A 72,089-nucleotide genomic window follows, 5' to 3' on the forward strand; every position below is an offset into this window, starting at 1 on the left:
ATATTGGGAAACCAAGGATTTCTAATTGGAGCAGTAAATTGTAAAATGCTTCATTGGATTTCAGTTTTCCATGTCAAACCTTATGGACAAGGTTGCTTAAAGGGGGATTGAATGTTGCGAAATGAAGGCTCAGCTTGGGTCAAATTGGGTGTTTTGAGGGTTGTCATAGATACGGGCTGGTTATAGTTGAAGCCCAAGTCTGCAGAGTCCGAGTTCAGAGCCCAAGTTCCTTTTAATTGACAGCTTAGTCTCTTAGTCAGCAATTTTATCTTCTTCTTATCTTTTTATTCGCTAAAGGACAGATGTCCAACGTTATTTTAACTTTTAGTATTGGAATATTCTATAAGTATAATCTTTTTCCAATAGCTTTGGATGTTGAATGAAAATCTGAATTTTAAGTTTTTAATTTCTTTTCTCCTTTTCTAGTTTCTCCTTTCAAGTCGGATTTTGCGAATCCACCGAAGGATTCGCTACACTAGAGCCTTGTCCATACCTTATTTTATCATAACAAAGTAATTTTTAGCTTTAAGAATAGGTATGAAACTCATCCACTAACAGTGCAAAAGATATTTACATACCTAGCACGACTTAATTGGCTTATTAGGATGTTTTACGTATAAAGAAAATATTTTCTTAAAAAAAAATAATTTTCAGTGTTTGGTTTTCAAAAGGTCAAAAATGACTTCCATCACTCATGAAAGAAAGTTTTCTCTTACAGATGCTCCAATAACTACCTTATATCATCCTTTAATACCCAAAAGCAGGGGTGGATTAATTGGCCAAAATATGGTGCACATAAACGCATGATCTCTCAGTCTAATTAGGTATTTTATGTATATATTTTTTAAAATTGATCTAATATTATTTGTTGTCCCATGCTTTATAAAGGTTGAATGATTAAAGGAAAAAATCTCACTTTATACCCATTAAGCCCAAACTATTTACCCTTTAATTTTCAAACCCAAAGGATTTATTTTTCCTACCTATACGGTCTAAACTATTTACCTTCCTACCCAATTCTCTTTTCCTTTTCAATTTCTCTAAACAAGCAGAGTCCTACACCTCAAATGTTACTTTTCCCTTTTTTTAAAATACTCATAGCTTAGTCTTTTTAGTGGATAATGAAAATTCAGTACAAACCCATGCATTTATCCAATTTTCTTTTTTAGAATTTTCTATATAATTTTTAAAAGACAAGTTTTCATATTATTTTAAATGAGTTCTACTCCAAAATCCTCTTTCTATATTAGTATATTCTTTTTTGTGTATTTATTTCTGTTTCTAAATCCATGTTATTGTGGTTATATATTAGGCTTTTCATATCAAGTTTTTTGTATGGACCCACCATTGTGGAGCTTGAAGCTCCTAAATTTAAAATTTGTTTTGAAGAATTGATGTTTAATTCAAAGTGGGTGCTGTAAAATATTGCTTATAGTACCTTCAGGAAGTTTATAGTGAAATTTGGTCGTATTTGCAGCTGATTTGAGGTGATTGAGGTAGAATTTTTCAGGTGAAAATCGAAGAAAAATATAGTTACCCAACAGTATACCGCTACGGTATATAATATGTTATAGGAATATATAGCTACTGCAACAGCATACCATTATAGTACACAATATACTGCAATGGTATACTGTAATAATCGAAGAAGAACACAGTTACATAACAGTATACCGCTATGGTATACAATATACTGTAGGAGTATATAGCTATACTGCAACAGTAGACTGTTATAATATACAATATATTGTAATGGTATACTATGATAATATGCAATATACTGCAACAATATGTTGTATTAGTATACAATATACCGTAATACTATACTTCGATTGCAATTTGTTGAATCATCTAGGTGCTATTGTGCAAAGCTAAAGTCATGGTTATAATAACATTATACTGTTATAGTATACAATATAATATAACAATATATCATAATAAATAAGTCATTTTAAAAAAAATTCCAACTATGTCCTTGCAAATATTATCTTAAATAAATTTTTTGATGGATTTCCATGAAAATATTATTCATTGTATACGAAGTGGGTGTCGAAAGACATAAAATAGTAATATACTTATTTGGTATATTTATATGCAGTTTTAGTATACTAACGTGACATGTATTTTCCAATAACATTAAATACTAATATGCCATTTTATTATACTAATATACCATTTTATTATAATAAAATATAATTTTGGATCCTATGTGCTAGAAATATTTACAATAATACATATATTTAAAAAAATGCAATGAAAAAAAGAGAAGAGAAAACAAGTATAATGTATAATTTGTTCTAATAATTAATTTAAAGAATTAAAAAAAGAGAAAAAGAAATACAAATAGTATATTATACTATCAGTTATATTAAATAAGGTGAATAAATATTTACTATATCAGTTATCTTTTATTATTATATAAAAAAAGAAAGATAAAGAAAAGGAGCAAAAAAGTGAATGTAATTAGATTATGTAGAAAAAAAGTAAAAAGAAAAAAAGAGCTAAATTAGTTTAGATAAGGAAGAAGAAATAAAGAAAAAAATAAAAAAGAGAAAAAATAATATAAATGAAAAGATACAAAATTGAGTATGGACTCAGATTATTTGAAAATAATAAAATAAAGAATAATATGATTTAAAAAAACAGAAAAGGAGAAATAAGAAGAAAAAAATAAAGAAAAAGGAGAAAAAATAGTCAATTACCCACAAAAGCTACAATTTGTAAAAAATATAATTTGTTTAATGAGTAAAAAGATAAATAGATAGACACAGTTAATTATTGGTTTTTATGGGTAAAAGCTCCCATGATTAAAAGTCCTAAATCAGCCTATGCTCAAAAGTATAATCAAAATTCAAAACACTTATCTTTATACCTTATCATACATATTGTGCTTAGTATCTTATATTTATGTCTTGCCGAATACCATAAAAAATTATTGGAGAAGTAATAAAAATATTTTATATGACAATTATTTTTCATTGAAACCAAAGGCACCCTAATAAATTTTAGGCTTTTTTGTTGGGTTATGTTTACCAGCTTATGCGTATCTTGGTACTTATTTTGTAATTATTACAAAAGTGATATAATTATAGTAAAAAATCCTAGTCAAGAATAAAACTTAAAAGTGCTGAAAAGAAAACTTATATAGGACAGGTGCAGGGAGAAAACCGCACCTTATCACCATTTCTTTTATTGTGGAGGTCCCCACACGTCCCTTAAATCATTTTTAGCGTTGAATTAAAATACCCGCAATAATATTTCCCATTTTCATCTTCTATTCTCACTGTTGAACTTCTAACATCCTAATTTGTCTTACCTCACAAAGATTCAGCCATAGACTTTGTGCTCGAGATTATCTGCGTTCATTTTTCATGAGATTTTTCTGATATATAAAGTGAGAAACAAGTGAAGTGAAGTTTGAAGGGCAGTAAGTAAATAGATGGAGTCAAAGTCATTGAGACTGATAACCCATCAATCATTTTTCAGAGCCATTGGATCTGGAGACCTTGAGTCTCTCAAAAACATCATCAATAATGAAGGGTTGAATCCATCTTCTTCTCTGTTGGCCTTACAGAACGATGCAGGTGAAACTGCTTTGTATATCACTGCTGCCAATAACTTCCAGCAGATTGCAAGTTATTTGCTTGGATTCTGTGATTTGGAGACTGCGTTGATCAGGTCCAAAGCTGATTTTAATGCCTTTCATGTTGCTGCAAAAAATGGCCACTTGGGTATGTATATGTTCTTTGCTCTTTTAAACTATTGCTATTGTTCAAAAGCTACCTGCTAACAAATCATGTTCTTGATTACTTTTTATGTGTGTAGAATTGTGTGTTTAGATGTACAAGTATCCTATGATCAGTTTTTTTTTTGGGGGGGGGGGGAGGGGGGTAACACAATTCTTGACTTTGTTGGTCAATTTTGCTCAAATAGGGTATGATAAGGTCAATTATCAGAAATCTTGAAGCAAAACCATGAATTTTAACCATAATATGTTATCTTTATATTTTAATCTAGGAGAATTTTATTCTCCTCCCCCCCCCCCCAAAAAAAAAAGGAAAATAGCATGTGTTTCGTTACTTACAATTTCAAATTTTCAATTATGTTTCATTGGTCTATTGATAAGCTAGACCTATTTGATCTTCTGAGATCATATACAATCCAAGTATCGGATCCAGGTGCTTGTGATACTTTCTATTCTTTGAAATGACAGTGGTGATGTTCGTGTTTCTATTGCTGTTCAATCGATCGACTAATCCTCAGTCTCAAAACTAATTGGGTCTACTTTATTGCAGTAACCAATAATAGGACTTATTTTTCTATTAATGTTCCTTAATTGAGAAATTTAAGAGCTAGCAAGAAGTACCTGACATGCTCTATTGTGAATTCTTACATTTTGGCCTTTACTGCTGAAGCTTGAGTACCTTGCTAGTCCCAATGTTTGTGTATTTTGGAGGATGCTTGTCGGTATAAAGCTTATTCTATCATCTACAGGTATTGTGAGGGAACTTTTGGCAATGTGGCCTGGACTTTGTAAAGTATGCAATGCCTCAAATACAAGCCCTCTTTATTCAGCTGCCGTCCAGGGACATTTAGATGTTGTGAATGCCATTTTAGATGCAGATGTGAGCTCCATACGAATTGTTAGGAAGAATGGAAAAACTGCACTGCACACAGCTGCTAGGTATGGCCTTCAACATATCGTGAAAGCACTTATAGAGCGAGATCCAGATATAATATCCATCAAAGATAAAAAGGGTCAAACTGCACTTCATATGGCTGTTAAAGGTCAAGATACTTCTGTGGTGGAGGAAATACTGGATACAGACAACTCAATATTAAATGAGCGTGACAAGAAGGGCAACACAGCTTTGCATATAGCCACACGGAAATGTCGTCACCAGGTATCTTTTTATCTATTTTGTTGAAGTTATAACATGACTCTTGCTATTCTGAATATCATGAAGTTAAGGGTTTTCTTTTGCATTTAATTTCCTGGGCAATGCATTTTATTCGTGCCTAAAATCCAGTTCTTAAACTGTCAATGTTTTCTTAATCTTTTCTTTTTCTTCTCAGTAATTAAATTAGGGAATAGAGGTTTATGCAAGATAGATTTCCTGGAGAATGATGTAGAATTAAAAGAAGGAAAAATATCACTGGTTGCAGAATCTTGCAGAAAGTAGGGGCTGAAGTTTAACCGGGAAGCTTGCAACATTGCAGTAGATGACTTCTATAAGGACCTTCATTGGTTAGACTTGGATATAGATAATGCATAAAGTAGAGAAAAGAGCTAGTGTTGGGAATGGTGGTAGTTAGTAAGGAAGAAAGGACGAGAAGTGAAAAAAGCAAATAAAATGAGAAAAACATGTTTTAGTGAAAGGAAACTAAGACCGTGCAGCCAAGGGTGTGGCTTGGTTATCAATGAAGTGGGTTGAGAATCTTGAGTTCTTAGGTTCAAATCCTAGCGGAGGGAAAAACACTAGGTGATTTGAACCCATCTATCCAAGTCTTGGTGGACAAATTACCCGGTACCTCTGACTGTGGAAGGTAGAAGGTACCTCATGGAAGTAGTTGAGGTGCGCGCAAGTTGGCAGGGACACCATGGTTATAAAAAAAAAGTGAAAGGAAACTAAGACCTTCATTTACACACACAATGCACGTGGAATATGTCTCTATTCTACAATGGACATGCATGGGTGATAGGACCATAAAACATTTCCTATTGATGTAGGATCCATGCTATGTGATTTGGGCTTCCAAGTAATTATATTTTCTTGTCATGCTTTTGCTGCCATATCAGGTATACAAGGTTTTCTAGTGTTCAGCTGTACCAGAAAACTATTGTATGTTACAATCTTTGACTATAAGATTCTTAAAAGGTGCTTGCCAAGGCTAGTGGAAAATGCGCCTTAACAATATTTAACCTTGTATACTTGATCAGTAGATATGTTTTGTAATAATATTTGGAGCATGTCATATAACGCTTAATTATACTAAGTACCATTAAGTACTTCTTTCTTCATTATTTCTCTTTAAGAACTTTCATAAAAACATCACAACTTGTGATTCACAAGGGGTACTTCTCAGCAGTTTTCTACTTGGAAAATGTAGATGTTAAGAGCAGTGATGTGGATGAAAAGACTGCTTTGTCCGAATATAAATTGGAGTACTGGTGTACGTGTTCCCACTATCTGAGGGCACAATTGATTTAAGTGAATTTGGAGCATGCTACTCAATTTGGAGCATTGCTATTGAAGTTCTAGTCCCCATAGTAGTGAGCATCTTCATGTAGGAAGTGTGTTACATCAATCCCTTCTTTAGTTATTGTACCTGAATCAAATGGGTACGATATAGGTGTAATTACTTTGTGCAGATTCTTTAAAATGCACTAAACTTTGTCAGAAAGCTGCACATACCTGTCTAGGATACCTACATGAAGTCATGAACCCTTACCGCATACATATGTTGAGTCTAGGTAACATAGTTTTGGAACACAATTAGGAGACAGTCGTTATGGCTTTCCCGAATTTTTGGTCTCTTTTTGGACCCTAGGAAGTTTTTCGTAGTAGTGAAAATGAATACTAACAGGAGAAGAGACGAATAGAAATTCATGATAAGAATTTTGGGACATAGTTTCATCATCTAAGTGGATCGAAGTTACAAATTTGAGAAGAAACTCAACATCCTAGTGATTTATACAGCAAAAGTTGCAAATTTTCATGATGGGACGGGGGAAATTTATGCAAAGAAAAATGTGGAATTTTTAGTTCAACAACCAATTTATTATTACACTACACACATCATTGATCAGGACATATAATGCTGAAAAATCTGAAATGATGCAGTCTGACATTACCATTTGGTTTCTATAGATTTCTTAACTGTAAAGCTGCACCCAGACTGAACTGAATCTCAATGCTTCAGATTCATAATTGATGGTTTTCTCGTTTGTTCTAAAACATTGCGCGCCAGCATAGACTTTAGCTTATACTTTACCACTGATGGCAGATAAATCACTTTTGTGCATGTAACGACTATATATCGTACTTCCTGCACTACTTTTGTTGTGTTGTCTGAGGAGTTGCATTTTCCTACCATTTTTGTTGTTTATTTGTTTGTATCCTTATGATATACCTTTGTTTCAGATCGTAAGCCTTCTGCTCACTTACACGTCCCTTGATGTCAATGCAATTAATAACCAAAAGGAAACTGCAATGGACTTAGCAGACAAACTACAATATGGAGACCCGACTTTGTTAATTAAGGAAGTCCTGACTGACGCTGGTGCAAAACATGCCAGATTTGTGGGTCAATTTGATGAAGCATCAGAACTTAAGAGGACTGTAAGTGACATTAAGCATGAGGTGCAGTCCCAGCTTATACAAAACGAAAAGACCCGAAGGCGTGTTTCTGGTATCGCGAAAGAACTTAGGAAGATTCATAGAGAAGCTGTTCAGAATACCATTAATTCTGTGACTGTGGTTGCTGTTTTATTTGCCTCTATTGCTTTTCTGGCTATATTCAGCTTGCCAGGCCAATATCTGGAAACTGGACCTGAAGCAGGAAAGGCCAGAATTGCCAACACTGTTGCGTTTCGTGTGTTCTGCCTTCTGAATGCTACCTCTCTCTTTATATCTCTCGCTGTTGTCGTCGTTCAGATTACTCTGGTTGCCTGGGATACTAGAGCTCAAAAACAAATTGTCTCAGTCGTGAACAAGTTGATGTGGGCAGCCTGCGTTAGTACTTGCGGAGCATTCCTAGCTGTTGGTTTCGTTGTTGTAGGGAAGAAAAGTTCATGGATGGCAATCACTATTACTGTGCTTGGTGCACCAATTCTTATTGGAACACTGGTTAGCTTGTGCTACTTCGTTTTCCGACAGCATTTTGGAATATGTGGTAGTGATTCTCAAAGGCGTATCAAAAGAGCAAGTGGGAGCAAATCTTTCTCGTGGTCATACTCTGCAAATATTTCTGATCTGGATGACTACAACTCTGATGAGAAAATTTATGCTCTGTGACATTGTGTCATGTTCTATCTGAAGGAGGTTTACTACATAATCATGGTTTTCCACATATCGTAAAAACCTATTCCTAACAAGTTGCTGGATCAAAATGGCTTTCCACGTATCACGGGGACGAGATATATTGGAAGTGTATTCATGCTCTGTTGACCCCAGTGTCCCTTTTGTATTAAGATCCCATGTCATTGAGAAGGTGAACATGATGTTTGGTCGAGATACACAGGCATCAGGTATTCATTTTCAACACCATGCAAGAAAATCCCTCTTTTTGTTTTGCTCATAGCACATGGTATGATGAATTGGAAAAGTAAAATCTGGAGCCGGTAGTTAGTTGTATAGGTTTAGCTTTGCTTCAGTCATTCAGGATGTCCATTTATATAAGGTCATCTGTTTCTAATAAATATATACTTTTGTGGCTTTGATGTAGAATAAGAGTATGAGTTGAGGTTTGTACATACTAGTGCAGGACTCTTTAAAATCCAATAAAAAGCTTGTAAGTTTGTTGGAAGGAACTATAGCATAACAAGTTTGTTTTCCAGTAGCACTGTTACTGTTGTTTTACTGAGGCTGTATTTAAGGTATGAAAAGAAGGAAAGCTGAACAGCTGTGTCTTTTTCAAGCCCCAAATATGTTTCTTCTTGATTCTGTTTATTATTTAATTATAAGCACCTTAACAGCTCAGAAAAGCAAAATTTGAAAAATACTTATGCAACTTGAATAAGGTTGCTCTGGGAGTAACATGAGGAGCATTACAAAAGAAATTTTAGGAGGGGAGAAAGCTCTTTAAATTCCAGCCAGAAAGACTAAGATTTGTCTTTTCCCATCCTTGATTCAGATAAAAACATTTTTAGGAGATTGCATATGTCCCCAGTTTGTTTATTGTACTGGACCTCCATATCACATCACATATATTTAATATTTGTCTCTGCTTTAACCACAATAGTACACGGTACTTGCGCTAGTGGAAAATAGCAAGTCTTTGATAAAATAGTTGAGATGCGCTCAAGTTGCCCCAACTACCCTCGTTCTCCAAAAAAAAGTTAAAAAACAAATAAATAAAAATAAAATACAAAAGGAAAATAGGAACTGTTTCGCCAAAAGCTTAAGTGTCAGACCTTGGCATTTCCAGCACATGAAGAAGAGTAACAGAAAGTCCATGGTAAAAACATACTCATGTACAGTGTTTACAGCAAAATTAATGAAGCAAGACGTGTATTTTCATATATTTATCACTTAATCATGGTTAAATAATAGTATATATTCTCACTTTAATTTTTAAATTGCTAAAATTAAATTGTTTGATTTGTCATAAACAAAAGAATGCGGATAAATATTTAACGTCCATTCATGCACCAAGATTGATCACGCAATTAATTGAGGAGATTTGCGTAATATAAAATGATAACGGTTAATTAGTGGGATCTTAAAAACATTATATTATTCATAATTTGCCAGTTTTTACTTTCAAACAAGTAGGCACATGAATCCTCTATTACATGGAGTATAATTTTTAATATCTAATATCAAAAGAGTTGAGATCTACTATTTTAAATATAATGCTTTATGCAGTTCGTAATTACTTACAAAGTCAAATTAGTTGTCAAGGTTTAAAGTTTAAATATCAATAATATTGATATCGACAAAGTCGAGTGATAAGTAAAATATGAGTATTAGAAACACAACAACTCGACGGAAACAACTGCAGTTAATATTATTACAATCAAAGGACCATTTCGAAATGTACAAAAGATAAAGCACCATGAATCTGTAGCTCAAGAATTTTCAGGTCCAATTAATAAGCAAATCCCAGAAAAAGATGAGGCATAAATCATTCATAAGATGAAATTGTCATATCCTACATATGCACTTGTTTGCCCATCTGGTATCTAACAAAAATAATAGAACCACATGGGAAAAGGACCTTAGATTAATATTCATTCCCCTCCTCCAGCCCAAAACACACTACTAGGATATACACTACAATTTACAACTGATGGCGGAGCTTAACCATGATTTCATTGAAAATAAATGAAGTCGCTGCATGATTTAAAGGAGCAGAAGAAACACTCAAAGCTGCAACTATACCGGGCCTCTATATGATGATCTTGAAGGAGGTCTATTCAAGTCTGATGCTGGAGCAGGTTTCTCAGATTCTTCCGGAATTTGTACCTCCTGGACAGAGAGATAGGTAAAAACTGAGATTTCACACCCCAAGAGAAAGTTTGGAAAAGATTCAAAAAAAAGTTCAGAAAGTTAGCGCTTCGCCCATACTGTTATACATAACCACAATGGACTTCATCATTTCGAGGCCTACAAAATTCCTAGTGATATCAACGACATCTCAACAGAGATACTTAAGTATTGAAGTCAAAATTGGCATCCGACTGAAAATATGGAAATACCAGCCAATATGCTTCATTGGCTTGTTGTTCTCTCCCATCCTGAACTATTCCCACCCTCATCATTTTCTCATTCATGAACTAGATACTTTCTTGATTAAAAATGAACAGAATAGCAGAACAAACTCATGTATCCCAAGTTTGTGTTTGAAGACTATATGAAACTGCGTGAAGACCTTGTATTCCAGGCTAACAAGTCCAGGTCAGAACCAATTAAGGCAACAGAAACCAGTGTCAAGTGTTTCAAATGGTACCAGACATTTTTAGTGGAGTTTAACAATTGTAAGTAAAATATTTGTGTTGTCTTAATGTCAATGAGTAATTCCAAAGATACTACTTGTATTGTGGGATTGGTTTTGTAATTTATTACAATTTGATGTCGCCATATCTGATACTGCTATTCTACTTGATATATCAAGCACTTATGGGTCGTTTGGTAGGATGTATGCATTAGCTTTTGGTATTATTAATCCCTTGTTTGGTACACTTTTTCAACCTATGTATTACTAATGCAAGTATTAGTTATACAACCTATTTGGTTTTATCCTATGTATAACTAATACATAGCAAATTATGGTATTAGCAATACCAAAGCTATTAATGCATACATTAGCATGGTTAAAGACAAAATTGTCCTTAAATTCCCTTAAAGCTAAATAATATGGAGGACATTTTTGAAAACAACTAATTTTCTTAAAAATTATGCAATGCATTTTAATGTAATACAGCACACCAAACTGTGGATAAGAAATAATCTTTGCATAACTAACCCATGCATTACTAGCCCCTCAATTACTAATAGTGTTGTACTAACTGTGGTATGCTTGAATTAGTTTTAAGAATTTTTAATATTTCAAATAATTTTCAGAATTTTGTGCAACAAAAACCAATATGAAACAACACCCTCTGAAACCATGCCAGGTACTGCAACTTTGAACCAAGGGAAATGGTTCAGTCCAGAGTATGTTTTATGATGACCACTTACCCACCCTATGCACTAACCTAGAGTCCTCATGGTAAATATTAGCAGCTGAATACTTTAGTGTCAATTTTACTTGTTCCTACTCTCAGAAAATTTAGTCTGCACTTGGTATAAGTATCTTAATGCAGGACTCAAATTGTATAAGCAAATCAAGAAGATGGTATTTCTCTACTCCATCGGGGCAGAGGTAAGGTCTGCGTACATACTACCCTCCCCAGACCCCACTTGTGGGACTATAGTGGGTCGTCGTTGTTGTAAATCAAGAAGATGGTATGAAGCACAGCAAACCTTCGTTGATGAAGTAGAACTAAAATATGGAAGTGTCTGTGACTTTAAATGCAAGCGATGTTGATGCTGAATCTCCATAAAGTGCTGCAGTCTCGAAGCAAAATTTATTCCATTATGCATATCATAAGAATTTTCATTCAGGTTGCCATCCTCGGGAAAATTTGATCCACCTTCCCCATGATTATTTTGAGAATAAGGACTCCCAGATGAAGTTTGTCTTAATTGTTCTTCCTTAAAGGAGGAGTATGAAGGCACAGTTTTCAACCTAGTACGAAGAATCTTAAATGCTGCACTTTGCTGCACGAAATTGACAAAAAATGTTTTAGATTGGCAAACAAAATGGCATATAAACCATGGGATGTTTAAGAGTAGTTTTGGATATTTAGCATGCAACAGTAATCAACATGCTCTCACGGCACACACCATGTCAGATAGTTGAGTAGGAATGACAAAGACAATAAATTAAAAAAAAAGGACATGTCTGCTATACATCTACAAGTGACTTTCTTTAGCACTTCTCAAATTTAGATTATATATTAAAGTGATCAGGTGCAATGACCACCAACTCGTGCTCACATAGGAGAAATTAATCGGCATTATTACCTGGGGTAGCAGCATCAGTAGACCGTACAAGGCTTTTAACAACCATATGTATCTTCCAGGTTCAAGAAGCTGCAAAGAAATAACTATTAAGATGCTCCAAAAAAGGCTTTTAAGAAAAAAGACAATTAACTTGTACCTGACCTCACGAACAAGAACATGAGTTTATCCAATTAACTCTAGTTTCTATATAACCAAAGACAACTAAAAAAAGAGTTCCACCCGTTACAACATGAGTTTTCAACTCCAATTTGTTCTTTCTTTGTCTTGTTCATTTGCCAGGCAGGTAAATGTTTGCAAGTCTTTTGAACACTTTAAAAAGTACTTCTCAGAACCAAAAACGAATGAAATGCACTTAATCCTGAAGGATAACAGAAAAAAAGTGTATTTTCTTTTTTCCTCAATTTGCATTGCTCATCATCTATCACAAAATAATTTGCCAGAGCACCACTACTATAAAAGGGCAGCCCGGTGCACTAAGCTCCCGCTATGCGCAGGGTCCGGGGAAGGGTTGGACCACAAGGGTCTATAGTACGCAACCTTACCCTACATTTTTGCAAGAGGTTGTTTCCAAGGCTTGAACCCGTGACCTCCTAGTCACATGATAACAACTTTACCAGTTATGCCAAAGCACCACTACTATGATTGTACCAAATAAAGGGAACAACTCATGCATCTTGAAATGGGTAAAAGAGAAATATGCTGACAAGAAATGGACATTGGGTCTAACTCAACTCGAAAAGCTAGCTCATGAAGCGAGGAGTTTCCAAGACCATATAAGGAGACAACAACCCATTTCCTCAACCTATTTGGGACAATATAACAACCCCACTTCCTCCTCCCTGGCACGCCCAGGCTTGGTTAACTTGAGCGTGATAAAATGACATAGGGACCCAACATTGGTACCAAGAACAAGAATGGATCTAGTCAGAAAAGTAACTTGAAGTACTAACTACTTCTGGTAATCGGAGACAACAGAAAATGGGATGGGTTGCCTCGGAATGAGTAGGCAACCCTTAAGGAGAAGAGATCAGCCTTTGAAGATGCGCGGAAAAGCCTTCACGCGCCTGCGCGTTAACCTGACGCGCTCGCTGGAGCAAGACCTTCTGGTGGATCCGTGAGCGATGGAGTCTGATGGAGCAGTTCACTAGGGTTTGCTCATCAGAGGGTGATGAAACATGTGGTGGTTTTAAATAGTGCGACCATTTCATCTAAAAGCTTAACCTGATAGAGAGAGCACATTTTATTTACTTATGCCTTCAACACGCCCTCTTACGTCTGAACTTGATTCTTTTTCACGAGCCAAGCACGTGAGAATTCTTTTACTTGACTAGGTGGGGGTGAGACTCAAACCCAAGAGATCCTTGCTTAATCCTGAAATGATGTACCTTTACAGAACCGAAAAATTGCGCGATGACGATTTCTTCCTTCCCGATGCCAATGGTATGTTGCACAGCCAAAGCTCTGATACCATAATACGAAATGGACCTAGGGCCTAAGACAACCCCAAGAGCTAGCTCATGAAGTGAGAATCGCCAATGACCATACAAGGAGACAACTCATTTCCTCAACCAATTAGAAATGCTGGAAAAAATCGGATGTTTTTTGGTTTTAGGTTACCTCTTCCACGAAAATCTCCCCACAGTAAAAGGAAAATCAAACTACTGAAAGGATGACTATTACTTTCCTGTGGAACGCAAAGAACCAACATCGTGATAAATGAATCCAATGTTCTACGTTTAGAACTCAATAAAAGGAGAAATTACTTCAAAATACCTGCAGTCTGAGGTAAGCAAAGGTCGGGGTCTCCAGAAGGTGGATCAATTTATCTAGTTGGACAAAGAACTTGGCATTGATGTCTTCCTCGACCAAGGATTGGATAACAGAACTTGCATGCTGATATGCCTGTCATGCAATCCAAAAAAAGACATGGACTCACATTGATACAGTGCAAGATAAAAGGAGCAACGGTTTGACAGAGCCATGAGAGAAAATCCAGTCTTACCTGAACTAATAGGCAAAGGCTTATTATTGCCATCGGCGAATGGCACCATGATGCATACAAAGAAAGAAATAAGTCTTTCCCAGCAGAATTGATTAATGATTGTTTAAGAAGATCTCGGAGGTGGGACAACTCGGATGAAGCAAGTAAAACCAAATTTAAGGCCTGAAACAAAAAAGCACACACAGGTTATGGAAATTTACAACGTTAAAACATATATCAATTCCGAGACACACTGTCAAGCAGAGTCAAAAGACTGAGTTGGACAGTTCTTTGATACCAATACTTTTTTTGATTTTGCACCGGGTGTCCGAGTCTCTTTGAGCCCCGACTAATCCCGGGGGTGCACAGGCCCTCGGCAAGGAGTTTCCCGCAAGTGCACCACGGTTAATTCAGGTTTTACCCAGTCCGATGGCCTTCAGAAATTGTTTGCACCCAGTGGGTTTCGAACTTGAGACCTTGAAAGGGAGCTCTTTGATACCAATACTTATTACTCCCTCTGTTCTATTTTATTTGACAATCTTTTCTTTTTAGTTTGTTCCAAAAAGAATGACATCTTTCTATATTTAGGAACACTTTAATTTCAAAATTTTATTTTACCCATGATTTTATAGCCACATAAATGTCATAGCTTGTTTAAGACCACAAGTTCCAAAAGTCTTTGAACAGGTTCACATAAAATGAAACGGAGGGAGTAATAGTTAACTCAAACGAAACCTAATATCTCTCTGTCATTGCATTATTTCAAAAGATTTAAAGGGCATAGTCAGTTTCATGCGAAGTGATTAGAATAAAACCTGAACCATGATAGATGCAAACTCCAAATCTGATTCCCCTTCAAGTATTGTGGACAGTTCAAGATAAACTCTTTTAGCATCCAGAAGTACACATAGCCGACGAACTATTAAAGCTCCACGTCTGAAAGGAAATTAGAACACTAAGATAGGATAGAATACTGTGAACATAGACACATTAAAAGTTGAACAAACAATACTGACTTCTCCAGGAGAGAGTAATCAAGCTGAAAGTTGTGAACTAGGAAAACAACAAGCTGGCGGAAGTGTTGTGTATCTTGAGCTATACATGCATGTACCTCAAGCACCAAAAGCACTACCTGGCAGAAAATTACGAGAAAATTTTGATGGAATCAGTTTGAAGGATGTGCAAGTCCATACAAAGATGATATGGTTGGCAAACTCGGCGGAAAAACTCTTCAGAATTTTTTCCCATACACAAGAAAAAGACTCATTAGAATATAAACTTTACCAATACGAGAAAAGAGGGAAAAGAGAGTTTTAACCGCACCTACCAAAAAGGAGGAACAAAAGAAAAACTGAAACAGGATAGATGACAGTTTATCTCAATCTATAGCTTATTTGGTTCAGTAATATCAATCAGAAGTAACTAAAGTCAATTGCAAACATAACCATTTAAACACCCATGAACAAGCGGAAGATGAACATTCATCAAAATCTTTCTTTTTCTCTGAGAATAAAAGTTGAGTTAGGTAAGGAAAAAGGTCCAAAGAGAATCTTCTATCCAAATAAGTAGCCTACTATGCTTGATCATTCTCATTTATTTCTGAGTCCATATTAGAGTCATAATGATTATACTTGCATTCATTCCCCAAACAGAGGATATTCAAGGAAAGGAACTCAGAAACAACATCCAAATTTTACATAGTTCAAAAAGTCATAGTCCAGTTAGACCATCAGCAGATGGTCCAGTTATCATGCAAAGAAGCAAACAGTTACAAATCCAGAATGTTCTAAAATTCCATCAAACACGGGTTTGAGGAAATCAAGAAACTACGATAACTACAATGGTAATAATCTCAAGGATCAAAAAAATGAGAAAAGAAAAATTAGTTGGTGCTACATGGTAGGGAAAGGAAGTTGTACAGCTAAACTTTGCAGGGGAACTACGCCAGAGGAACCAAACCAGTGCCATAGCCCATATACACAAGTCAAAATCAAGACTCAAAAGCTAATAAATGGCTCATAGAATCCCTAAAGAAACACAGTCTGCTGCCACACAAAGCTGAAAGACATGGATATATCTGTTGGTCCAATCAACAAAAGTGCAGCTATAAATAATTGTTTCAAGCAATGACATTTGGACAATTAGGGTTAAATGAGTGAGACATCAAATTTAAATATAGTAGCAGAAAATACCTCGTCGGAGGGATCTGAGAGTGCCTTCAGAAGAGTGTCGAGAACATCATTCAGAAAAACTAAGACCTGTTCCTCCAAAAATAAATAGAAAAAATGAAAAAGATTAGATGGTCAGCCATCCTTCCAAAGTTACGAAACCAAATAAATGTAAATCACGGCAGCAAATATTGATTGACTGATTATACGTGTTCTTCTCCAAATCTGAGTAATGAACTTAACCCATATTGGACATAATATATTACTTCTAAAAGCAGGACTAAACTTGAAAATGATATTTCGAATTTGTAATATTTACTCCAAATCCATGAGGCAACAACTTTATGTGATAATAATATTCTAAACAATGAGCACACTGGTATACCTCAAAATGTACACGTATACAAAATATTATCAGCTACTGATGACAAGCTTTTACTTAAACAGAATAAGACATTAACAGATGAAACTATGATGCAAAACAACCATATAGAGAATGTTGATCTGTGCACAAGAAACCTAGTACAGGAGATACTGTGGATCTGGAACAACCTCCACACCTACGTAGTTGTGTTAGATATAATAGATACATATCATATTTGTCTAATGCTGAATAATATCCAACTTAAAGACTTCTAATCTTCTTACACTATAACTCTGACAATCCAACATAAAAGAACCTGATATCCCAAGTTCAAATCCCAGCTATAAGTTTCAAAGTAAGCACAATGTGCTCCAAACTTGGTGAGTAGGTCTATTTGGAACCTATGCTTGAGGGTTGTAGTAGCAAGTAGACCCCCTATGGATTAGTCGAAGTGCACAAATTAATCTGAACCATTGTCATCTAGAAAAATTCTAACAAGAACTATAAAAAGCAAGGAACAGTTTCTCCTCCTAAGCCATAGCACGACCACTCCAACGTTACAAAGGCAGATCCAGGATTTGAAGTTTATGGGTTTGGTACTGAACTCACAGATCATGTGAGTTACTAGGTTCGGAATTTAATATTTGTACATATTTAGTAGATTTCTTAACACATACACTGAACCTGCAGATTGTGCACTTGCCCCTACCAATTGATTCAATTTGCCTAAATAAACATGTTGTTAAAGAAAAGAATTGTAGGTTCAATGATGATGAGCGTTCTCTTGTAGAAATCTCATGATATTATTCATTAAACAAGCATCTACCAAAACACGAACTAGCAGGGCTCCTAATAATCCTTTACCTTTAGGGACCATTTGGTTCAAGGGATTAGGTGGGTTATCCCATTATAAATTTTGGGATTAAATTTATCCCGTGTTTGGTTGGACGCATTAGCTAAAACCAATATTATGTTTGTACCAAAATCTTGGTATAACTTATTGCATATAGAAGGCGGGATTGGTTATCCAGGTTATAATCCTAAAATTATAATCCTGGAATATCCTGAATTTGAACCAAACAACCCCTTAGTCTGTAGTTCAGTATGCTCTCAGTACCTCTTCATCACACAACATAAACAAACTTCACTGCCTATACATAGGTAAAATAGCCTAAGTAGTACACACTCAAACAAGTTTCAAATTACATAACCTTCAAGATGGTGAGAGAACATGGTCATCAAGCAAAACAATAAAGGAGACCATGATCCAAGTGCTTGTCTTTACCTCTGACCGATGTCTATTTAGCAGGGTTGACATCCAGTGTAATGCTTCAATACGTGTTGCCTCCCATTCACTTGACAACTGCCTGATAAACAGAAAGCATAAAGGTAACAATAAATTTTGAATTTCATGCATTATGCAAACCATTTTAGTCAACAACAGTGAATATCAACATCTGAAAACTTCTGTCAACTCATTAAATACCAGATTTCCCTATATAAGTAACTCCATACCTCCTAGCAATGGAGAGAATTGCTCCTACATCAAATCCCTCAGCTGGGTCGGCCTTGATTCCTCGAAGTTCTTCATTCGTTTCACGTGCAACCTAAAGGCCAGAACAACAGAAGATAAAAGTGAAAAACAAAGAAAAAAAAGGAACACAAAGAAGCAAGAACAGTGAAGAGAAGGCGGGGCTAGAAAAAGGGCAGCCTGGTGCACTAAGCTCCCGCTATACGCGGGGTCCGGGGAAGGGCCGGACCACAAGGGTCTGTTTTTACCCTGCATTTCTGCAAGAGGCTGTTTCCATGGCTTAAACCCGTGACCTCCTGGTCACATGGCAACAACTTTACCAGTTACGCCAAGGGACTAGAAGGCGATAAACTCAAATACCAAAATAAAAGAGGCTATTTCCACTTACGACTCTTATTTTCTCTTCTTTATCAGATATACAGGGCAAAATTGCACCCAGAATGTCAGCATAATAAGGGACAAGTTGGTCTCCACCCAGTTTCACAAACTCATTTATCTGCAGAGCAAATACTCTAGTTAAATTGATTGACCAAATAAACCAAGTAGAAATTAGTTAACACCAATGAAACCCAAGCCAGGGCAGATAGAATTCCCGTCAATGGAAGGTGAAGCATTCAATTATATCATGCACAAGCAATTACAGATGCCAGTGTCCTTACCCAAGTGACAGCGGTCAGCCGCGTAAATTCATCCTGTGAACCTGATCTTTGAACCAGTATCTCAGCCATGCGACCATAATCTACAGACTTCAAGATCAGAATTGTTCAAGTTAGAAGAGTTACAAAAAAATATTCCTTTCAACAAATTATATATGTTTAATTTCTGATTTTTCTAGGGGAAAAAAATATAATCTTATTTGGAAAAGATTAACAAAAATAAACCGGAGGAAAAGATACCTATATTGCATACAGATAGAGATCCATTACACAAGTACTCAAAAAAAAAACTGATAACAGCAAGCCATATCTGAAACTAGACATACCGATACCCACATATCTCTCACTTAACACCTCAACAATGCTGTTAGGAGAAAGGGTATGATTTTCTTTTCTTTTTTTAGGAATCTCACCACTCCGTCATTAGAAAGCTTAACATACAATGCATGGAAGAAATCTTACTGGAGAGTTCTTAATCTCTTGTAGAAACTCTGAAAGTGCAGAATCAGCTTGTTGCCGTATTTCGTGGCTGGAATCACTCAACATATTAAACAATCCTGCAGTTCATCATGTCAAATAAGATAACATGCGGAAACAGAACATTCAACAGCACATTTTAGAACTTTTGAGCTCAAAATACAAGCACTTACCATCAAGAAAATCAGGAAGAAAACCGAGCATATCAATATCTGGAACACTGTCTAGAACCGTGATCCAACCAACGAGAAACTGGCGGACATAAGGGTTGAGGACATTCATTCTCTCTCTCAATAATGGAATAAATTCTTCAATGCTGAGTAAGAAGTGTTATGTACAATTAAATCTATTAAATAATACTTCATCAAACTGACAACTAAAATTGACCCCAAGTATGAAGATATCGCTAGTAGAAAACACACCTAAATTGATCGCTCTCCGTGACAATGTCCTGCATCCCAAAAAAAGTGCAAAATAATGTTAGCATTCAAGATTAATCAGTCAAAATATCACACTTGCTAAAAAGCTTTTATCAAAATAACTATTTGCCAAAAAGGAGAGGGGTACTCCCATATCACCAACATCCTCCACCAAAATGTACTGTCAATAACAAGAACATAAAAAAGAAGGAAAAAAGAGAGAAAGAGAGATCTTCTAACTGCAACAGAATACCAGCAACAACCCCTCCTGATAACCACAAATACTCTGACTTTGTCTTTAGACTCCCCCACCCAAATCAAAACTTTCCATCCTCCTCTTTATTGTAGTTCACTTAACAAGTCAATTTCATTATTTTTCTAAACAATATTCCATTCATATTCCTCTGATACTCCTTCCTTCTACGATCAGTACCTTAAAATTTTGAAACGAAGTAAAACATTTAAGAGTGCAAAAAAGCTTGTTTTACCTTCACAAGCCTATCCAAAAGATGAGCAGCACTCTGCACATTGGCATCTGAATCGGATGAAAGCTTACATAAAGCATCAAAAATCTGATTGAAGAACACAATGAAATCTCCTCGCACAACCTACAGAAGTCACATGGGTAAAGTCCAAAAACCACGATAAAAAGAAAAATCTTAGCACAAGCTCTTTTATAAGCCTCACCTTTGCAATGTTATAGAGAGCTTCGCATGCATAATATCGAACTCTGCTATCTTGATCCGAGAAAGAGTTCAAGACTGACGGCACAATTTGCTGGAACATCGCATCCGGAGGGTAAGTAAATTGCATAAAGAGAAAAGTAGACTACTCAGCAGTATAGCCCAAAAATACAATCATTTAACTCCCAAAGCGATACATATAGAACCACCTGTATGTCAATGAAGAAGCCATTGTAGCAAAAAACAATTTGGAAGCATGCATCAGAAAAATAATAAAATTACATTGTGAAAGTGTTCATTCCTTCTTTTGTACGCAGCAAACAATTGGAGTTTCATCAACAAGGGCCTGAGCAGCTGAACCTCAAGTTTTTCTCGTTTCAGGTAAAGGAATAGCTTACCTATTTACCGAGGACAAAAAGGCTTAACTCTCTTAATCTCACACACACACCTCTCTATCATAGACCATTGTCACAAACACTTACAGCTTACCTCTCTTTCATGAATTCATACTTGCAGAAAATAAATATATAGCGGAGAAAAATGTAAAATTCTGTCTGTTTTGTACTTCATACTGTACACTCTTGGTACTGTTTATTTTTAAAAAAAATTACTTTACTGATCAAAGAGAAAATGAGAGATGGTTATAATGAACAATAAGATAAGTGGTTTAGGTGTAAGAATCTAGAAGCACACAATCAAAGCTCGATGACCAAATGGTTATGGAAATTTATCAATGACGACACAACTTTATGGAGAAGTATAGTGCAGCAGAAATATGGGGTATCTAGCAAAGGTGTGCAAAAAGAGTTCACTACTCCAGCGGTGCTGGTGCTTAATTACAACGCTTTGCCAAATTCTGAAACAAATTTGCAGCTAGAAGTTGGAGATGGTAGGAAGATAATTTTTGGCAAGATTTATGGCTAGGCCACTCCCCTTCCTCGTCTCTGGGTTCCTAAGTATCTACTGTAAGCCTTTCCTCGTTTGACCAGACCTATCTTAGTGCATGGGTTTTGGATCAATAATGAAACTTTTTGCTTATTAATCAAGGAAAAAGAAGTCATGGTCAAAATAGAATATTTTAACTGCACGAATAGAAAAAAGGTTCTATATCTATTTGTGAATGGATGTAGCACTTTTTATAGGTGTCTCAAACTTATATGGTGCATCCACATCCCATAATAATTTTTCTCTTTAACTAATACAGTAAATTTTTCATAGAACTCATTAAGAAAAATATGAACATTCTGTAGAAATACCAGTGCACTCATCAGATATAAACAAAGGGACCAAGACCGTCAAACTTTCCAATTGCTAAATCATGGCACTCAAAACTTACAATTATTCTCTCACATTTGCACAAAATTGATAGGAAATTTTCAGATTTCATCACACTACCTCAAGGTGCTGTGCTGCTTCTGAAGTCAAACCAACTGTCGCGGCAGCCAATCCGATCAACCCTCCCTAAACACAAAATCAAACACGGAAGACAAATGACCAAATCACTTTACAAACTAAATGAAGACAAGTTAGACAAGTGCCTCTGGTCTGAAGGAAAATCCTATCTGTAGAAAATGTTTTATTTCAGCAAATCAATTTCTGGATCATTTGACAGCAGGGGCGGATTTAGGGGATGAAAGGGGGGTTCACCCGAACCCCCTTCGCCGAAAACTTACACTGTATATATAAGGCAAAATCTGTTTTTTACCTCTATATATTATGTTTTGAATCCCCTTGACACAGACCAAAAGCATAGCTTAGTGGTCAAGGGGGTTCAAAACTTGTGTAAAGTCATTGGTTCAATTCCCACTAGCTACAATCTTTTTTAACTTTTTTCTTTTTTGAACCCCCTTAGCAAAAATCATGCCTCCGCCACTGTTTGACAGTGATTTGATTCGAACAAGAGCATGATTGTGTACATAATGGCATGAGTTGGAGAGTAGTCCTGGTTTTAACAACAATATCCAATTTTTGCTTGAAACAAGTGCTGGAATAAGAGTTGAGCCATTTGTAAAAAATGATTTACGCCCATGCAATAAAAGTCATTTTGCTCTAAATCATTTCCCACACTTTAAGGTAACCAAACATTGGAAAATCATTTAATCAAGAAAAATAATCTCCAGGAAAAAATATTTTTTGCATCATACCAAACAAATTAAGAACAAAACTCAGACTCACTTTCCGATTATTAGCTTGAGGCGAGTAGGTATATTCTTGTGTCAACAAATTGATTACCGCTGTAATCTTGTCATGATCACCCGCTACAGCCAATTGCTTAACAATCCCTTCCAACTACACATAAATGCCAAAAGAACAACAAAATCTTGAACAACCAAACAATACCAATATTCCAAGTACAAGGACACAATACAGTAACATCAACTATGCATGAATTTAAAACTAGTTAAGTAGGCCATATCAATTCTCAATATTCCAAACACAGAAGAACATAGGATTTAAGGTTATACACACTAACAGTGTAATGAACTTTTTTACACCATCAGTCTAATTTAACATATTATAGCAGGTTACTTTTCATCTATTCTAGGTGACCAATCAATGCTACTCCCTCTATCCCAATTTACTGTGATATTTACTGTTTCGAAAAGAACCACAACTTTTTATATTTAGAAATACTTTAACTTTAAACTTGCTAAATTACTCTTAATGAGATGATTATAGCCAAAAAGTATTTATGACTTGTTTTAGACCATAACCTTCAAAAGTTTTTCTTTCTTTTTTTCCAAATGATCCGATTGTGTAAATAGTGGTCAGTGCATACAACTTAAAGTCAAGAATATTGAAAAACGGAGAAAAGTATACCTCCAAAGCAGCATTCTTGCGCTTCTCATAGAGCTTATCAGAAAGGTTACGTAGAACAGCTGAAGGAATCACATAAAGGGCTTCCGCAGTAGCCATAGCACCAACAATCCCCTAACAAGTGAAACCCAAAACCCCCTTTTTTTTTAACCAATGTGAAGAATCAAAACTTTCTGTTGATTTTGCCTTGCTCTAAACCAAACATCTTTAGCAATTTATATGACATATATGGATATATGAGTGTCATATAAGGTAAATATGGAGAAAAAAAGGAAAGAGATTATACAGTAGGAGTAATTGATCTTAAAAACCCGAAATTTGCTGGAGGAGGGTAGATTGAAGGAATAAGAGTTTTATTTTGGCTTTTCGTATTTGTTTGTTTTAATTAATGTTTTGGGGTAATAAAGTCTAAGCAGTTCATAAACAAGAAAATTTCTTTTTTGTTTTTCTCACTGTTCAATTGGAGTGATTACTCTACGGAAAAAAAATATATATATTCTCCCGTTTTAATTTATTTAAATTTATTTTCTTTTTAGTCCGTGCGAAAAAAATGATTTTTTTTCTATTTGAAAATAATTTATCTTTATGCAATAATTTATAGCCACACAAAATATATGTGATTCATTTTATACTACAATTAAAAAAATTCTTTATTTTTTTAAACTTAGTGTCCAGTCAAATGATTTTACGTAAATTGAAACGGTGGGAATAATATTATTTTAGGCGGATATCATTATTTTTGTTCCAAAAAACACTCAAACTAATTTGAAAGTCCTTCAATCTAACTACCAAAAAAATAGTGTCCTTCAATCCATTAAAATTTATTGAAGTGTTACTAGTTTTTACTCTTCTAATATGTCACTCGTTCCACACATAATTTTTTTTGTTTAAAGATTGAAATTAATTTTTTTGTATTTGAGAAACTTTTTGCTATTAAAATTCTAGTAGGTAGAGGATTAAGTGATAACTTACTCGTAGATTAATCATTTATATCTTTTATGCAAAGTTTTTTCCTTAACTTTCCATCAAAATTAAGAAAACAATTAATGAATGTATGCGTAGATAGTTTGGAATAAATTTTATCCCTCTAAATCTTACTTTTATAAACATAGATCAAGTCATAAAAATTTTGAACTTGTTAGACAGATATACTACAAAGTGTGTCATCTTTTTTATAGATATCATTGGAAAATATATCTTCAAAATTTGTAAACAAAATAAATAATAATATTACGCTGATATAACCAACAATTGCTAAGTGGATAAGCGGTACAATTTGCTTTAGGATAAGGTAATACAAAAATAAGTTAGCTGTCAATTATAATATTGTTTGCCCTTAAATGACGAGTATTTACTTGTATAAGAATATTAAGTATATAGTACAAGAATGGCATAGAAACAGTAATTTTATTGGCCAAATTATGTATGAAAAATCAAATACAAGTATATTACTTTAATTGGTAGGGTCCAGTGTATCAAGACTCTTTGCAGTTTTTCTGGAAGCTTTTTCTACTTTTTGTTTCTTGGTAGGTTGAGAATGACATGTATCTACCTTATCTTGTGTTTTTTCCTTTTGATCAGCTTTTTTCCTAATATAAGAATTATTAGTCAAAAAACATTAATATTTCTTCTCATCAAAACATTTTCTTTCTTTTTTTACCCTTAAATTATTTCCTTTGATTTACTCGATGATAGAATTTTGTACAATTATATGCTGAATATAAAAGATTATTAATGGGATTCATTGTTACTTTGATGGGCGACCTTTTTATAACAACTTCCAATTTGATCCATTAGTGATTCGAACTCATGATATTAGGATTGAATAGGGAAGTCGTATCACATGAGCAACTCTCTTATCTTGATGTATCACTTTATCATCCACCAACGGAAACTCTTTAATATAAAGTAATTTCCCTTTTTATTCCTATAGTTCCTTTTCCTATACCGTAGAACCAACAAGAGGAAAAATATTTTTCAAAACTCTCTTACAACCTTTCCCGCCAACCCCCCAATCCACACCTCGCGACCTCGGAGCCCTAGACCCCAACCTACCACCTTGCACGCTGATCTCACCCCGCCCACACTCCACTTATCCCACCCCGACACCCCTCTCCCACCCACTAACCCCATGCATCGGCCCACCCTTTCCCTAGCAAAACCTCCCCACACCACCACCACCAATCCGCTGTAACGACTCGACCGGTCGTTTTGTGTATTGTAATCCTGTTCTCCCATATATCGCTTCTTCTATACTCATTGTGGCTATGTGACCCGAAATAGAGTTTTAATAGTTCTGATATCTTCGTATGGTGAATTTAGACTTAGGAGTAGGTCCGAATATTGATTCGGAGGTCCGTATGTCGTTTAGACTTGAATTGGCAAAAGTTGCAAAGTTAAAGGTTTGGAAGATTGAGAGGTTTGACCGAGAGTTGACTTTATTGATATCAGACTCGAATTTTAGTTCCGGGAGTTGAAATAGGTCTGTTGTATCATTTATGACTTTTGTGAAAAATTTGAGGTCAATCGGAGTTGGTTTGATAGGTTTCGACATTGGTTTTAGAAGTTGCAAATTCATTAGTTTCGTTAGGCTTGAATAGGGATGTGATTCGTAATTTTGATATTGTTCGATGTGATTTGAAGCTTCGACTAAGTTTGTATTGTGTTTTAGGATGTGTGGCTATGTTTGGATGGGGTCCCGGGGGCCTCGAGTGTGATTCGGATGTAAATCGGATTGAGGTTTGGACTTGGAGAAAATTTGTTAGTTTCAGTTCTGGTGCGACCGCACCTGCGAGGTTTTGGCCGCAGGTGTGGAGCTGCAGAAGCGGCCAGGCATGCATAGATGCGAGGTTTGGAAAGGAATCATGGGACCGCAGGTGCAGAGGTTATTCCGCAAAAGCAGATGCTCTTCTGCACAAGAAGGTCCGATGGGAAGGATAGGGTGGAGTTGCAGAAGTGGAAGGGCACCGCAGGTGCATGAGCGATAGTGTGACCGCATAAGCAGTTCCATAGGTACGAAGAGGGTATCACAGGTGTGCTATGTTGAGAGCTTACGTGGACTTCACAGAAGCAAAGATTTCTCCGCAGCAGCGGAATCGCAGGTACGGCTGTTGAGTCCGCAGATGCGAGATGCCTGGGCAAAAGGATTTAAACGAGGTTTTCGTGTTTTCTCTCATTTTTGGAACTGAGGAGCTCGGATAGGGGTGATCTTTGAGAGAGTTTTCACTATAATTGAAGAGATAAGTGAAGATTCATCACTTTTATTGATAATTATTATTTATCCATTGATTTTTACACCTAGATTTATGTATGTTTAAGGTAAAATTTGGGGATTTTTGGACTATGTTTTGGAGAGTAAGATTTGAGGATTTGAGGGTCGATTTGTAGTTGGAATTGGATGATTTTGTTGTATATAGTTGGACTCGTAATTGAATGGATGTTCTGATTTTGTGAATTTTGTCGGGTTCCGAGGTGTGGGCCCGAGGTTGACTTTTTGATTTTGGTTAAAGATCTTAGCTTTATCGTATATAATCGATTCCTACAGCTTGTATTGATTATATTAAGTTATTTGTGACTATATTCGAGTCATCTGGAGGCCGATTCATGAGGCAAGAGCTTGTTAGAGTAGTGAGTTATGTGTTTTGAGGTAAGTAACACTTCTAAACTTGGAATTGATGGTATTTATCCCTAGAAAATGTGTTATTTGTATTGTGTTGGGGTGACGCACATGCTAGATGCCAGGCGTGTGGGCGTGCACCGTGGTAATCATGATCCGATTGATTCTTTTGTATTGTGTTGTTATCAAGCCTTGTTCTATCCGTAAAATCCTCACTTGTTAGAGTAATTGAACTTTGATCCCTGTTAGAAATAATGTTTAGGCTATGTGCATATTTTGTTGAGACCTAGTGGGGATATTTCTGTTGTTTTGAGATATCTACTTTAATTGCAATTATGTACTTAGTCATGATCTTTCATTTGCATATCAGATCTCAGTCTTTGTTATCATTTACTGTTACATCACATGTTATTATTTTTCGGGCTGAGTAGTACGATATTGTGAGCCCTTGAGATTTGAGAGATGGATGAATGAGGTGGGCTTGAGAGCTGGGTTGTGAGTGTTATTGTGGATCGGATTGCACATCGCAGCAGGTCTTATTGGCTTATTTATTATTATGGATCAGACTGCATGCCGCAACAGGCCTTATATGCTTTATATTAACGCTTGGGCAAGATCCTCCCCTACGGAGTCTGACATACCAATAGTGAGCGCAGGCATATATACATATACACGTGCTTTGGTGAGGGGCATTGATGTTAGGCACCCGTACAATGTTGAGTGATTGTGTGTGTGGTTTGTATGGGCATTTGGCAGACAGATTGAGTATTCCAAGAGTGTGAGTACTTGAGAACACCATCGTGAAATCATACATTTGATATGCATATTGACATGTAGGAATAGAGATGTACCATTCCTTATGCTAGCTATACTTGACATATTCTTATCAGTGTTAGGTTTTAATTGTTGAACTTGAAAGCATGTCTAAATTTTTGTACCATGAATGAGCTGATTATGGAAGTTTCTCTGAGTTATTTACTATCATTGTCATTATCATACTTGTAATGTCATTATATTGGTTCTGATTGTATTCTTCTAAGCTCGTCACTACTTTTAGCCCAAGGTTAGTTCTGTTATTTATTGAGTACATATGGTCGGTTGTACTCATACTACACTCTACACTTCGTGTGCACATCCAAGTACATCTGGATGAGGTGATTGCTAGATCCATACTAGTATCTTCTAGGAGACTTTGAGGTAGCTGCTATGACGCCCGCAGACCTTGACTTTCCTTCCTTTTATTCTCTTAAGTTTTGTTCTATTACTCAGACAGTTGTACTAGAGTTTTGTTTATGTTAATACTTAGTAGTGTTCATGTACTCGTTAACACCAGATTTTGGGATGGTTGTAGTAGTGATCTAGTTTCTTTTATTAGATATTTATGTTATTTTCGCTCTTGAGTTTATTAAGCCATATTTTATCCAAATGTTTAGCTGTTATGCAATTTGTTGGCTTTCCTAGTAAGTATGTTGGGGTCCATCACGATAGGTTGAGATTTTGGGTCATGACAAGTCGGTATCAAAACCTAAGGTTACTTGGATCTCACGAGTCATGAACAGGTTTAGTAGAGTCTTGCGGATCGGTACTAAGACTTCTGTACTTATCTTCGAGAGGCTACCGAACTATTAGGAATCTTTACTTTCTTGCATTTATATTGTGCGAATTTGTTATTTCTAAAGTTTGAACCTTGACTCTTCTATTCTCTCACAGATGGTGAGGACACATGCGACTTAATTAGGCGGACGACCACCAGTACCACCAGCTAGGGTTGCGAGAGGCCGGAGCCACAGTAGAGGCCGAGGTGTAGCTCATACTACAACTAGAGCAGCATTTGTGGAGTCACCAGTTGCTCCAGCTGAGGAGCAGATACGAGATGTTGTTGAGCCGGTGGGACTAGCTCATGCATCAGCCGTGCCTATGTAGGTGGGCCAACCTGGGCCCGAGAAACTGTAATCGGTTGGGCTGGTAGTACCCCCGGTGTCTGGAATCCCTGAGCTACCTACTTAAGAGTACGAGCGGCATGAGTCTGGGAACCTCCCTCGGCCTATAAAGTGGCTAGTGTAGCTAGAACTAAGACTGCCTAATCAAGGCTCGTGTACACAGTCAAAATCTTAGCTAACGCCTCATGAAGGCCTGGGATCACAATAGGCACGGCTGATGCCTGAGCTGGTCCCACCGGCTCAACAACATCTGGTATCTGCTCCTCAGCTGGAGCAACTAGTGACTCCATAGATGCTGCTCTAGTTGTAGTATGAGCCATACCTCAGCCTCTACTGTGGCTTCAGCCTCTCCCAGATGGTGAGGACACGCGCGACTTGATTAGGCGGATGACCACCAATACCACCAGCTAGGGTTGTGATAGGTCGGAGCCACAGTAGAGGCCGAGGTGTGGCTCATACTACATCTAGAGCAGTATCTGTGGAGTCACCAATTGTTCCAGCTGAGGAACAAATACCAGATGTTGTTGAGCCGGTGTGACCAGCTCAGGCATCAGCCGTGCCTATTGTGATCCCAGGCCTTCAGAAGGCGTTAGCTAAGATTTTGACTGTGTGCACGAGCCTTGATCAGGCAGTCTCAGTTCTAGCTACACTAGCCACTTCATAGGCCGAGGGAGGTTCCCAGACTCCTGCCGCTCGTACTCCTAAGTAGGTAGCTCAGGGACTCCAGACACCGGGGGTACTACCAGCCCAGCCGATTGTAGTTGCTCGGGCCTAGTTTGGCCCACCTATGAGTGATGATGAGCAAAAGAAACTGGAGCAATTTTGGAGGCTTAAGCCTCCAGAGTTCAGAGGGGCAGAGTCAAAGGATGCTCAGGATTTTATAGACAGGTGCCAACGGATCCTTCACACAATGGGTATTTTGGAGACCAGTAGAGTTTCATTTACTACTTTTCAGCTGACAGGGGCAACCTACAGATGGTAGGAGGCCTATGATTTGGGCCGGCCAGCCTATGCAGCAGCGCTTACATGGCATGAGTTCCCAGTTCTCTTATTAGAGAAGTTTGTCCCACAGACTCGTAGAGATGAGTTGCGTATGCAATTTGAGAAGCTACGCTAGAAAGGTATGACCACGACTCTGTATGAGATGAGGTTCGTAGAGTTTTTTTGTCATGCGGTATAGTTGGTTCCTACTTAGAGGGAGAAGATTAGGAGGTTCATTAATGGCCTCAACTATGGATTACGCTTCATTATGGCTCGGGAGGTGGCGACAGGTGCGAGGTTTGACCAGGTGGTCAATATTGCTAGACGCTTGGAGCTGGTTTACATTTAGGAGCATGGGGAGCGAGAGGCCAAGAGGCCTCATAGTTCAGGTGTTTCAGTAGTGCCTCATCTGGGGGACAGTCACATCACAACAGGGTTCGTCCTTACAGGCCTGCTTAGATGGCTCCTTTAGTTTATCATGGTGCATCAGCTAGTCATGGTTCATACAATGCTCATCTGGGTCCGTCATCTTCTAGTTCTCTCCCAGCTTAGAGTTCGTCTCGTGCTTCATCAGTTCTGGGTTCATCAATACCTGATTCTTCTAGTGGCTATCCTGGTTCTCAAGGTCCGGTTCAGTCCCTATCGCTATTTGTAGATCGAGGTTGCTATGAGTGTGGAGATTTGGGCATGTGAGGAGGTATTGCCCACGTCTTATGGGAGGTCCAATTAAACGGAGAGGTCATGCTATGACTTCTGCACTAGTTACTTCACCACCTGTTCAGCTAGCTCGGGGTGGGACTTAAGCAGTTCGAGGTCACCCTAGAGGGGGAGGTTGATCAGGTGGTGGTCAGGCTCGATGCTATGCTTTTTTTGCCAGGCCAGAGGTAGTTGCTTCAGACGCAGTAATCATAGGTATTGTTTGAGTGTTCCATAGACATACTTCCATATTATTTGACTCTGGTTCCACTTATTCATATGTATCATCGCACTTTGCTTGCTATTTGGATATGCCCCATGATTCTTTAGTTAAGCTTGTTCATGTATCTACCCCGGTGGGTGATTTTTTATTGTGGAACGTGTGTATCGATAGTGTGTGGTGACCATTAGGGTATTAGACACGAGAGTTGATCTTTTATTGCTTAGTATGGTTGATTTTAACGTGATTTTAGGCATGTATTAGTTGTCACCATGTCATGCTATTCTGGATTATCACGCTAAGACCGTGACATTGGTGATGACGAGATTGCCTAGGGTTGAGTGGAGAGGTTCCCTGGATTATGTTCCCAGTAGAGTGATTTCATACTTGAAAGCTCAGTGGATGGTTGAAAAGGGATGTTTGGCATATTTGGCCTATGTGGGGGATGTTATTGTCAATACTCTTACCATTGAGTCTGTTTCGGTTGTGAGAGACTTTCCAGATATATTTCCTGTAGATCTGTCGGGCATGCCGCCCGACACGGACGTTGATTTTGTTATTGATCTGGTACTGGCCACTCAGCCCATCTCTATTCTTACGTATCGTATGGCACAAACAAAGTTGAAAGAATTAAAGAAACAACTTCAGGAGCTACTTAATAAGGGATTCATTAGGCCCATGTGCTGCCTTGGGGTGCACCGGTTCTGTTTGTGAAGAAGAAGGATGGTACTATGCAGATATGCATTGATTACAGACAGTTGAACAAAGTTACAATTAAGAATAAGTACCCGCTACCGTGCATTGATGACTTATTTGAGTGTTCTCTAAGATTGGTTTGAGGTCTGGGTATCACCAGTTGAAGATTCGGGATTCTGATATTCTGAAGACGACATTCAGGAGTCCCTATGGTCACTACGAGTTTCTTGTGATGTCTTTTAGACTGACCAATGCCCTAACAACATTTATGCATGTGATAAATAGTGTATTTAAGCCATATCTTGGTTATTTTGTCATAGTATTCGTTAATGATATACTGGTGTACACACGCAGCTAGGCGGATCATGAGCAACATTTAAGGATTATACTCCAGACCTTGAGGGAGAAGAAACTTTATGCTAAATTCTCCAAGTGTGAGTTCTGGCTTGATTCTATGACGGTTTTGGGGCACGTGGTGTCCTGTGAGGGGATCAATATAGATCTAAAAAAGATTGAGGCAGTTTAGAGTTGGCCCAGACCGTCTTCCGCTATGGAGATCCGGAGTTTTCTTGACTTGGTCGGATATTATCGTCGTTTTTGTAGAGGGTTTCTCATCCGTTGTTGTACCTTTGACTAGATTGACCTAGAAGGGTTCCCAATTCAGGTGGTCTGATGAGTGTGAGGAGATCTTTTAGAAGCTCAAGACTTCCTTGACAACAATTCCAGTTCTAGTTTTACCTTCAGCATCGGGTTCATATACAGTTTATTATGTTGTTTGTGGATTAGTATTGGGTGTGTCTTAATGCAAGAGGGTAGGGTGATTGCCTATTCTTCGTGCTAGTTGAAGCCCCATGAGAATAACAACCCCGTTTATGATTTAGAGTTGGCAGTCATTGTTCATGCATTGAATATTTGGAGGCATTATCTCGACGGCGTGTCTTGTGAGGTATTTGCAAATCATCGGAGTCTACATCACTTGTTTAACCAGAAGGATCTAAACTTGAGGCAATGAAGGTGGTTGAAGCTGCTAAAAGATTGATATCACTATTTTGTATCATCTCGGGAAGGCCGATGCCTTGAGTAGAAAAGCTGTGATTATGGGTAGCCTTGCATATAATCCAGTTGGTGAGATACCGCTAGCATTAGATTTTTAGGCTTCAGACAATTAGTTCGTGAGGTTAGATATTTCGGAGCCTAGCCGGGTTCTTGCTTGCGTGGTTTCTCGGTCTTCTTTGTATGAGCGCATCAGAGAGCGCCAGTATGACGACCCCTATTTGCTTGTCCTTAAGGACACAGTACAACACGATGATGCTAAGGAGGTTTCTATTAGAGATGATGTGGGTGTTACAGATGAAGGATTGGATTTGTGTGCCCAATGTGGATGGGTTGCGTGAGTTTATTCTTGAGGAGGCCCGCATTTTGCGGTATTCCATTCATCCGGGTACCGCCGAGATATATTAAGATTAGAGGCAACTATAATAACCTGACTGGTCATTTTGAGAATTAGCTTTTTGTTCGGTGGCTTAAGGTCTTGAGTAGCTTTGTATTGTGTGTTATGACTTGCGTGTGTGGCCGGATTCGGGTTTTGGATGATTCACGGTTGATTTGGAATAATGATTATTGTTTTAGAAATTTAAGTGGCAAGAGTTGACCAGAGTTTGACTTTTGTGTAGACGACTCCGGAATAGTATTTTGATGGTTCTAATAGTTTTGTATGGTGATTTTGGACTTAGGCATATGTCGGATTTGGATTTGGAAGGCCGTAGGTTGATTTATTGCATTTTGGCGAAAGCTGGAAAGTTGAAGGTTTGGAAGATTGAGAGGTTTGACCGGGAGTTGTCCTTATTGATATCAGATTCGGATTGCGATTCAGGGAGTTGTAATAGCTTTGTTGTGTCATTTGAGGCTTGCATGCAAAATTTGACGTCATTCAAGGTTGATTTGATATGATTCAGCGCAAGTTGTAGAAGTTGAAAGTTCATAGTTCATTATGCTTGAATTGAGGTGCGATTCATGGTTTTGATATTATGTTTCGGGATTTGAGGCCTCGAGGAGGTTCGTGTTATATTTTGGGACTTGTTGATATGATTTGACGGGGTCCCGAGGGGCTTGGGTGTATTTTGAATCATTGGTTAAGAGACTAGTTAAGTTAACAAATTTAGAGTTTGACCATGGTCAATATCGGGTCAAGACGACCTCTTTTCAGTATTGTGAGTGCTCGAGCAAGTCCATAGCGTGTTTTATGATTGAAATGCATATATGGTTTGTGTCTGGGAGGTTCCGGATGAGTTTTAGGGTGGTTACGGATTATTTCGGTGAAGTTTGGGATTGCTGGTACTTCGCAATTGCGAACTTTTTGTTGCAATTGCGAACTACTGCATTTGCCAACTTTTGGTCGCAATTGCGAACCTTTGGTCGCAATTGCGAACATGTGGTCGCAATTGCGAACATCCGCAATTGATTAAGGGCTTTTGAGGTAAGTATCTTGCCTAATGTTGTGTGAGAAAACTACCCCATAGGAATTGGGTTGTTTGCACTATTTGAGCTACGTGAAGACATGTACACGAGGTGACGAGTGTGTACACAACTTATATGTGGAAATTTGACCATTTTAGTCTCTTAGGTTTCTTATGCACATTAAAATGAAGTTGCCTTATCATGTTATATCATCGAGTGCTAAATTTACCCTTACATGACTTATTTGAAGTTGGTTGGTTCATGTTCTACCCTTTGTTGCCAAATATACTCTTATATGCTTTAATTGGAGCTGTTGCCTCTTTTATTACATGTTATCTCTTCCATTGTGATTTATCCTTACTTGAAATCGTTGTTACATGTTGCCTCTCTTATTGTTGATTTATTCTTATTTGAAATCATTGTTATATGTTATCTATCCTATTGTTGAGTTATTCTTATTTAATATCGTTGTTACACATTATCTCTCTTATTGTTGAGTTATTCTTATTTGAAATCATTGTTACATATTATTTTCTATTGTTGAGTTATTCTTATTTGATATCGTTGTTACACATTATCTCTCTTATTGTTGAGTTATTCTTATTTGAAATCATTGTTACATGTTATCTATCCTATTGTTGAGTTATTCTTATTTGATATCGTTGATACACATTATTTCTCCTATTGTTGAGTTATTCTTATTTGAAGCCATTATTACTTGTTATGTCTTTCATCATGAACTCGTTCTTCCGTTTCATTGTGCTTTTGTAATTCTTTTGTTGATTTACTTTGCCGTACTCCCTGATTTTTGTTGTTGTTATTGTTGTACTCAGTGTTGTTGAGCCGAGGGCTATGTGTGGCTGCGGTATTGAAATTATTTGTAAGGAAATATGGTGGCATATGGGCACATGTGGTACGAGTTATTATATTATTTTATGTTTTTGGCATACATGGTATTGTTGAGAGGATTGTCGGGGTGTTCGCAAGTGAGTTGTCCGTGCTATAGTTATTATTGATATTTGCACATATGGCGTGAAAAGGCAGGATATATATGTGGGTTTGTACATGTTTGTTCCTTGTTGATAACTATTTCTTCTAGTTTCTATTGCGAGTATTGTTGTCGTTTACCATACTTAGCTTTATATTGATATTGTTCCTTGTTAGTTTCACATTTATACTTGTATAGGTTTCTCTGCACGTGTGTTGCACGTATATGCCGAATTATATAATATCTAATTTTATAACATAATATTAATATTATTAAAATAAAATTCCGAACAAATAATTATACATAAAATAAGGTACAAATTTTTACGAATTGGTCCATGTAAATCATCATATATTGTTCGTCCCAAACAAACAATTAACTTTGCAAGCATTAGTTTAAACGGAACAACATAATATGTAAATGTAGCCTTGTGGCTAAACTAACAAAACATAAACTCATTGCTAATGTCTTCATAAAAAAATGTATGTCACAAAACCGCTTAAGTTGGTAATTTAATACTTCATGAAAAAAACTTTGTAAGGCTAATTAACAAAATATTTAATTTGAATTATCTTGTTTAGGGAGTAGTAATTAATTTAAAATATCTTATTTTGATGTTATTTTTGCAGGATCTTTTTTCTTTTGACTTAAAAGTATTAATTCAAATTTTCAAGATTTATCATTAAAACACAATTTAATAGGCTATTCGATATATAGGGAACTTGAATATGAAAATAACCTTTAAATACAGATAATATGAGTAGTAATTATTTATTGCGAGCGGCACAATTGTTTTTTGGTTATTTTCTTAAAGAAAAAAGAAAGAGACCGCCTCTTTTGTATAATAAATACTCTTAATCTGATTTTAAATTCACAAAAGTATAATAATTGATGTTTACTACTTATTGTTTAGTTTCAAAATCTGTCTGTTAAAGGAACATAATTGCTGCTTGAATTTAGAGATGAACGATCAATGCGCAAAAGAGTTTTTAATGTCTTGTCTAAAGCCAGTAGGAAAGCATTGTCTAAATAAAAAGCCAGTAGGAAAGCAAAAAACAATAGATAGATACAACAATCATTTTCTTTCTCCACTTCTTAAAATAATGATCACCCAATAGAAAAAAAATATAGATTTTTTTCGTAAGTTAAATACTTTAAATCATCTGAATATATGTGCAGAACTTTAGCACCATTTGTGAATTAGAATTTGAAGACTCGACTAAATGTTAAATAAAAAGGTCAAAAGACAGGTATGAGCGCAATTTAATAACAAAAAAAGACATACAGTAAGAGAAGAATACCTTTCAATAATGAATTTTATAGAGTTGCTGATGAGACTAAGTACTCGGGGTGCGTTTTTAAATCACTTCGCTTAACTGTATACTGTATATAAATACATACTAATTTATTATCAAAAAGTTAGAACACTCTTCGTCTTCTATTCCTTTGGAATATATCTGTGTGAGTTTATGAAACAAAGTTTTTTTTAAAAATTTGAATAGTAAGCCAACTGTTTGTCTATTCTAAAAGATACCAACTGTTGAAAGACAAAATCAAATGGGAATCGGTAGAAATTATTTTAAGCATTATTGACTAATGTATACCTTCAAATAAATTTGGTATAAATAAAATATTTAAATTATTTAGGAGAGCATTTAGGTAATTCAACTTTTTGGTTAAGAGCTTCCCACTTTTATAATAATATAGATATAGATAGATAGGTTATTATGGCTAGTAGGTGTCTTGGTTGTTCCTCGTCACTACTCCACCGAGGTCTTGATACTTATTGGGTACCACTGTGGTATACTCATGCTACACTTTCTGCATATTTTTGTGCAGATCCAGGTACTTTCGAATTTACTGATCATTAGATAACTGATAAGATATTACTACGGAGACTTCAAGGTATACCTGCCGTCGCGTTCGCAGGCCTCTGAGTCACCTTCTGAAGTTCATTTTGTGTAGTTTATTTCTATTCCTGAATAGTTGTACTTAGAAGTTTTCTAGTGAACTCAATAGAGCTTATGACTTGTACTACCGGTTTTGGGACATTGTATCATGTTGGCTTTATATCGAAATATATGACTTTTTTTAATAGTTAATTTGGTTAAATTCTGTCATTTAATTCAGTAAGTGTTAGGCTTACCTAATCATAGAGACTAGGTGGCATTACGACATCCTACGGAGGAAAATTAGGGTCGTGACAAGTTGGTATCAGAGCTCTAGGTTCATAGGTGCTACGAGTCGTAAGCGAGTTTAGTGAGTCTTGTGGATAGGTACGGAGACGTCTGTACTTATCTTTGAGAGGTTACAGAACTATCGGGAAAACTTCACTTCTTTCATTCCTATCGTGCGAGTTTATTGATTTCTGAGTTTGAGCTTTTGTCATTCTATTCTCTCACAGATGGTGAGAACACGAGCTACAATTACTGATGATGCTGCCCCCAAAGCCGGTGTTGCTAGGGGTCGGGGTAGAGGAAGAGGTGAAGGCCGAGGAGGAGCACGTGCTACAGCTAGAGCACTTACCATAGCAACAACTGAGGATCTACCAATAGCTCCTATTGGAGGACAGGCACCAGAGAGGCCTGTTGCTATCCCGGGACTTTAGGAGAGTTTAGCACAATTCTTGGGCATGTTTGGTACATTGGCTCAGGCGGGAATGATTCCGGTTGCACCAACTACTTCACAGGCCAGGGGAGGAGCTCAGACTCCCGCAGCCCGTACTCCAGGTGTTAGGCCAACACAACTTGGTATTCCGGTTCAGCTTGAGGTCAGGCCAGGGGCATCTGAGGAGGAGCTGCTTAGACATGAGAGATTCAAGAAGTATCACCCTCCTACTTTCAGTGGTTTGGCTTCAGAAGATGCACATGGTTTTCAAGAGGAGTGTCATCGTATTCTCCGCACCATGGGTATTGTGGAGACTAGCGGGGTTGCTTTTACTATATTCCAGTTGTCAGGGGCAGCGTATCAATGGTGGCAGGTTTACGAGGAGGGTTGCCCAACCGATGCAGCTTCACTTTCATGGACCCAGTTTTCAGAGATGTTCTTGAGAGAGTTTATTCCCCAGACCCTTCGGGATGCATGGCGCGCGGAGTTCGAGCAGCTGTGCCAGGGTACTATGTCAGTACCAGAGTATGCTATTAGATTCAGTGATTTGTCCAGGCATACACCTGCTTTGGTTTTTACAGTTAGAGAGTGAGTCCGCATGTTCATTGGGGGGCTCAATTTTGGTATTCGATTCAGCATGGCTTGGGAGTTGGAGATGGATGTTCCATTTCAGCAAGTGGTAGAGATCGCTTGTATATTAGAGGGTATGTGGGGTCAGGATAAAGAGGACAGGGAGGCTAAGAGGTCTCGTAGACCGGGAGGATCTACTAATCCCTATTTTGGACGCAGGGTGTGTCATGGTAGAGGCTTTGTGGGTCAACTAGTTCAGTTTGCACTTCATTCTTAATACTGTAATGACCCAGCCAGTTGTTTTGAGTGTATTAGCCCCGAACCCTTAATTATTGCCTTCTCTGTGTTATACTGTGGTTATGTGACTTTCCGGGAGGTTTGATTTTTGGTTTCGGTGAGAAATGGGACACATAGTCCCTAAATTGGAAGTTAAAGTCATAGGATTCGACCGTAGTTGGACTTGTGCGAGACGACCACAGAATGGAGTTTCGTCGGTTCCAATAGTTTCATATGGTGATTCTAGTCTCAGGAGCGTGTCCAGATGTTGATTTGGTGGTCTGTAAGTCATTTCGACATTAATAGGAGAAAGTTGGAAGCTTTTGGATGGTTTGACCGGGAGTGGACTTTTTGATATCGGGGTCAGATTCCGATTTCAAAAGTTGGAATAGGTCCGTAATATCAATTATGACTTGTGTGCAAAATTTGAGGTCAATCAGACGTGATTTGATAGGTTTCGTCATCGAATGTAGAAGTTAGAAGTTCTAAAGTGCATTAGGCTTGAATCAATGCGCAATTCTTGGTTTAGCGTTGTTTGATAGGAATTGAAGGATCGACTAAGTTCGTATGATGTTTTTAGGTCTTGTTGGTATGTTCGGACAGGGTCCCGGGGCCCCCGGGATGTTATTCAGATTGAATCCGGATAAAAATTGGACTTGGTGCATTGCTGAAGCACTGCTGCTTTTGGTGCATTCGCACCTGCGTATTTTGGGTCGCAGGTATGGCGCTGCAAGAGCGACCCTCGAGCCGCAGAAGCGAGTTTTGTCATGACCAGCTGGGACCGCAGGTGCGGTCCATGTGCCGCAGAAGCGGGCACGTCGATACGGGAAATGCATTGCATAAGCGGATATGGACAGGGAGGCCTTGGATCGCAGAAGTGGACAGTGTGCAATAGTAAGGCCCGCAGATGCGGATTCAATGGGCAGAAAAGGGGATCTTCGAGGGTTTGATTTCATAATTCATTTTGGGATCTAGAGAGCTCAGATTGAGGTAAAATATTGGGGGGTTTTCATAGGAAACATTTGGGTAAGGATTCATGACTCGTTCTTTATTAATTCCCATGAATCTATTGTTCTTTTTATTATTTAATTAGTGTGTTTAGTTGGAAACTTTGGGAAAATTTGAGAAAACTTTCTAGGATAAAAATTGGGGATTTGAAAGGCGATTTAAAGTCGTATTTGAGTAATTCTTGTATAGTTGGACTCGATATCGAATGGGTGTTCGAATTTTATAATTTTGATCGGGTTCTGAGACGTGGGCTCGAGTCGACATTTTGGAGCAATTTTTCAATTCTTTGCTAAAGTCATAATTTATTATTTAAATTAGTTTCCGATAATTATATCTATAGTATGAAATTGTTTTGGCTAGAGTCGAGCCGATCAGAGTTGAAAAATCGAGAGAAAGGCCTTCTTATCGATTGATTAAGTGAGGTTTGAGGTAAGTGACTTCTCTAATCTTGTGGGGAGGGGGGAGGGGGAGTCACCTTAGAATTTGGTATTGTTGTGACAATTTGTGATATGTGAGGGCCGTGTACGTTAGGTGACGAGTGCATACACATGCTAAATGTTGAAAGTCCAATTTTTATCTAAGTAGTTTCCTTTCTATGCCTTAACTGAGTTACTTTACAATGTATAGTCATCATGTTTAGCTTAATTTCACCTGTCTACTTGTCTTATCTCTTATTTGCAACTTGTCCTACATGTTTTTGCAACTTGTCCTACATGTTTAGTTGAGTTACCTACTTTCTTGATTCCATGTTCCTTATTTAACTGTGGGATTCTTTATTTGAAATTGCTATCCTTGAAATATAGTTGTTTAAGTTGTTATTATTGGTTTCCGTGATTATTGTTGAGATGATTGTTTGGTTGTTATTGTTGCACGAGGTTTCTGCCGTGCGATTGTTATTGTTGCACGAGGTTTCTTCCGTGCTGTTGTGATTATTGATACGCATGCGGTGATATAAAGTCTAGATGTTGAAACACATGCGGTGAGATAAGGCGGGCTTGATACACGTGGCTAGTAGGGGAACTACTAGAAGGCATGCAGTGTGATAAGGTTGTCTAAAATACGGGATGTAATTTCGGGAAAATGATTTTAAAACAAAATATGAAGGCTCCCGCGGTGATATAATTTCGGGAAAATGATTTCTTGATACACGTGGCTAGTAGGGGAACTACTGAGGTTAGGCTTGACACTTACTGGATACCGTTGTGGTGTACGCATACTACGCTTCAGTACATCATTTTTTGCAAATCCAGGTACTGCCTACCAGACCCGGTATCAGTGAGCTAGTCCGTACGTGGAGACTTCAAGGTACATCTGCCAGCGTCCGCAGACCTCGGAGTCCTCCTATACCTTTATTATGTTGTTTCCTTATCCTTATTAGACTCTGATGTATAGGGATATTTAGCATTTCTCTTTAGACCTTGTGACTTATATCTATCAGGTTTTGGGAGTTGTTCATACTTGAGTTGTAGTTTTATTTATTACAGTTGTTGACGTTTTAAGTTTTAGCTTAATATTTCAGTTATTCCACATACTTGTTAGGCTTACCTAGTTTTAGAGACTAGGTGCCATCACGATATCCTACGGAGGGGAATTTGGATCGTGGCACACGCGCTGTTTCAGATCTCTAGGTTCATAGTTGTTATGAGTCACAAGCAGGTTTTGTAGAGTCTCGCGGATCGATATAGAGATGTCTGTACTTATCTTCAAGAGGCTATGGAATTGTTAGGAAAAGCTTTACTTCTTTGATTCCTTATCGTGCGAAATCTTTGACTTCGGATTCTAAATTTTCTGTCTTTCTATTCTCTCACAGATGAAGAGGACACGTACAACTGGATCAGATGATCAGACACTCGTGCCCTGCTAGAGTCGCTAGAGGCAGGGGTAGAGGCTGAGGACATCCACGTGGTGTATCCAGAGCACCCGCACGAGCTGCTACAGAGGAGCCACCAATAGCTCCAATTGGAGGGCAGGCACTTGAGGCGCCTGTTACTGCACCATCCCTCGAGGAGACTCTCGCCCAGTTTTTGAGCATGTTTAACACTTTGGCTCAAGCAGGGTTGATACCACTTGCTCCTGCCACATCTCAGGCCGGGGGAGGAGCATAGACTCCCATCGCCCGTACCCTAGAGAAGCGATTCCAGGTCGACCAAGTTCCTGAGGTCATACCAATACAGCCGATATCCCCAATTCAGCCCGAGGTTAGGGCAGCAATTTCTGAGAAGGAGCAACTCAGGCTCGAGAGGTACAATAAGTACCAACCTCCTACTTTCAGTGGTTTGGTGTCAGAGGATGCCCATAGTTTTCTTGAGTAGTGACATCGTATCCTCTGTACTATGGGTGTTGCAGAGTCTACTGGGGTTTCTTTCACTACGTTCCAACTTAGAGAAGTGGCCTATCAGTTGTGGGAGCATATGAGTTGGGTAGTCAGGCAGAGGTAGCTTCACTCACTTGGACTCATTTCTCAGCTATATTCTTGAGGGAGTATGTTCCCTAGAGTCTCAGAGATACGTGACGCACAAAGTTTGAGCAGTTGCACCAGGGATATATGACCATGTCGGAGTATGCGGTCCGGTTCAGTGATTTGGCTAGGAATGCACTAACCTTGGCTGCTACTGTTCGAGAGAGGGTTCGTCGATTTATCCAGGGGCTCAACCCCAGTATCAGATTTAGCATGGCCCGAGAGTTGGAAATGGACATCACATACCAGCAGGTAGTGGGAATTGCTATGAGGTTGGAGGGTATGCTGACTCGGGATAGAGAGGAGAGAGAGGCTAAGAGGTCTTGAGAGTCTGGCACATACAGTGGTACTCGTGCCCCAGTTACAGCTCATCATGGTAGGGGCTATGTGAGTCGCCCTATTCATTTAAAACTTCTGGTTTCGAGCGGTATTTTGTCCACTCCTAGGCCTCAGGCTCCCTATTATGCACTGCCATTATCTAGTTCACCTCCTGCACGGGGTGCTTTCAGCGGCCAGTCCAGTTGATTAGGACCGAGCCAGCCACAACAGCCACGTCCTACGAGATCTTGTTTTGAGTATGGTGACACTCATCATGTGGTGAGACATTGCCCTAGACTCAAGAGGGGTTCACCTCCACAGAATAATTAGGCACCGCAAGCTCCACCAGGTCCTCAGGCTATGGTTATAGCACCGGTCACCACCCCACCTACATAGCAACCTCGGGGTGGAGGTCTAGTAGGTAGAGGTCGCTCTAGAGGGGGAGGCCAGGCCAGATATTATGCCCTTTTTGCTAGGACGCAGGCAGTTTCATCCGACTCTGTCATCACAAGTATTGTCCCGATTTGTCATAGAGTCTTATTTGATCCAAGCTCCACTTATTCCTATGTGTCATCTTATTTTGCTCCGTATTTGGGTGTATCCCGTGATTTCCTGAGTTCTCCTATCTATGTGTATACACCCGTGGGAGATTCTATTGTTGTTGACCGTGTGTATTGGTCGTGTTTGGTTGTTCTTAGTGGTTTCGAGACCAAAGCCAATTTATTGTTGCTCAGTATGTTGTATTTCTATGTTATTTTAGGCATGGACTGGTTGTCACCCTATCATTCTATCCTTGATTGTCATGACAAGACGGTGATGCTGGCTATGCCAGGTCTACCGTGGTTAGAGTGGAGAGTTACTTTAGATTATGTTCCTAGCACGGTTGTCTCATTTATAAATGCTCAGTGGATGGTTGAGAAGGGGTGTGATGAGTATTTAGCATATGTGAGGGATTTTAATATTGATACTCCTACCATTGAGTCAGCTTCGATAGTGAGGGATTATCTAGATATACTCCTAGCGGATCTTCCGGGCATACCGTTTGATAGAGATATCGACTTTGGTATTGATTTGTTACCGAGCACTCATAACATTTCTATTCCACCCTATCGTATGGTCCCAAGAAAGTTGAAAAAGTTAAAGGAACAGTTGCAAGAGTTTCTCAATAAGGGCTTCATTCGGCCAAGTATGTCGTCTTGGGGTACTCTAGTCTTATTTGTAAAGAAGAAGGATGGTTATATGTGAATGTGTATTGATTACCGCCAGTTGAACATGGTTACAATAAAGAACATGTATCCATTGACACATATTGATGACCTATTTGATCAGGTTCAGGGTGCTAGAGTGTTCTCTATGACCGACTTGCGTTTAGGCTATCATTAGTTGAAGATTCGGGAGCCAGATATCTTGAAGACTGCTTTCAGGACTCGGTATGGTCATTACGAGTTCCTTGTGATGTATTTTGGGTAGACCAACACCCCAGTATCATTCGTGCACTTGATTAACAAAGTATTTGAGCCATATCATGGCTCGTTCATCATTGTGTTTATTGACGACATTCTGGTGTACTCCTAGAGCTGAGAGGATCATGAGCAACACCTGAGGACTATGCTACAGACCTTGAGAGAAAAGAAGTTATATGCAAAATTTTTGAAGTGTGAATTCTGGCTAGATTTAGTGGCATTTTTGGGTCATTTAGTATCGAGTGAGGGGATCAAGGTAGATCCGAAGAAGATTGAAGCAGTGCAGAGTTGGCCCAGACCATCCTGAGCTACAGAGATTCGATGTTTTCTTGGCTTGGCGGGGTATTACCGTCGATTTGTAGAAGGTTTATCGTCTATTGCAGCATATATGACTAGGATGACCTAGAAGGGTGCTCCGTTCAGGTGGACCTAGAAGTGTGAGGAGAGTTTTCAAAAGCTCAAGACTGCTTTGACTACAGCCCCAGTGTTGGTATTGCCTATTGGTTCGGGGTCCTATATGGTGTATTCTGATGGGTCGCGAATCGGTCTCGGCGCGGTGTTAATGCAGGACAGTAGGGTGATTGCCTACGCGTCTAGACAACTGAAGGTGCATGAAAAGATCTATCCTGTCTATGACCTCGAGTTTGAAACTGTTGTTCACGCCTTGAAGATCTGGAGGCACTATTTATATAGTGTCCCTTGTGAGGTCTACACCGATCACCGGAGTCTATATCATCTATTTAAACAGAAGGATCTTAACTTGCAATAACAGAGATGGTTAGAGCTGCTTATGGATTATGACATCACCATACTCTATCATCCCGGGAAGGCCACTGTGGTGGCCGATGCCTTGAGTCGCAAGGCGGAGAGTTTGGGCAGTTTAGCATATCTACCAGTAACAGAGAGGCCTTTAGCCTTGGATGTTCAGGCCTTGTCCAACCCGTTTATCTAACTGGATGTTTCCGAGCCAAGTCAAGTTTTGGCTTGTGTGATTTCTCAGTCTTCTCTTTATGACCGTATCAGGTGATGCCAAGGAAGTCACTATTGGAGAGGATGGTGTATTACGAATGCAACACAGGCTGTGTGTGCCCAATGTAGATCGATTGTGTGAGTCGATTCCCTAAGAGGATCATAGTTCATGGTACTCCATTCCTCTAGGTGCCGCAAAGATGTATCAAGACTTGAGGCAACACTATTGGTGGAGGAGGATGAAGAAGGACCTAGTGGAGTATGTAGCCCAGTGCCTAAATTGTCAACAGGTGAAGTATGAGCATCAATGGCCAGGTGGATTGCTTCAAAAGCTGGTGATTCTAGAGTGGAAATTGAAGCGAATCACTATGGATTTCATTGTTGGGTTCCCACGGACTTAAAGGAAGTTCCATGTAGTTTGGGTGATTATGGATAGATTGACCAAGCCAACTCATTTCATTCCTATAGTTACCACTTATTCTTCAGAGCAGATGGCTCAGGTTTATATTTGTGAGAATGCCAGGCTTCATGGCGTGCCGATATCTATCATCTCTGACCGGGGTATGTAGTTTACATCACGGTCTAGGAGATCCGTACAACATAAGTTGGGTACTCGGGTGGAGTTGAGTACAACATTTCACCCTTAGACAGACGGACAGTCCTTGCACACTATTCATATATTGGATGATATGCTTCGTGTATGTGTGATGGATTTTGGGGGCTCTTGGGATCAGTTCTTGCCACTTGCGGAATTTGCCAACAACAACAGTTATCATTCGAGCATTCAAATGGTACCGTATGAGGTTTTGTATGGTAGATGGTACCGGTCTCTGGTGGGTTGGTTTGGGCCGGGTAAGGATAGGCTATTGGGTACATATTTGGTTTAGGATGCCTTGGAACAGGTTAAATTTATTCAGGATCGACTTCATACAGCCCAGTCCAAACAGAAGAGTTATACGGATCGGAAGATTTGCGACGTTGCATTCATGGTTAGGGAGAGGGTCTTGCTCCGGGTTTCGCCCATGAAGGGTGTTATGAGGTCCGAAAATAAGGGCAAGTTGAGCCCTAGGTATATCGGGCCTTTTGAGATTCTTGAGAGGGTTGGAGATGTGGCTTACAAACTTGCACTACCACCTAGTCTCTCTCCAGTTCACCCAGAGTTCCATGTTTCTAAGCTTCTGAAGTATCACGACGATCCATCTCATGTGTTCTAACTTCAGCTCAGTCTAGTTGGACAACGATCTATCTTATGTTGGGGAGCCTGTGGCCATTTTGGACAGGTAGGTTCAAAAGTTGAGGTCGAAGAACATCGCTTATGTGAAGGTTTAGTGGAGGGGTCATCTAGACGAGGAGTCAACTTGGGAGACCGAGTATGATATGCACGGCCGTTATCCTCATCTTTTCACTACATTAGGTATGTCTCTAAACTCGTTCGAGGACGAACGTTTATTTTGAGAGGGGGAGGATGTAACGACCCGGTCGGTCATTTTGAGGGTATTGGACCCGCCCCCTAATTATTTCCTTCTTTGTGTTATACTGTGGCTACATGACTTGCCAGGAGATTTGGTTTTTGGTTTCGGAGAGAAATGAGACACATAACCCCTAAATTGGAAGTTAAAGTCATAGGGGTCGACCGTAGTTGGACTTCTGTGAAGACAACTCAAGAATAGAGTTTAATTGGTTCAAATAGCTCTATATGGTGGTTTTCATCTTAGGAGCGTGTCCGGATGTTGATTTGGAGGTCCGTAGGTCATTTCGGCGTTAATTGGCGAACGTTGGAAAGTTGGAAGATTTTAGAAGGTTTGACCGAGATTGAACTTTTTGATATCGGGGTCGGATTCCAATTCCTGAAGTTGGAATAGGTTCGTAATGTCAATTATGGCTTGTGTGCAAAATTTGAGGCCAATCAAACATGATTTGATAGGTTTCGGTATCAAATATAGAAGTTAGAAGTTATAAAGTGCATTAGGCTTGAATCAATGCGCAATTCTTGGATTTAGCATTGTTTGATGGGAATTGAAGGCTCGACTAAGTTCGTATGATGTTTTAGGACTTGCTGGTATGTTCGGGCAGGGTCCTGGGGGCCCTGGCTGTGATTCAGATCGAATCCGGATAAAAATTGGACTTGGTAGATTGCTGAAGCACTACTGCTTCTGGTGCAATCGCACCTGCGCATTTTGGGTCGCAGGTGCGGCGCCGCAACAGCGGACCTCGAGCCGCAGAAGTGAGTTTTGTCATGACCAGCTGAGACCGCAGGTGCAGTCCATGTGCCACAGTAGCGGGCACGCCGATGCGGGAAATGCATCGTAGAAGAGGATATGGCTAGGGAGGCCTTGGATCGCAGAAGCGGACAATGTCCGCAGAAGCACTTGTGCAGAAGTAGGAATGTGTCCACATGTGCGAGTCTTCTGGGCTTAAGTTGGAACCGCACCTGCAATGGAAATTCCGCAGGTATGGCAGTAAGGCCCGCAGATGCGGATTCACTAGGCAGAAAAGGGCATTTTCGAGGGTTTGATTTCATAATTCATTTTGGGACCTAGAGAGCTATAATTGAGGTGAAATTTGAGGGATTTTCAGAGGAAATATTTGGGTAAGGATTCTTGACTCGTTTTTGATTAATTCCCACAAATCTATTATTGTTTTCACCATTTAATTAATGTTTTTAGTTGAAAATTTGGGGGAATATTGAGAAAACTTCCTAGGCTAAAAATTGGGGATTTGAAAGGCGATTTGAGGTCGGATTTGATTAATTCTTGTATGGTTGGAATCAAAATCGAATGGGTATTCGGATTTTATAATTTTGGTCGGGTTTTGAGACATGGGCCCGAGTCAACTTTTTGGAGCGATTTTTCAATTCTTTGTTAAAGTCGTAATTTCATTATTTAAATTAGTTTTCTATAGTTATATTTATAGTATGAAATTATTTTGGCTAGATTCAAGCCGATCAGAGTTGGAAAATCAAGGGAAAGGCCTTCTGATCGATTGATTGAGCGAGGTTTGAGGTTTTACTTGTCTAACCTTGTGTGGGGGGAAATCCCCTTAGAATTTGGTATTGTTGTGACAATTTGTGCTATGTGAGGGCCGTGTACGCGAGATAACGAGTATGTACACAAGATAAATATTGAAAGTTCAATTTTTATATAAGGAGTTTCCTTTCTATGCCTTAACTAAGTTACTTTAGCATGTATAGTCATCATGTTTAGCCTAATTTCACCTGTCTACTTGTATTATCTCTTATTTGCAACGTGTACTACATGCTTAGTTGAATTACCTGCTTTCTTGATTTCATGTTCCTTATTTTTAACTTTGGGATTCTTTATTTGAAATTGCTATCCATGAAATATCGTTGTTTCAGTTGTTATTTTTGGTTTCCGTGATTATTGTTGAGATGATTATTTGGTTGTTATTTTTGCATGAGGTTTCTGCTGTGCGATTGTTATTGTTGCACGAGGTTTCTGCCTTGCCGTTGTGATTATTGATACACATGCAGTGGAATAAGGTCTGGGTGTTGAAACATATGCAGTGAGATAAGGCGGGCTTGATACACGTGGCTAGTAGGGGAACTACTAGAAGTCATGCGGTGTAATATGGTTGGCTAAAATGCGGGATGCTATTTCGGTAGAATGATTTTTAAAACAAAATATGAAGGTTCCCGCAGTGATATAAGGAAAAATTATGAGATATTTACTCTTGGGACTACGAGACGATACCTCTGGAGTGGCCCCTGTTGATTTCCTCAATTTGTTGTATTGTTGTTGTTATTGTTCCTTAACTTGTATGATTTTTGCTTTCGTTTCATGTTGTATTTGTCTTCCTTTGATTCCCTGTTATTACCTTTCGTAAATTTTCATTGTTTCACTTCTCTGTCATTTTATTATATTATTATATCTTCTGCCTTGTTTTTTATTATTTCCAGTAGGGCCTGACCTGACCTCGTCACTACTCTACTGAGGTTAGGCTTGGCACTTACTGGGTACCGTTGTGGTGTACTCATACTACACTTCAGCACATCATTTTATGTAGATCCAGGTACTACCTACCAAATCGGGTATCAGTGAGCTAGTCCATACGTGGAGACTTCAAGGTATATCTGCTAGCGTCCGCAGACCTCGGAGTCCCCCTCTACCTTTATTATGTTGTTTCCTTATCCTTATTAGACTTTGATGTATACAAATATTTAGCATTTCTCTTTAGAGCTTGTGACTTATATCTACCAGGTTTTGGGATTTTTTCATACTTGAGTTGTAGTTTTATTTATTACAGTTGTTGGCGTTTTGAGTTTTAGCTTAATATTTCAGTTATTCCACATACTTGTTACGCTTACCTAGTCTTAGAGACTAGGTGCCGTCATGATATCCTACGGAGGGAAATTAGGGTCGTGACACATGCAGTGTTTCAGATATCTATGGATCCCAGAGTACCCATACCGGATAGCTTCCACAGCCACATCAGTGGAGAGGTTGCTTTGAGTGTGGAGATACCATCCACTTGGTGAGTGATTGTTCTAGACTCCAGACATATGTGTCATAGTAGGGTATTTAGGCTATGAGTTCTACTCCAGATGCTGCTATATCTGCATCGCCAGCTAGGGGTAGAGGTCAGGCGGGTAGCGGTCGCCCTAGAGGGGAAACCGAGTCCATTATTATGTTCTTTCTAGTTGGGCAGAGGTCGATGCACTAGATGATGTCCTTACAGGTATGGTTTCAGTTGAGTATAGAGATGCATTTGTGTTACTTCGATCCGGTCCCATTTACTGGTAAGATTCATCCTAGCTTGCTTCAGATATGGTTGTGTTTTGTGATTCTTGTACTATGTTCATGTGTTCACACTGGTTGGGGAATTCTATTGTGATAGCCCGTATCTATCGTCCTTGTTTGGTTGCTATTGAGGGTTAATTGTCTTGGGTGGACTTTTTGTTAGTTAAATACGACATGATTTAATATGATCTCTGGATGGTTTGGCCAGACTTGTGGTTTGGGAGATCTACAGGTATGGGAAGTTGTTATGTGTGTGGTTCTGGTTCTACGAAATTGAGTTAGCAGGATGGTTTAGTTGCTGATATGTTTACCTTACTCGTGATCCCGAGTGGAGAATAGGAACCCGATGTTCCTTGTGAATAGGTGTGTTGGTGCCGGGCTATGCGCCACAGTGAGGTCATATTAAGGTAAGGCTGTTGTCGTTGTTGCATGTGTCTTGCTTATTGCTTGTGGATTGGATACGTAGTATGGTATCGGTGGGGAGTTGTGCCTGATTAGCTTGTTTGACGATTCTCTCATATGTTTCTCTATTTATATTCGAGTTATGCTTGTGGGTTTGGATTGCGATGTATGTGCCCAGATGACATTGGGGTGGCTTGTTGATCGGATGAGTAGTTATGAATTTCGCATGTTTCTTGGATTATTTTTAGCGTTATGAAGATTTGGAACAAGGTTCTATTCGGCATGAGACTATTTGCAGGTACCGGGCTTGGCAATGGGCAATTATTATGGTTAGAGTTGTTGCTATTGACATATGTGTGATCTGTTATGTCACGGGGTTGTATCTTGTGGATGTATGCATGAGCGGTCGTAGCTAGTTGAGGATTTTATAGAGTGGTTTCATGATGATAGGGCGCTTAGTGGATGTGAAAATTTGATTCTAAAGCTTATCGACATAAGTAGCAGGAATAATCTTCGGTTGAGATGATATTGTGGGGGCCTATGTGGATTGGGGTGATGTAGTATCACTCGTGGTTACGTGTATTGTGAGTTTGTACCGTGTTTTGATGGCTTGGGAAAGACTCTTGGCATGTTCGAGGACGAACGTTTGTCTAAAAGGGGGAGAATGTAACTACCCGACCGATTGTTTTGAGAATTAGCATTCCGTTTGGTGGCTTAAGAACTCGAGTAGCTTTGTATTATGTGTTATGACTTGTGTGTGCAGCCAGATTTGGTTTTTGGATGATTCGGGGTTGATTAAAGAATGATTCTTGTTTTAGAAGCTTAAGTGACAAGAATTGATCGGAATTTGATTTTTGTATAGACGACCTTGGAGTGGTATTTTGAAAATTCCTATAGCTTCGTATGGTGATTTTGTACTTAGGCGTATGCTGGATTTGGATTTGGAGGTCCGTAGGTTGATTTGTTGCATTTTGGCGAAAGTTGACAAATTGAAGGCTTGGAAGGTTGAGAGGTTTGACCGGGAGTTGACCTTATTGATATCGGGCTCGGATTGCAATTCTGGGAGTTGGAATGGCTTAGTTGTGTCATTTGGGACTTGCATGCAAAATTTAACGTCATTACGGGTTGATTTGATATGATTCGAAGCGAGTTGTAAACGTCGAAAGTTCATAGTTCATTAAGCTTGAATTTAGGTGCGATTCATGGTTTTGATGTTATGTTTTGGTATTTGAGGCCTTGAGTAGGTTCCTCTTATATTTTGGGACTTGTTGGTATGATTTGACGGGGTCCCGAGGGGCTTGGGTGTGTTTTGGATCATTGGTTGAGAGACTAGTTAACTTAATAAATTTGGAGTTTGACCATAGTCAATATCGGTTCAAGACAACCTCTTTTAAGTGTTTTGAGTGCACAAGCAGGTCCGTAGCGTATTTTATAATTGAAATGCATATATGATTTGTGTCCGGGAGGTTCCAGATGAGTTCGCAGTGGTTTCAGATCATTTCGGCGAAGTTTGGGATTTGCTGGTGCTGACACTGGTACTTCGCAATTGCAAACTTTTTGTTGCAATTGCAAACTACTGCATTCGCAAACTTTTGGTCGCAATTGCGAACCTTGGTCGCAATTGCAAATATGTGGTCACAATTGCGAACATCCGCAATTGCAAACTTTTGGTCACAAATGCGACTTCTGCAGCTGGGTTAAGAGTTGGAATTTCGGGATTTTAGCTCATCCTTTCATATTTTGAACCCTAGACTCAACAGGAGGCAATTTGGAGAGAGGGTTTTCATTTACAATCACTGAATTAGTGATTTTGATCAATTTCTAACTATCTTACATGATTATATATGAGATTTAACATCAAAATTATGAGAATAAAAAGGAAATTTTGAGAAACTTTGTCTATGTTTTGAAAAATAAAAATTTGGGATTTGAGAGTCCAATTGAACTCGCATTGTGAAACTAATCACATATATGAACTCGTAGAGTCATGGGTAGTCGAAATCTACCCTTGGACCCGAGTTTTGAGCGAGTGAGCCCGGGGTTGACGTTTCTTGACTTTTGAGAAATTGTGTAAAGATTATAGCTTTATTTATTGGAATTGATTTCTCTTGCATTATTTGATATTATTAAGTCAATTTTGGTTAGATTTGAGCTGATTGGAGGTGAATTGTAAAGGAAAAGCTATTTTAGAGTATTGATTGAGGGCTTTTGAGATAAGTATCTTGCCTAACGTTGTGTGGGAGAACTACCCCGTAAGAATTGAATTGTTTGCACTATTTGAACTTCATGAAGACCTATACACAAGGTGACGAGTGTGTACACGACTTATATGTGGAAATTTGACCATTTTAGACTCTTAAGTTTCTTATGCACAATAAAATGAAGTTTCCTTATCATGTTATATCCTCCATTGCTAAATTTACCCCTACATGAGTTATTTGAAGTTGATTGGTTCATGTTCTACTCTTTGTTGCCAAATATACTCTTATATGCTTTAATTGGAGTTGTTGCCTCTTTTATTACATGTTATCTCTTCCATTGTGATTTATCCTTACTTGAAATCGTTGTTACATGTTGCCTCTCTTATTGTTGAGTTATTCTTATTTGAAATCATTGTTACATGTTATCTATCCTATTATTGAGTTATTCTTATTTGATATCGTTGTTATGCATTATCTCTCTTATTGTTGAGTTATTCTTATTTGAAATTATTGTTACATGTTATTTTCTATTGTTGAGTTATTCTTATTTGATATCGTTGTTACACATTATCTCTCTTATTGTTGAGTTATTCTTATTTTAAATCATTGTTACATGTTATCTATCCTATTGCCGAGTTATTGTTATTTGATATCGTTGATACACATTATCTCTTCTATTGTTGAGTTATTCTTATTTGAAGCCATTATTACTTGGTATGTCTTTCATTGTGAGCTTGTTCTTCCATTTCATTATGCTTTTGTAATTCTTTTGTTGATTTACTTGTCGTACTCCTAGGTTATTATTGTTGTTATTGTACTTAGTGTTGTTGAGCCGAGGGCTATGTGTGGATGTGGTATTGGAATTATTTTTAAGGAAATGTGGTGGCATATGGGCACATGTGGTGCGAGTTGTTATATTGTTTTATGTTTTTGGAACACGTGGTATTGTTGAGAGGATTATCGGGGTGTTAGCAAATGAGTTATTCGTGCTTTGGTTATTATTGATATTTTCACATGCGGCTTGACAAGGTAGGATATTTATGTAGGTTTGCGCATGTGGCGAGACAAGGTGAAAATATTATTATGCGCGTGTGCGAGACAAGGCGGGTATTTTGCTTTATTTTTGTGCACGTGGCGAGCGTAGGGGCTATGTAGGGGATGATTTGTGATGACTTGTGATGGCCTTGGGGCATTGTTGTTGATAATATTTGTGAAGTGGTGTGTCTACTTTGTGTGAGTCATGCATTTTATGTTTTGTTGTGTTGTTTCCTATGTACCATTCATTATCTCTGATCTTACTTGTTGACTCGAGTTGTGATAGAATACTTGCACAAGCATACTAGTCCGAGAAGATGAACCTTATTTCTTATTGGTCATTTACATGTATTCTTGCATATATGCCTTCTATGCGTGAGTTGTACTATTGGCACATGAGTTGTCCGTGCGGATATGAGATATTTCTATTATTGGCACGTGAGTTTTCCGTGCAGTTGTGAGATATTGTTACTGCTAGCACGTGAGTTATCCGTACGGATATGAGGTATTATCACTCTTTTAGCATGTGAGTTGTCCGTGCATATATGAGGCATTATTGTATTAGCGTGTGAGTGGTCCGTGCAACATATGAGTTGTCTGTGCGATTGTGATTTGTAATGGGGGAACAAGATGCCAAGTGATTAGGGTTCGTGATTTGGGACCCGTGAATTATGGTGATGAGGTGTGGTACCTCGGGAAAGTTCTTGTATAAATCTTGTGTGACAACAGTTGTTTATTTGGCTGCTACCTATTTTTGCTTACTTGGTTTCACCGGACCTTGACTGTATTCAGCTTACTCTACGGTGTTATTACCTGCTTGTTCTTTGTTGATAATTATTGCTTCTAATTTCTATTGCAAGTATTATTGTCGTTTACCTTGCTTAGCTTTATATTGATATTTTTTCTTGTTAGTTTCACATTTATATTTTACAGGTTATTATGTATAGTAGGTGTCTTGGTCGTTCCTCGTTACTACTCACCGAGGTTAGTCTTGATACTTACTGTGTTACGTTGTAGTGTACTCATACTACGCTTTTTGCACATTTTTGTGAAAATCGAGATACTTTAGAGTTTGTTGATCATTAGATAGATGGTAAGATATTGCTGCTGAGACTTCAATGTATACATGCCGTCGCATTCGCAGGCCTCAGAGTCACCTTCTGAAGTTCATTTTGTGCAGTTTATTTCTATTATGGAAAAGTTGTACTTAGAAATTTCCTAGTGAACTCAATAGAGCTTATGACTTTTACTACCAGTTTTGGGATATTGTATCATGTTGGAATTGTTGGTTTTATATAGAAATATATGGTTTTTATTTAATAGTTGTTTTGATTAAATTCTGTCATTTAATTTAGTAAGTGTTGGGCTTACCTAGTCTTTAGGTGCCATCACGACATCATATGGAGGGAAATTATGATCGTGACAACAAGACTATTGGTGGAGAAGAATGAAGAAAGATATAGTATAGTATGTGGCTCGGTGCCTGAACTGTTAGTAGGTGAAGTATGAGAATCAGAGGCAGGGTGGTTTGCTTCAGAGACTTGAGATTCCTGAGTGCAAATGGGAGCGTGTTACCATGGACTTCGTTGTTGGGTTCCCATGGACTTTGAAGAAGTTTGATGTAGTTTGGATGATTATGGACTGGTTGACTAAGTTCGCACATTTCATTCCCGGTTGTGACTACCTATTCTTCAGAGCGACTGGCTGAGATCTACATCCGTGAGATTATTCCTCTTCCGGTGTGCCGGTGTCCTTTATTTCTGATCGGGGCACTAAGTTCACATCATAGTTTTGGAGAGTCATGCAGCGAGAGTCGGGCACACAGTTTTGGTTAAGTACAACATCCCACCCCCAGATGGACGGACAGTTTGAGCGCACCACTCCGATCTTGGAGGATATGCTATGCGCTTGTGTTATGGATTTTGGGGGTTCTTATGATCAGTTTCTACAGCTTGCGGAGTTTGCCTACAACAACAGCTACCAATCGAGTATTCAGATGGCTCCTTACGAGGCCTTATATAGGAGGCGGTATGGTTCTCCAGTTGGTTGGTTTGATCCGGGATATGCTAGGTCTTTAGGTACTGATTTGGTTCAGGTTGCCTTGGAGAAAGTCAAGTTAATTTAGGATCGATTTCGTACAACACAGTCTAGACAGAAGAGTTACGCATATCGGATGGTTCGTGATGTTGCATATATTGTGGGAAAGAGGTATTGCTTAGAGTTTCGCCCATGAAGTGTGTGATAAGGTTCGGGAAGAAAGGCAAGTAGAGCCCTCAGTATATTGGCCCTTTTGAGGTGCTTGAGAGGCTTGGAGAGGTGGCCTACAAGCTTACATTGCCACCTAGTCTATCGGGTGTTCACACAATATTTTATGTTTTTATACTCCGGAAGTATCATGGTGATCTGTCTCATATTTTGGACTTCAACACGATTCAGTTAGATGGGAATTTGACTTATGATGTGGAGCAGGTGGCCATTTTGGATCGGCAGCTTTGAAAGTTGAGATTAAAGAATATAGCTTCAGTGAATATTTAGTGGAGAGGACAACCAGTCAAGGATCCTACTTGGGAGACCTACCGGGAGATGCAGAGTAGATATCCACATCTATTTGACACTTCAGGTATGATTCTAGAATCGTTCGAGGACAAACATTTGTTTAAGAGAGGGATAATATAACAAATCGGCCGGTCATTTTGTGTATTGTATCCCCATTCCCCCATATATCACTTCTTCTATACTCATTGTGGCTATGGACTTGCTGGGGTGGTTGGTTTGGTTTCGTGGATGTTTCGGAGTGAATTGAGATACTTAGTCCCAAGGTTGGAAGCTTAAGTTAAAATAGTTATGCGAAGTTTGACTTTTGTGTAGACAACTCCGTAATGGAGTTTTGATGGTTCTGATAGCTTTGTATAATGAATTTGGACTTATGAGTCGGTCCAGATATTGATTTGGAGGTGGTCATTTTGGCTTGAAATGACGAAAGTTTGAAAGTTGAAGGTTTGGAAGGTTAAGAGGTTTGACCGAGAGCTGACTTTAATGATACCGGGCTTGGATTTCGGTTTTCAGAGTTGGAATAGGTTCGTTGTGTCACTTATGACTTGTGTGAAAAATTCGAGGTCAATCGGAGTTGGTTTGATAGGTTTTGGCATTGGTTTTAGAAGTTGGAAGTTCATTAGTTTCGTTAGGCTTGAATTGGGGTGCGATTCATAATTTTGATATTGTTTGGTATGATTTGAGGCTTCGACTAAGTTCATATCGTGTTTTAGGATGTGCTGGTATGTTTGGATAGGGTCTCGAGGTCCTCAGGTGTGATTCAGATTGAAATCAGATTGAGGTTTGGACTTGGAGAAAATATGTGGGTTTTAGTTCTGGTGTGACCGCACCTGCGAGGTTTTAGCTGCAAGTGCAGAGCTGCAGAAGCGGTCAGGCATGCGCCGATGCGAGGTTTGGGAAGGAACCCTGGGAGTGCTGGTGCAGAGGTTATTCCGCAAAAGCAGATGCGCTTCTGCGCAAGAAGGACCCCAAAAGTAGCAATGGGCAGGATGGGGTGGTGTCGCAGAAGCGAAAGGGCACCGCATGAGCGATAGTGCAACTGTAGAAGTGGTCCTGCAGGTGCGAAGAGGGGACCACATGTGTGCTAGTTCAGGACTTGGGAGATTAAGGGGACTTCGCAGGAGCAAAGATTTCTCAACAGAAGCAGAATCGTAGGTGCGGCTGCTGAGTCCGCAGATGCGAGATGCCTGGGCAAAAGGATTTAAACGAGGGTTTCGTGTTTTCTCTCATTTTTGGACTTGAGGAGCTCAGATATGGGCGATGTTTGAGAGGGTTTTCACCATAATTGGAGAGGTAAGTGAAGATTCATCACTTATTTTGATAATTATTGTTTATCCATTGATTTTTACACCTAGATTGTGCTTGTTTGAGGTGAAATTTGGGGATTTTTGGACTATGTATTGGAGAGTAAGATTTGGGGATTTAAGAGTCTATTTATGGTTGGAATTAAATGATTTTGGTGTAGTTGGAGTCATAGTTGAATGAGTGTTTAGACTTTGTGAATTGTGTTGGGTTTTGAGGTGTGGGCCCGGGCCTGACTTTTTTATTTTGGTTAAAGATCTTACCTTTATCGTATAGAATCGATTCCTATGGCTTGTATTGATTATATTAAGTTTTTTGTGACTAGATTCGAGTCGTTCGGAGGCCAATTCGCGAGGCAATTGCTTGTTAGAGTAGTGAGTTGCGCGTTTTGAGGTAAGTAACACTTCTAAACTTAGAATTGAGGTTATTTATCCCTAAAAAAACATGTTATTTGTGTTGTGTTAGGGGTGACGCACATGCTAGATAATGGGCGTGTGGGCATGCACCGTTGTAATCATGATCTGGTTGATTCTTTTGTATTGTGTTATTATCAAGCCTTGTTCCATCCGTAAAATTCTCACTTGTTAGAGTAATTGAACTGTGATCCCTGTTAGAAATCATGTTTAGGCTATATGCTTATTCAGTTGAGACCTAGTGAGGTTGTTTTTACTATTTTGAGATATCTGCTTTAATTGTAATTATTTAATCAGTCATGATCCTTCATTTGCATATCATATCTCAGTCTATGTCATCATTTACTGTTATGTCACATGCTATTATTTTTCGAGATGAGTAGTACAAGATTGTGAGCCTTTGAGACTTGAGAGATGGATGACTAAGTTGGGCTTGAGAGTCAGGTTCCGAGTGTTATTGTGCATCGGGCTGCACATCACAGCAGGTCTTATTGGCTTATTTATTACTCCATCTGTTCCAATATATGTGAACATGTTTGACTGGGCATGAAGTTTAAGAAAAAATGAATACTTTTGGAATTTATGGTCCTAAACATGTCAGAAAGGGATCCATAATATTTGTGTGGTTATAAAAACTTCTCGTTAAGGGCAGAATTGGAAGTTTAACCTAAATTATTTCCAAATTTAGAAGGGGGTCATTCTTTTTAGAAAGGACCAAAAAGGAAATAGGTTCACATAAACTGAAACATAAGAAGTATTGTGGATCGGGCTGCACGCCGCAGCAGCGAGCGCATGGTCAGAATCCACTCCTCTGGTGTCTGAGACACCAGCAGCGAGCACATGCAAAGTGATATACATATAAACGTGCTTTGCTAAGGGGCATTGATGTCAGGCACCCGTACAATTCTGAGTGATTGTGTGTGTTGTTTGTGAGGGCATTTGGCTGACAGATTAAGTATTACGAGAGTGTGAGTACTTGGGAACACCACCGTGAAATCATACATTTGATATGCATATTGACATGTAGGCATTGAGATGTACCATTCCTCATGCTAGCTGTACTTGACATATTCTTATCAGTATTGGGTTTTAATTGTTGAACTTGAAAGCATGATGAGATGATTGTTGTACATCTGGATGAGGTGATTGCTAGATCCGTGCTAGTATTTGATAAGAGACTTTGAAGTAGCTTCTATGACGCCCGCATACCTTGACTTTCCTTCCTTTTATTCTCTTCGGTACTGTTCTATTATTCATACAGTTGTTTTAGAGTTTTGGTTATGTTGATACTTAGTAGCACTCATGTACTCGTTGACACCAGGCTTTGTGATGGTTGTAGTAGTGATCCAATTTCTTTTATCAGATATTTATGTTATTTCCGCTCTTGTGTTTATTAAACCATGTTTTATCCAAATGTTTAGCTGTTATGCAGATTGTCGGCTTGCTTAGTAAATATGTTAGGCGCCATCATGACAGGTTTGGATTTTGGGTCGTGACACCCCCTTCGCCCCCTCGCTTCCCCACTTCATGCTACCATTTCCTTTCGTCCTTAGGCCACTAACTCCCTCCACCACCACCTCGCACCGCATGGCCTAGACTTTGTAACCCGAAACACGAAGGTTGAGTCCAAATGTGAGGTGTCGGGGTCAAGGGCTGAGTATCGGTTTGGATTCTGGGGTCAAGATCGGGTTCGAGGACGGGGATTGGGTATCAGGTATAGGGTTCGTCATCTAGGGTCTACGTTCAGGATTATAATATTTGCTTAAATTATAGTTCAATGCTCTTGGGATAATATTTCTCTTTACTAATCAAACAACATAATATAAGTAAGAAAATCACTTATTTTTCAGGACTAAAAAATATTTTTCGTACGTAAAAAATATTTTTCATCACCAAACACGTGTGCAGTCTCTTTACTTTTTATATTATTTCCCTTAATAGAAGCGGATAATCCTTTTATATGTTTTGTTCTTCTTTATCAATACCCACATTAAAGAATCAAGTGATTGAGAGACAAAACAAAGTAAAATTTAGGAATAGCTATTTTTAGAGCATGTAAATAAAAAAATAGCCAATATTCAAAAGTGGTTAGAAATAGATTTTTCTAACCCGAAAATAAAATTTGAACAAATATACCTCAAACTTAAAAGAGTGATGAGACCAGCTCTTTTAGCTTTTATGCTTTTTCCAAACTCCTAGTTATCATGAAGTTTCATTTATTAGAAGTTCAATAGCATTATTTTTTCATCAACTCTACTTTATTGTTTTCCCTAACATCGATACTTTTTCATAAACTTCATCATTAATTCTATTTTTTTTATCAACTCCAACCTATTATGCCGGAGTTTAACCTTCTCCACGTTAATCTCCAACATCAATGTGCTCATCTTACTTCCGTAACAAATGGCATGCATCTCTACTGTAAACTTTGGCTCACCTGCTAGCTAATCCTTTACATGCTATTCATGTCTCTTTAAGACAAAATAGTGGATCTAAAAGTTTATTCATGTCTCTTTAAAAGTTTATTCATCTCTGCAAATCAAAAGAAGAAAGCTCCTTAATTAATTAATGGATTATTCTGTTCGTGGAACTAGAAAACCAATTAAGAATCCATCACTAGAGAATTTCAAGGTATTTTTGAGAATACAAACGTCAATTTTTGACGAATAGTGGAAAAAAATATTATTGGAATGAAGACAGCAAAAATTGATTTGGCCTAGAAATCCTAACTCCACCAACGCGGTGCGGACAAAGCTCAAGAGGAGCAACAAAATCCGTGTGATACTGATAAGACGATACATATATTAAATCCAAAGTTTATAAAGATTTTTCACAAGCCTTCTCGTCGGAAGCTTAAACTCCAACATATTGTGAAAGTGCAAAGGGGTGAATTCTGATTTTTCTTCTCTTTTTTGTAGTAGTCGATTAATTTGAGTTCTAATCAATTGGGTTTTTCTAGGAATCGAATGAAAAAGATAAATTGCAGAAAGTAAATGACACAATATATTTTTATACTGGTTCAGATTCAGAGTGAATCCTACGTCCAATCCCCTTGGGTTGCAAGGGTGATCTCTTTCAAGTATGAAGTGACTTAGTACAAATTAGTTGATGTTGTTATACACCAACAACTTTTGTCACTCATTCTTCTCTCTATAATTGATACAATGCATCACCAGTGTTCTTTTCTCTCTCTTCTATTCTTAGTTACACAAAAAATCTAGAGCAGACTACAATGTTTTGTTTGAAGTAGAACAAAGAGATTGAAGTTGGTTTGATCAAAGTAGGTTCTCTTCAAGTCTGGAACATATGTATATATATGTATATATATATATATATATATATATACACACACATATACATACTTCGTGAGGCCTTCTTGACTCTTGAATGACGTGAATCTTGAGAGATTGCAAACCCAAGGGACTTGATCCTTGAAAGGAATCATAGATTGATTCTTTCCAAGAATAAAATCAAGTTTCCGTTGATCTTTCTTGATTTGTGATTTTGACAAGCTTTTCATCCGCTTGGCATATCTTTTCGTTACTTAAGTGATTTGCGATAGATCCCTTGATTTCTGGATCAAACGATCTTCAGTGCAACCCTTTTGCGATCTCGTTTCCCTTTAATTTGGAACCTTCGAGGCAACCCCAACAAGGTTAAGGTCACCGTCTTGGCGTGACAATCCAATATAGCATGATAAGGTGACAACCAATCCATACCCAAGATGACATTGAAATTAACCATATCGAGAAGTAGAAGATCTACACAAGTCTCAAGGCTCCCAATGGTAACTACACATGAACGATAACACATGATCTACAATAATAGCATCCCCCACTGGCGTGGAAACATACACATGAGCACTCAAAGAATCACGGGGCACAACCATTTATGAAGCAAAATAGGATGGCACATAAGAGTAAATAGATCCCGGATCAAATAGAACTGAAACATCTCTACTGCAAACTGAAATAGTACCTGTGATAATAGTATCAGATGACTCAGCCTCAATCATGGCTGGAAAAGCATAACACCGGGGATGAGCCCCACCACCCTGAACTACGTCCCTGGAACGACCTCTAACTGGATGGTCTCCACGTCTAACGGCCTGACCTCCACCTCTATCAGTCTGTCCTCTACCTATGGCTGCCTGACCCCTGCCTCTGGCTGGCTGAGCAGGTGGTGCAGAAACTAGTGCTGGAACTATGTCACGAGAACTCTAATACTATGAGTTGCCCGTTGCCCGAGGGAAAAATCTAGCAATGTGCCTTGGATCACCACAAGAATAACATGACCTCGACTGTTGGGACTGTTGACCCTGAAAATGACCCTGTCGACCTGAGTAACCACCCTGATAACTCTAGAGCGGAGGTGCACTAATAGGAGCTGGTGGTGCACTGTAAGCTAGCTGGTCGAAATAAGGCATACGAGGACCACGACCACCTGAGGCACCGTAGGATGCCTGGAGTGCTGAATGAAATAGCATGGGAGGATGGCCTCTACCAAAAGTACCCCTGCCTCTAGATGAGGCACCACTGAACTCACCAGAATAACGAGGTCTCTTGTCAGGCCCCTGACCTCCCTGAGCAAGAACCATCTCGACTCGTCTGGCGACATTAGCAGCCACCTCATAAGAAATTTCACTCTCAGTCTCCTTAGCCATCTACAATTTGATAGGCTGAGCAAGTCCATCAATAAACCTTCTCACGCTCTCTCTCTCGATGGGAAGCAGAAGAATAGCATGATGGGCCAAATCCACAAAACGAGTCTCATACTGAGTAACAGTCATACTGCCCTGCTGGAGATGCTCAAACTGACGGTGACGCTCCTGTCTCAATGTGATAGGCAGAAATTTCTTCAGGAAGAGCTGAGAGAACTGGTCCCAAGTAAGAGCAGGCGTCCCAGTTGGTCTGGTCAACAGATAATCTCTCCACCATTTTCTTGGCGGAACCAGTCATCTAAAATGCAGAAAAATCGACCCCATTGGTCTCCACTATACCCATGTTCCGTAAAACCTCATGACAATTGTCGAGATACTCCTGGGGATCCTCTGAAGAAGCACCACTGGAGTGAACTGGGAAGAGCTTGGTAAACCTATCCAATCTCCATAAAGCTTCAGAAGACATAGCTGATCCTTCACCGGTCTATGGCGCAATAACCGGCTGAACTACTCCGACTGGATGAGCTGCTGGAACCTGATACTGGGGATCTATCTGCTTTAGAGCGAGAGTAGTGAGAGTCTGGGCTCCTCCTTCATCCTGAGAAACTGCTGGTGCCATGGGAAATGTGCCAGTCTGGGCCACACTCTCCATAAGGCCCACCAAGTGGACCAAAACGTCCTGAAGTACTGGGGTGACAATGAACCTCTTCCGGAACCTAAGCTGGTCTGGCAGGAACAATCTAGGCTGGAACCTCCTCGTTAAGATCTATATGAGGCTCCACTACTGGGGCTGCTGCTCGGGCTCTAGGCTGAGCCCTGCCCCTACCTCGTCCTCTAGCACGGCCTCGGCCTCGACCTCTGCCCCACGTAGGAGCTGCCACTGTAGGCTCTGGCTGCTGCTCAGCTGAGGAAGCAATACGTGTTCTCACCATCTGCGAGAGAACAAGAGTAGAAGAGTTCAATCAGTATTGAGAAAACAACATCGCACGACAGAGGAGAATAAAAGTGAAATTTGTTCCTAAACTTCATAGCATCTGGAAGATAAGCACAGACGTCTGCGTACCGATCCTCCAGACTCTACTAAGCTTGCTCGTGAATCGTGAGACCCAAACAACCTAGTGCTCTGATACCAACTTGTCACGACCTGAAATTCCCACCGTCGGGACCGTGATGGCGCCTAACATTTCACTTGCTAGGCAAGCCAACGTTAGAGAATCATTAAACCAAATCCTTATTTCCATTCAGTAAATAAAAATAATTAGCTAAGATGAAATATAATAAGTGCGGAATAATATAAAGACTGCATTAATTACTACCACCTGGATCTGGAGTCATAATTCACGAGCATTCTAGAATTTACTACAAGTAATAGTCTGAATGAAATACAATTGTTTGAATGAAAGAAATAGTAAAATAAAAGGATAGACGGGGATTTCAAGGTCTGTGAACGCCGACAGATCTACCTTGAGTCTCCAGATAGCGGGTCCAACAGCTAAAATCTCGATCAACCCAAGCCGATACCAAAATCTGTACATAAAATACAGAGTGCAGTATCAATACAACCGACCCCATGAACCGGTAAGTGTCGAACCTAACCTCGACGAAGTAGTGACGAGGCTAAGGCAAGGCACCTAGAAATCAACCTGTACAATTTAACAGTGTATATACAAATAACAGTAATGAAGAGCTAGACAAGAATTATCGGGAGGGGGAAATATGAAGTAAAGATCTACAGCAGAATAAAAACTAGAACAACCAATATACTATGAATCAACAGGAGAACGAATACAGTAAAGAAAAAATGCACGATAACACCCTTCGTGCTTTTACTCTCAATCTCATCATAAAATCAATAGAAACGACACGACATCACCTTTCGTGCATTAACTCTTATATCATGGCACGACACACCCTTCATGCTTTTACACTCACAATATGGAAGGACATCACCATTCGTACATTAACACTCCCAATATGGCACAACATCACCGTTCGAGCTTCTACACTCACAATATGGCACGACATCACCCTTCGTGCATTAACACTCTCCCTTACCATAAAGCAATGCATAAATAACAACAAGGAGATATAATAACAAGTACAAGCCTTACTTCAACATTTGGTTCCACAATATCAATCTCAACTTTGAAATAAATACTCAATTATCACCAGAGAATCCGTAAGCATGACAAGAGCGATCCATTTAACAACAATAGTCTAAACACGTAATAATTAGGCGTAGGAAAGAGACAATATAAGAAAAATGGGAAAAAACAGGGAAAACAGGTAAATTGGCGACGCACAAGTACTCAAAACCTGAGGTTCATACCAAAATCCATTTACCCATTCACCCCTGATCCTGAATATATAATTGATTTTGGAATCCGACCTCAAATTGAGGTCTAAATCCCCAAATTTTCAAAATTCCTAGTTTCTACCCAAACCCCTAATTCTACCATGAAAACTCTATATTTTAGGTTGAGAATTTATGAAATGACTTCTTAAAAATACTTAAATTTTCAAACTTTTAATTTTTATCAAAAATTCATAACTCGAGGTAGGGACCTCCGAATTCGATTCCCGGCATACGCCCAGGTCCCATAATTCGATACGGACCCACCGGGATCGTCAAAAAATAGATCCAGACTCGTTTACCAAATATGTTGACCGAAATCAACTAAAATCAACTTTTAAGATAAAAATTCTTATTTGCATCAATTTTCAACATAAAAGTTTTCCGGAAACACACCAGACTGTGCACGCAAATCGAGGAGGGTAAAAAAAATGAGATTTTAAGGCTTAAGAGCGCAGAATCGAGTTCTAAATATAAGATAAACTTTTGGGTCATCACAATATTAAAAAGTCCACTCCCGGTCAAACTTCCAAAAATCTTCTAACTTTTGCTAATTTACGCTGAAATGAACTATAGACCTCCAAATCAACATCTGGACACGCTCCTAAGACCAAAATCGCCATACGGAGCTATCAAAACTATCAAAAGCTCATTCAGGAGTGATCTTCACACAAATCAAACTACAGTCAATTCTAACAACTTAAACCTTAAACTTAGGGACTATGTGTCCCATTACACTCCGAAACTCACCTAAAACCAAAACCAACCACCCCGACAAGTCACGTAATTACAATATAACATAGAGAGAGCATAAATTAGGGGATCAAGTCAAAAATACTTAAAATGACCGGTATGGTCGTTACATGAAAATTAAATAATAATAATATAATTTTTTTTTCCAAAATTTATAAGTACTTTTAAATGCATTTGCATGAAAAATTCTATATCTTATGATTAAATGTACATAAAAGGGCATATTGTTTACTGATATTGTCTCTATATGAAATAGAGTACACCCACAAGGGGATCTCTTACGGCCCACTAGGGCAGAGTCCGGTAATTTTAGTAATTACTATAACCCTAGATATCCATATATAAATACACATAATGTGTACTTCTAAAGACACTAGAAGTAGTATACGTTCTCTTCTCTATTCAATTAATCTAGGATTAAGACTGTGATTTAGGGGGTTGATTCGATGCGCTGTGACAACTATCACCGATCGATAATTTCAGTCGTGATTCGTCCGTTCCTTTCTCTTACTGCGCGAACGAGTAAGTTTTTATTTTATGATTTATGCGCTAAATTAATGTATTTATTTTATCGCATTTATTCATTGGTATCAGAGCTATAGGCCAGTTTTCTAGTCCAAAAAATATAAAAAAATACAGATTTATTTTTTGAAGTCATGAATTAAGTGTCTATTTTTTCTGTGCGAACAAGTTAATTTGTTTAACCCTTGCATGATAACTTTTTGTTAGTGTCAAACCAGTTTTCAGATCTGATAAAGCAAGAACAATAAATCAATTTAGCATACTATTTTATGGAATAAGTTTTGAATCAGTGTTTATTAAATATTTAATCTAATAATATTAATTTCAGTTCTTATTTTTGTAATTGATCAAAAAAATAATTTTCTTTAACAAGTTTTTTTCGATCGATCGTCGTTGACCACCACTAATTCCACCGCCGACCACTATCAAACGGATGGTGGCTTCTTTAGAAGTCATCTCAGACACGATTAATGCAGTGTAATAGATTTGACAAAGAAATAGCGGGAAAAAAGGAGACTTCTCCATTTTTAATCATTGTCAAGAAAAAAAAGGAAGAAGAGAGAAGTTCTTTCTCCTATATTTAAATAAAGAAAGAGAAGAAAAGAGGGATTGGAGCTTGGTGCTCCATAGCTATGGCAGGCGGCGAGAAAGAGAAAGAGAAGAAAAGAAATTAGGGTTCTTTTTTTTTTCTCATTAAATCGAAATACTTTCTGAAAAAAAAAGGCCATGAAAATTGCTGAATAAAAAAGTCTTCTACAAAATATTATTGGCGGTGGATGCACTATGAGAGGAAAAAGAAGATAGTTTCTCTTCCTAAAAACCCTACCTCTTAATAAATAATATTTTTATAAGATGGGCTCAAATGTTGCTGTCAGCACTACCAAATTGTGATGAAGGCCCATTATTCCTTTAAAATAAATTTTGGCTTTTATAAATTTTTTTAAGGGCAGATTTAAGAATTGGGCTAAAGGCCCACTAGAAATTGGCCTGTAATTTTGTTAAGTGACAAATTTAAAGATTGGGTTAAAGATCCACTATGATTGCTATGTAGTAAATTTGTTTTGTGCTAAATGCCTAAGTTTAAAGGGATTTGTTTTTCTTTTCTATACAATATTTGAAACTTATTTACTAAATTTATCCATATTTTGTATAATACCATCCCTAAACAAGTTTTTCTTATAATTTATATACAATCCATTATTCGTGCCTTAAATTAGGAAATTCGTTGCTTGGAAAAAGGCGTAACTGAAGGAAAGGAAATTCAAATTGTCCATCCATCTGAATAAGACTCCTTCCAGTTGTGTGTTACCTATTTTAAGCCATAATTAGCGCAACGCTTCTCTCTCTCTTTGCCATTATTACCTATTCTAAGAAAATAATAATGTATAGTACATCAGCATACAAATTAAAAACAAAATTTATACAAAATTTGATATATCTACAACAACATACATACTAACAATAAATTTCATACAACTAATTATACAGTATACAACTTATCTGCAACTTTCATACATCATTCATACCCAGTTAAATATAACTACAACATCATACAACGTAAATACAATTTTCATACAAATTTTATACAATATTTATTTTGTATGTATTTTGTATATATTTTATATATGGTGTGTTCTTCTGCTTCTTCAAATTTCATTATGAAAATCCAGCTATGTCAAATCTAATCTTCACAAAATACCCTCAAAATCGAGATATAAACTCCATAGAATATTTTCAATCGTTTGCAATAACACCAAATCCAAACAATTTTTTTTTGTTTTGAAAATTCGAATTCGAATTCAATGCTTCGAAACTTTTTAATGGCTGTCAATGATGGAGAGTCAAATACCTTCAAAATTTATTGATTGACAATTTCAAAGTGAACAATCCAGCGAAATAAATAATATACGTCTACGGCTAGCCCGTCATCAGAACACCAATAAGAAAAGAGAAAACCCATAAAAGCTCCAAATTTCAGCCATGGCAAAATTCAAATCGATAAAAAATTAATCCCTTTCTTCTCCATTGTTAGAGAAAATTATGAGCTTTAGAAGACAAAACCTTGAAGGATCGGTGTAGAAAGAGGGTTGATTCAATTAGAGAACGAGGAAAATTCTTAGAAAGATTGAGGTTTGTCTGGGTAAATAAGGAATTGTGAGGATTTTTGGGGATTTACTAAATTAAAAGGTTACAATTAAGGGATACTCATTTAAAACTAATTTATATATAATTGGTAAATTGTATATAACCATGTAATTATGTTAAACCTTGATTAGGTAGAATAAATAAGTTTCATATGTAGTATATGTAGGTGAAAATCCCAAAATTAAAACTACATTAGATTTGTTAATTTTTTTAATTAATTTTTCTAACATGCTTAAAGTGTTAATTTATTTAACCTTTTATTTATTATTAATTTGTTTAACATGCTTGAAATATTAATTTTTTAATATTATATTTATTTGTTAATTTGTTTAAAATTATATTTATTTGTTAATTTATTTAATATTTTATTTGTTTGTTAGTTTGTTTAACATGCTTGAAATGTTAATTATTTTAACATTACTTTTGTTAGTTAGTTTAACACATGCTTTATGTTAATTTGTTGATCATGAAATTAATATTAATTAGTTTAATAATAACATTACTTCTCAATTTATTTAACATGCATAATATGTTAATTAGTTTAACATAAATAAATTATGTAAATTTATATAGCATATAATAAATTTTAATTAATTTGACATTAATTTTATTTGCATGCTTTTATAAGTTATTTGTTAACTTATGATCCATATGGGATTACAAAATCACGATAGATAATAATATTGTCTTAAACATGATTAAGACGCTTAGCTAGATACTTGAATAGGTTAATTTTTATAATATTTAAATTTTTGGATGATGATCGGGAACAAAGTTCGACTCCATGATTAATATATGTGTTTATTAATTTAATCAATTGATGCTTAGTGTCATAATATGTATGTATGTTGAACATAGTGCCTTGCGTTATTTTTTTTATTTTTATAAGATCCTCATGATATTTTTTTATTTTCTTAAAGAATGACTACTGCTTCGAAAGATATTGTTGCTGAGCTCAAAAAAGGGTTGAAACTTAATGGCGACAACTATGAAACCTGGAGCTTGAAAGTCCAGTATGTGCTAGAGGAACAAGAGGCCCTAGAGGCCATTGACAATGTCATGATTGAGCCTGAGGAAGGCAACACTATTCATCATAGGCGTGAGCGTGAAGCCTATGACAGTTGGAGGAAAAAGAATTTCACTGCTTGCATTATGTTGCTTAACACCTTGGATGATGACATCCTAAGGGAGTTTAAGGATCACCAAAGAGATATGGATCTTTGGAATGCTTTGAAGAATAGGTTGGGTACTTGTTCCACCTCAAGGCTGCGATCCTTAACGATCAAATTTTATTCATATAAGAAAAGCCCAGAACATTCATTGAAAACACATTTGAGGCAGATGACAAATATGATCGGGGATTTGAAAGATGTTGGTCATGTGTTGACTGTTGAACAATAAATTCAAGTTGTCATGCGCTCTTTACCTAGTTCTTGGGATCATATGAAAATGCATTTGAACCAGAATGAGCGAATCACCACTCTGGAAGATTTCTGAAGGCATCTTGAGTTAAAGGAGGAAAGACTTGAGGCTCCAAAGCCAATAGGTGAGTTGCACATGGCAACAACCTTCAAAATTGTAACGACCCGACCGGTCATTTTGCTTTATGGATTCTCGTTTCCCTAATTAATACTTCCCATATGTTCCTTTACTATTTTACTACTTGCAGGGATGGTTGGTTTGGGTTTGAAAGGGTTCGGATTGAAATCGGAACACTTGATTCCTTAATAATGGCCTAAGATGGTCAATTTTGACTTGAGTTAATATTTTGAGTAAATGACCTCGGAATCGGGATTTAATGATTCCAATAGGTTTGTATGATGATTTTGAACATAGGCATATGTTCGGATAGAGTTTCGGGTGATCCAGAAGTGTTTCGGTGCCTAATGTTGAAAGTTGGCGCATTGAAGATTCTCTAGTTCTTTGAATTTTGTTTGAAGTAGGTTTTTGTGTTATCGAGGTCCGTTTTGGATTTCGAGCATGGAAATAGGTCTGTATGATGAATTATGACTTGTACACAAAATTTGGTATCATTCTGAGTTGTCTAAGTATGATTCGACGTATTCGGAGATAGTTGTAAAGGTTTGAAGTTCATAAGTTGATTCAATTTGGTTTTGGGGTGAGATTCTTAGTTTCGATATTGCTTTAGATGTTCTGAGGGTTCAAGCACATCTGTTTTATGTTTAAGAACTTATTGGTATGTTTGGACGAGGTCCTGGGGGCCTTGGGTGCTATTCGGATAATGTGCGGAACATGTTTGAACTTAGAAGATTTCTGAAGGCAGATGGGATCTTGTGCTTTTGCACCTGTGAAGAACTAGCCGCAGGTGCGGCACTGTAGAAGCGACTCAATAGCCGTAGGTGCAAGTTTTGGCTAAGTGGGCTGAGTCTGCAGGTGCAGACGAGGGAGCGCAGGTGTGCAACTGCAAAGAGGTGGAAATCCACAAAAGCGGACAAGAGTTGAGGGGGCAGGGATGTAGGTGCGAGGGCTTGACTGCATCTGCGAGCCAACAGATGAGAAGAAGGCATTGCATAAGCGGAAGAGGGACGACTAGACTAGAACCGTAGATGCAAAAATGTTCCGCAGGTGCGGACCTACAGAAGTGGATTTTGGCCTGCAAAAGCAGTGGGGCGGGACCTAAGTGAGGACCGTATCTGCGATATATTTTCCACAGATGCGGAGCCGCAGAAACGGTAAAGTTTCTGCAGAAGCGAAAATCGCTGGGTAGAAGGGTGCATTTATATCGGGACTTAGGCTCATTTTCTCTCATTGCACCATGGGTTAGTCAATTTTGAAGCTCTTGGAGAGGGGATTTTCACCTATCATTGTAAGGTAAGTAATTATTACTTAATGTGAGTTTAATACACGGATTTTGGGTTGATTTTAACATGGAAATTGTAAAAAATTTAGTATTTGTGGAAAACCCTAGGTTTTGATAAAAATGGGATTAGACCACGAAAATGATTATGGAATTCAGTACAAATTATATATTTGTATTCGTGAGGTTATGGGTAACCTTTATTTATAAAAAAATTTGGAATCTGGGCACGTGGTCCCTGCATGAATTTTCGGAATCTTCCAAGTTGGGTGGAGTAATTACTCTAATAGTTAAATTATAAACTTTTGAGCATATATTGATTAGTTTGTACAACATTTGGCTACTTTTTTCGATTATGTGACACAATTTGAGGCTTTTAGTATGAATTGTGGACCTAGAAGAGGACATGGAAATGAGGTAAGTCTCTTGCCTAACCTTGTAAGAGAGATTTATCCCAGTAGGGACTATAAGTGGTTGTTTGCTAATAATTGTAGGTGCTACATGCGCACGATATGATGGGAGTCCGCACGTAGCTAAAATCATGCTTATGTCCAGGTAGTTTGACTCTACCATGTACTACTTGTGTTATTTGCACCCAACTTGTTAGTTTAATTAATTAAATTATAATTGAAATTGGATAAAGGGTTTGTAAAGAATGAGCTTTATTACTTTGAGTTTTGGCGAATTACTTGACTGTTAGTGGAGATCATGCCTTCTTTGAGTATTATTCATATGTAGTTTCCGTTAATCGGAGTTCGAAGAATTTTCTCTCTTCCTGTGGATCGGGCCGAACGCCTCGGCAGTATAATATATGAATCTATGGTCCGTGCCGGTCGACCCTCGACGGTGTACACTCTATTCTAGATCAGGTTGTACCATCTCGGCATAAATCGTGCGTGATATTTCTCGAAGTCCGATCATACTTAATATTTCTTCTTGATTTGAGACTAAAAAATTACTTGGTGGTTCTTATGTGTTAAATACTTGGTCTGTGATAGTTGGAGACTTTAAATTTATATTATGTTTAAGAGTTATAAATTTATGTTTCTTATCTGACCATTATTGTTGTATTTCATGCCTACGTATGAATCCTTAGTAAGTGTCGAATTCGACCCCTCGTCACTATTTCTTCGACGTTAGATTAGATATTTACTTGGTACATATTGTTTATGCACTCACGCTATACTTTTGCACTAATCGTGCAGGATCTGAGGCAGGTGCATCTGGCGGCCAGTCAGGCGCATACCCCCGTTGCCCGGAGATTTAGTGGTGAGCTGTTCCTATGCCGCGTTCTGCAGCACCCATAGTCTCTTCTTTGTTGTATTTATTTTTCTGTCTATCTTGCTCCAGACAATAGCATAGGAGGTTTTGTATATTCTACTAGTTTGCTCGTGCACTTATGACACTAGGTTTTGGGAAATCCTAGTAGATATTTCATGGTTTTAAAAATTATATTCATCTCTTTACTCTTTCATTTATTTCATGCTTTACATGATTATGATCACCTATTAAGCATACACTTA

General features: G+C 38.2%; 4 protein-coding genes across 4 annotated transcripts; 3 read left to right on the forward strand and 1 right to left on the reverse strand.

The window, feature by feature from the left end:
* The first annotated feature begins 3,299 nt into the window (after window positions 1-3,299).
* On the forward strand, window positions 3,300-8,648 carry LOC104088738 (ankyrin repeat-containing protein At2g01680). Its single transcript, XM_009593473.4, has 3 exons — window positions 3,300-3,731; window positions 4,495-4,904; window positions 7,146-8,648. The coding sequence occupies exons 1-3, from the start codon at window positions 3,440-3,442 to the stop codon at window positions 8,016-8,018; spliced, it is 1,575 nt and encodes a 524-aa protein (XP_009591768.1). The 5' UTR covers window positions 3,300-3,439; the 3' UTR covers window positions 8,019-8,648.
* Window positions 8,649-9,787: 1,139 nt separating this feature from the next.
* Window positions 9,788-23,742, reverse strand: LOC104088737 (protein VAC14 homolog). The gene is made up of 20 exons (XM_009593470.4): window positions 23,393-23,742; window positions 22,748-22,861; window positions 21,968-22,033; window positions 20,577-20,666; window positions 20,378-20,497; window positions 19,893-19,921; window positions 19,644-19,786; window positions 19,456-19,550; window positions 18,997-19,083; window positions 18,726-18,833; window positions 18,322-18,413; window positions 18,092-18,173; window positions 16,467-16,532; window positions 15,291-15,406; window positions 15,090-15,210; window positions 14,296-14,457; window positions 14,067-14,195; window positions 12,294-12,362; window positions 11,691-11,987; window positions 9,788-10,193 (listed from the first exon to the last, which is right to left on the reverse strand). The coding sequence occupies exons 1-20, from the start codon at window positions 23,486-23,488 to the stop codon at window positions 10,101-10,103; spliced, it is 2,175 nt and encodes a 724-aa protein (XP_009591765.1). The 5' UTR covers window positions 23,489-23,742; the 3' UTR covers window positions 9,788-10,100.
* Window positions 23,743-37,642: 13,900 nt separating this feature from the next.
* Window positions 37,643-38,182, forward strand: LOC138901732 (uncharacterized). The gene has a single exon (XM_070189515.1). It carries the CDS (start codon window positions 37,643-37,645, stop codon window positions 38,180-38,182), a length of 540 nt encoding a protein of 179 aa, XP_070045616.1.
* Window positions 38,183-41,995: 3,813 nt separating this feature from the next.
* LOC138901733 (uncharacterized) lies at window positions 41,996-43,465 on the forward strand. The gene is made up of 2 exons (XM_070189516.1): window positions 41,996-42,182; window positions 42,981-43,465. Exons 1-2 carry the CDS (start codon window positions 41,996-41,998, stop codon window positions 43,463-43,465), a joined length of 672 nt encoding a protein of 223 aa, XP_070045617.1.
* Window positions 43,466-72,089: the final 28,624 nt, after the last annotated feature.

This window comes from Nicotiana tomentosiformis, chromosome 11 (genome assembly GCF_000390325.3).
Source record: "Nicotiana tomentosiformis chromosome 11, ASM39032v3, whole genome shotgun sequence".
NCBI lineage: Eukaryota > Viridiplantae > Streptophyta > Magnoliopsida > Solanales > Solanaceae > Nicotiana > Nicotiana tomentosiformis.

Coding starts and splice junctions, on each gene's coding strand:
- LOC104088738 (XM_009593473.4), top strand. CDS start 3,440: ATGGAGTCAAAGTCATTGAGACTGATAACCCATCAATCATTTTTCAGA. Junction 3,732..4,494: donor TGCAAAAAATGGCCACTTGG/GTATGTATATGT, acceptor TATCATCTACAG/GTATTGTGAGGGAACTTTTG. Junction 4,905..7,145: donor CACGGAAATGTCGTCACCAG/GTATCTTTTTAT, acceptor CCTTTGTTTCAG/ATCGTAAGCCTTCTGCTCAC.
- LOC104088737 (XM_009593470.4), bottom strand. CDS start 23,488: ATGGCTACTGCGGAAGCCCTTTATGTGATTCCTTCAGCTGTTCTACGT. Junction 14,196..14,295: donor GCCTTTGCCTATTAGTTCAG/GTAAGACTGGAT, acceptor ATTGCATGACAG/GCATATCAGCATGCAAGTTC. Junction 10,194..11,690: donor GTTCTACTTCATCAACGAAG/GTTTGCTGTGCT, acceptor CTCTCTGTCCAG/GAGGTACAAATTCCGGAAGA.
- LOC138901732 (XM_070189515.1), top strand. CDS start 37,643: ATGATTCCGGTTGCACCAACTACTTCACAGGCCAGGGGAGGAGCTCAG.
- LOC138901733 (XM_070189516.1), top strand. CDS start 41,996: ATGTCGGAGTATGCGGTCCGGTTCAGTGATTTGGCTAGGAATGCACTA. Junction 42,183..42,980: donor AATTGCTATGAGGTTGGAGG/GTATGCTGACTC, acceptor ATGTTATTTTAG/GCATGGACTGGTTGTCACCC.